This window comes from Girardinichthys multiradiatus, chromosome 17 (genome assembly GCF_021462225.1).
Source record: "Girardinichthys multiradiatus isolate DD_20200921_A chromosome 17, DD_fGirMul_XY1, whole genome shotgun sequence".
Taxonomy (NCBI): domain Eukaryota; kingdom Metazoa; phylum Chordata; class Actinopteri; order Cyprinodontiformes; family Goodeidae; genus Girardinichthys; species Girardinichthys multiradiatus.
The window spans coordinates 7052102-7124190 of NC_061809.1; the positions used below are offsets into that span (position 1 = coordinate 7052102).

The 72089-nt window shown below is 42.7% G+C and overlaps 2 protein-coding genes across 6 annotated transcripts; both read right to left on the reverse strand.

Moving 5' to 3' along the window:
* Positions 1–15884: 15884 nt before the first annotated feature.
* Positions 15885–19137, reverse strand: LOC124883386 (NXPE family member 3-like). 2 transcript variants are annotated; one of them, XM_047390517.1, is made up of 4 exons: positions 17544–19137; positions 17041–17073; positions 16668–16862; positions 15885–16586 (listed from the first exon to the last, which is right to left on the reverse strand). In XM_047390517.1, the coding sequence occupies exons 1-4, from the start codon at positions 17602–17604 to the stop codon at positions 16033–16035; spliced, it is 843 nt and encodes a 280-aa protein (XP_047246473.1). In that variant the 5' UTR covers positions 17605–19137; the 3' UTR covers positions 15885–16032. The 2 variants fall into 2 exon arrangements, with proteins under 2 accessions (XP_047246473.1, XP_047246472.1); XM_047390516.1 differs by having other exon boundaries at positions 15885–16862.
* Positions 19138–20865: 1728 nt separating this feature from the next.
* Positions 20866–48549, reverse strand: LOC124883385 (NXPE family member 3-like). Of its 4 annotated transcripts, XM_047390513.1 has the most exons (9): positions 48403–48549; positions 39751–40136; positions 34795–34953; positions 26972–27433; positions 25177–25472; positions 22525–22595; positions 22022–22054; positions 21649–21843; positions 20866–21567 (listed from the first exon to the last, which is right to left on the reverse strand). In XM_047390513.1, the coding sequence occupies exons 2-9, from the start codon at positions 39916–39918 to the stop codon at positions 21014–21016; spliced, it is 1938 nt and encodes a 645-aa protein (XP_047246469.1). In that variant the 5' UTR covers positions 39919–40136; positions 48403–48549; the 3' UTR covers positions 20866–21013. The 4 variants fall into 4 exon arrangements, with proteins under 4 accessions (XP_047246469.1, XP_047246468.1, XP_047246471.1 ...); XM_047390512.1 differs by having other exon boundaries at positions 20866–21843; XM_047390515.1 differs by lacking the exon at positions 34795–34953 and having other exon boundaries at positions 20866–21843.
* Between the last annotated feature and the right edge of the window lie 23540 nt (positions 48550–72089).

The window sequence follows — 72089 nt, forward strand, 5'->3', positions numbered from 1 at the left end:
CAGAAGCCAATTCATCCTTCTTTTCTAAATAGCATCTAAATAACCCCCTGTGTTAAAACAAAATGAATTTACAATCTGTCAGGTTTTCTCTTCTTATCAGAATTTCGTGTGATGTGCCTGCATTAAACTGAGTGACCTTTTAAAGTGGAGAAACTACATGTTTTGTTTTTAGATGTAAAAAACATCTAAAAAACATACAATTAGAAAGATTCGCTTCCTTGTAATGACAACTTCCGGTTAATGACAACATCCGATTAATGATGATATCCGGCTAATGACAACATCCGATTAATGATGATATCCGGCTAATGACAACATCCGATTAATGATGATATCCGGTTACGTCACAGGAAGCCCCAGCCACCGGAAGTCCCACCCACCTGTCAAAATTTTCACACCTCGTTTGATTGAAGGATGTCCTTTATGTGTGTGTCACACCAATGGACCAGCCGTTTCACCTACTGTTTGCATGCACACATATAAGACCAATGACAGTGGTGTCATCTGCTAATGTCAGAGGTTTTACCGTCATGTGTGCCACTGAGGTGCAGTCATTTATAGAGAAGGGGAGTGGTGACAGAACACAACCCTGGGGGCTACTGATGGTTCTAGTGTGGGAGTCCCCCCTCCTCCTCAGCCTCACCTGCTGCTGCCAGTCAGACAGAGAGAAAGCTGGTGATCAGTCTGGAAAGTGTCACAAAGCCCTTTCTGAGGTTTTGGGACTCCAGTAAACCACAGTGTTAGCCATTATCCACAAATAGACCACATGGAGCAGTGGTAGACCCTCAGCCTCAGTTAAGGTCGGTGTTCATGTTTCAAAAACAAGAAAGAGAGTGAGCAAAATGTCGTAGAGGCTTAAATGCCCCGGACAACATAGGCCCGACGTAGCTGGAGTCGGGACTCATCGACACCCTGGGGGTTGTGTTACTCCTCACGGGATCTGGCAAGGCCAACCTCAGATGTGAGATGCAAGGTTATCCCCCAGTGGGCCCACAAGCTACAGGGGGAACCATGAGGGACAGATACTAAGAGGATTGGGTGGTGGTTGAAGGTGGAGAATTTGAGGACCCGATCTTCGGATGCTTAAACTGGCTGTAGGGACGTGGAACGTCACCTCAATGGGGAGAGGAGTCTGAGCTCGTATGGGAGTTGAGAGATGTTGGCTAAAAATAGTCGGGCTCACCTCCATGCACAGCATCCCCTCTGGAACCCTGCTCCTTGAAAAAGGTTGTACTCTCTTTTACTCTGGAGTGGGCTGTGGGGAGAGGGCTGGGGTGGGTTTCTCGTCGCCCTTTAGCTCAGCCGTCTGGTGTTGGCATTTACCCCAGTGCATGAGAGGAGTGCGTTCCTGTGCCTTGGGGTTGGGGAGAGGTCGCTGACTATTGTTTCCGCCTATGGGCCGAGTAGCGGTGTTGAGTACCTGGCTGTCCTGCTATCCCTGTTGGAGGTGCTGGACAGTGCCCCTCTCAGGGTAATGGCATTCTGCTGGAGAACTTCAATGCACACGTGGAAAACGACAGTGACACCTGGAGTGGTGTGACTGGGAGACCTGGTCTCCCAGATCAGAACCTGAGTGGTGTTTTGTTATTGGATTTCTGTGCCAGTCACGGCTTGTCCATAACGAACACCATGTTCAAGCATAAGGGTGTTCATCGGTGCACTTGGCACCAGGACACCTTAGGCAGGTGGTCAATGATAAAATTTGTTGTCATGTCTTTGGCTGCATATCTCTTAAACTTGGGTGGAGAGAGGGGCTGAGCTGGCCACCGATTACAACCTGGTGGTGAGTTGGATCTGTTGAAAGAGGAGAAAGATGGACAGACTTGGCAGGCTCATGCATATAGTTAGGGTCTGCTGGTAAGGGGGCAAATAACTTTTTCACATCTCTAAACATATAATGTGAAATATATACTGTGCACCCTAACTAATATTTGGTTAAATATCCCTTGATAAGTTTTGACTATAATGAAGGTCCCTGGTTCGGTGAAGCTAATTTATACTAAGCAAGGCTTTTTTTTTTTCATTTGTTCCTGAAAGGTGACCCTGGTTCACCCCAGTGAGGCAGGCAAGGTGTTGGAAAAACTGACCCAAGAGCAGCCTGACAGAGCATTCTTTTAAGCATATGTCGCTCAGGTTCCATCACGGAAACTGTTACATGCAATGTATGCCTTAAGGGCCCCAAGGAGAAGCTGTGCAACTACACCGACCTCCACACAGGTGAGCCTTGATGCTTCTACAAACCAAAGAAACTGAACAGTGACACCAGGATCACCCATTCCAAAGGAGGATTCAGAGAAAATATAGAACCCAAGGAAGATCAGCTCTTCCAAAAGTAAATGTTATGCTAGGTTTATTTTCAAAATTCTCAGTTTTACAGGGAACAATGTGCCACAAAATTAGCTCAGAATACTTGGGGATTATTCAGCTACTCATGCACATCCGATTCATATACAGGGGTTGGACAATGAAACTGAAACACCTGTCATTTTAGTATGGGAGGTTTCATGGCTAAATTGGACAAGCCTGATAGCCAGTCTTCATTGATTGCACATTGCACCAGTAAGTTCAGAGTGTGAAGGTTCAATTAGCAGGGTAAGAGCACAGTTTTGCTCAAAATATTGAAATGCACACAATATTATGGGTGACATACCAGAGTTCAAAAGAGGACAAATTGTTGGTGCACATCTTGCTGGCACATCTGTGACCAAGACAGCAAGTCTTTGTGATGTATCAAGAGCCACGGTATCCGGGATAATGTCAGCATACCACCAAGAAGGACGAACCACATCCAACAGGATTAACTGTGGACGCAAGAGGAAGCTGTCTGAAAGGGATGTTCGGGTGCTAACCCGATTGTATCCAGAAAACATAAAACCATGGCTGCCCAAATCACGGTAGAATTAAATGTGCACCTCAACTCTCCTGTTTCCAGCAGAACTGTCCGTCGGGAGCTCCACAGGGTCAAAATACACAGCCGGGCTGTTATAGCCAAACCTTTGGTCTCTCATGCCAATGCCAGACGTCGGTTTCAATGGTGCAAGGAGCGCAATTCTTGGACTGTGGACAATGTGAAACATGTATTGTTCTCTGATGAGTCCACCTTTACTGTTTTTCCCACATCCGGGAGAGTTATGGTGTGGAGAAGCACCAAAGAAGCGTACCACCCAAAATGTTGCATGCCCAGAGTGAAGCATGGGGGTGGATTAGTGATGGTTTGGGCTGCCTTTTCTTTCTGCTCTCGGTGGAGGAGGACGCTTTTTCTCTGTCTCCCGCACCCCCTCCCATATCTGCCCTGCTTCAGCTCTGTGTCTTGTCTTTGGAGCCTTTTCTTGCATATCTTCCAAATTCTTAGTTATGGATTTGGTCAGCTGGTCTCTCAATGCAATTGATCAAATTTTCTCGAGGAGAAGACAGGGTGAAGGAGAGCCCAACTTATCCGGACTGGACGTTTTTCTCTGGATACATAATGGACTCCTGGCAGAAGTGGAGGATTGTGTGTTTGTCGATAATGTCAGTCGAGGATGTGGAAGATATGTATATAATTGGATGTTTGATATCAGGATTTCTGCTTTTTGGAGTCAGCGGTTACCTGGCATATCGAGAAATTCGGAGAATGCCAGCAGCTGTTCTGGCAATTGTGAGGCTGCCTGGCATGTATGATGGGATCTTCAGGGCGATCAGCACTCAGACTGAGATGTTACGTGAGCTGAATCGCAGACTGGATGTGATCCTTACACAGGATCGCAGGCAGGTTGCGGTTCCTGGACTCAGGGGTGAAATGGGATAAATCTTGGAGAAAGTTGTTCGCTAGGATCTGGTGAAAGACCAGGAATTTGGCTGTTTGGATTCGCCTTTGAGAAGCACCAGCGAGACTCTCAAGGCTGATGGAAAATTAGGAGCCAGCCTAACCCGAATAATTATTGTTTTTCTGAATCTGGCTCCCCTGCACGGCCTTGATGGCTGGCTATCTTCAACCTCTCCTGGAAGTTATGTAAGTATGACGCTCTGCTCCTTCTGCCCCCTCCCTTCCCTGAGGACATCTGTGGACCTGCTCAGAACTTTGTGGCCGGTTGATGAACATTCCAACGTACCATCAAGGACAATGGCCTCTGTGACAGTGTTTCATGGACTTACTTGCACACACTCACTTGCACACACGCACATGCTTAAGATAAACATATGCACCCCCTCACGCCTCCTTCACCGTTCCCGACATGATGTTGTTTTGTAAACTTGTTGCTTTTTTGTTTTTTGCAATCTCAAACTGTATCCTGCTAAGGATAAAGTGTGAAATATGATTTTTTCCCTCTACTTACCTAATGTGGCTTCTTTTCTCATCTAGCAAGGGCAGTGCCTGTGAGTGGGCAGCAAAGCCTCGGTGACCCGTCCTCCCCTTGTCTTGTGTCATGATGTATGTTTGGATGGGTTGTACTGGAATTCTAATTTCCCCTCGGGGATCAATAAAGTATCTTTGAATTTGAATTGAATATTATGGCATTACCTTGGCCCAATACTTGTGCTAGATGGGCGCGTCACTGCAAAGGACTACCGAACCATTCTTGAGGACCATGTGCATCCAATGGTTCAAACATTGTATCCTGAAGGCGGTGCCGTGTATCAGGCACCAATACACACAGCAAGACTGGTGAAAGATTGGTTTGGTGAACATGAAAGTGAAGTTGAACATCTCCCATGGTCTGCACAGTCACCAGATCTAAATATTATTGAGCCACTTTGGGGTGTTTTGGAGGAGCGAGTCAGGAAACGTTTTCCTCCACCAGTATCACGTAGTGACCTGGCCACTATCCTGCAAGAAGAATGGCTTAAAATCCCTCTGACCACTGTGCAGGACTTGTATATGTCATTCCCAAGACAAATTGACGCTATATTGGCCGCAAAAGGAGGCCCTACACCATACTAATAAATTATTGTGGTCTAAAACCAGGTGTTTCAGTTTCATTGTCCAACCCCTGTATATGTAACTTCGGCTCTGTCATTCAGCGAAGTCCTGAATCCATATAGCTTTCCAAATTCCCAGAAATTGGATCATATGTTGGCAACAAGGTCCCGAGAGATTGGATTTCAAAAGGTTGTAATTTCCCATGCAGACCTCTCTGGAACAACGTGCGTTAGCAAAATAAAATGCACATGCAATTAGTGAGCCCTTGCTCACTATGTTTAGTTTGTATAGTGTGCTCAGTGGTGTTTACCTGAGCACTGGCATTTGTCCAGATGCCCTGCGGTCACACTGCGGCCCACCACACCTGGCAAGCAGAGGCAATGACCCAATAATGGATTACATCCAGTTCAATATGATCCTTCAGGAGAACACCAACAGGCTGGGCATAATAAACAAGCAGAATTTGGATTATCCCAAATGTGTTCTCAGAGAGGGTATTGTGGAACAAAGTTTGCATACCTAACAACTCCCAGCACTCATTTCAGCAACATGCTTTGATATGCTTGTTTTTTTTCCTATATCTGACTAAGCTCTGGGTTGCAATCCTTATCCATGCCGCCCAAATGCCAGAACTAGGTATGTATCATGCCTCTGAGTGGACGCTGGCGCTTTTTGACTGCTGTTGCTTTTTGGTTTATTATTTATTTTTTATTTCATCCATCCTGAGGATCTCCCTTTCGTCCCCATCATGTGGATTATAAAGTTTTATCTGCTGCCTGCTCTGGTTTGGTCTGTCCAGCTCTTTATCTGCCACCAGGGGACTGGACTCCTCCATTACTCGCCGGCTAAACTCTTTCACTTACGTTTCCGTCTAAATGCACCTCCATTTACTCTTCTTCACCAGGACATCGCCCTTCTATCCCATTAGGGCTACATTTATCGTGGCTCTCGCCGTAACTTCAGCTACGACAAGTCCAATCCCATAAATTCCATCTGGTCTTCGTGCTGGCTGCGTGTCTGCTCTCTGGCCCTACTCCCACCATTGTTGCAGCTATTTAATGTCCACCGAAACCCAATAGCTCTTTCATGAAGGACTTTGCTGCTCTCCTCACCCTCTGCTTTCTCACCAAAATTTATTTTGCTGGGTGATTACAACATTCACATAGACTTGGACAGCCACCCCCTCATTAAAGACTTTTCATCCTGTATGGAGAGCTACCATTTTTCAGCTGTTCATTAACTTTTCCACCCACATTAAAGGACACATAAAAGAATGGTCTGCAGTCCCGATGCAAACATGCAGCCGACAACTATAAGCTGCGCCACCGTTGCTGGGCTGTATGGAAGCACTCCTCCTGTACATCCAGACATAAAGTGATGATGCGCTGGAATTTTAATGCTGCAGCTCCAAAATGGCCCTGCTGCATAGATGGTATAGCTACTATTTTTATTTCTGACAGTCAAAATATGTTGTCATGTACACAAATGTTTCTTTCTCTCCGTCATCTGTCATTGCATCTATATCTCCATCCCGCCATAATGACTGCAGACATTTTTGCCTGCCGGTTTGCACCTGCCTTTCAAGCGTGCTAAGTATAGACGCAGAAACTGCAGCAACAATCTGTTTCAGGTTTAATAAATCACAAACCTGAATTTGTTTTACCAACTGCACAATTTGTTGTGGGTGGTAACTAATTACAGTGGGTATGGAAAGTATTCAAACCCCTTTCAAATTTTTCACTCTTTGTTTTATTGCAGCCATTTGCTAAAATCAAAAACACTCATTAATGTATACTCAGCATCCGATCTAGACAGAAAAAAACCTGAAATGTAGAAAAGTTTGCAAATTTATTAAAAAAGAAAAACTGAAATATCACTTGGTCATAAGTATTCAGACCCTTTGCTCAGTATTGAGTAGAAGCACCCTTTTGGGCTAGTACAGCCATGAGTCTTCTTGATGCAACAAGTTTTTCACACCTGGATTTGGGGATCCTCTGCCATTCTTCTTTGCAGATCCTCTCCAGTTCCTTCCGGTTGGATAGTGAATGTTGGTGGACAGCCATTTTTAGGTCTCTCCACATATGCTCAATTGTGTTTAGGTCAGGGCTGATGATGCTGCCACCACCATCTTTCACTGCTGGGATTGCATTGGGCACGTGATGAGCAGTGCCTGGTTTGCTCCACACATACCGCTTAGAATTAACACCAAAAAGTTCAATCTTTGCCTCATCAGACCAGAGAATCTTATTTCTAACAGTCTGGGAGTCTTTCATGTGTTTTTTGGCAAACTCTATGCGGCTTTCATGCGCCTCACATTGAGGAGAGGCTACTGCTGGGCTACTCTGCCACAAAGCCGTGACTGGTGGAGGGGGCTGCAGTGATAGTTGACTTTTTAGAACTTTGTCCCATCTCCCTACTGCATCTTTGGAGCTCAGCCACAGTGATCTTCGGGTTCCTCTTTACATCTTCCACCAAGGATTGCTCAGTTTGGCTGGACTGCCAGGTCTAGAAAGAGTTCTGGTCGTCCCAAACATTTTCCATTTCAGTATTATGGAGGCCACTGTGCTCTTAGGAACCTTGAGGGCCTGCTTCACAGCATTCTCTCTTTGAAGAGCCATCTTATGGTCAGTCTGTAACTGAAAATATCTTTTAGCTTCCAGTTGGGATTTCTGCTGATACAGAAGGTAAGCCTACCAACAACATCTGAAATCTGAATCTCTCTAGTTGGACTTTCAATTAGGTCAAGTAATTCTTGAAGCTCTTTATCACATGTAGCAAGGTTAGATTGATTTAAAGCATTCCACTAATCTGGAGACAAAAAGATTGAATTGAATTCAGTTTATTTATATAGCGCCAATTCACAACATATGTAATCTCAGAGCACTTCACAAAGTCAGGTACACACATTCCAATTAATCTGAACCATTGAACAGTGCAGTCAGATTCAGTTATTTATTCAAATTGGATAAAACGTTTTTCTATCTAAGGAAACCCTGCAGATTGCATCGAGTCAGAGACTTGTAGCAGTCACTCCTCCTGGATGAGCATGTAGTGACAGTGGACAGTCACTGGCGTTGACTTTGAAGGAGTCCCTCACTCTGAGCATGCATGTAACAACAGTGAGGAGAAGAAAAAACTCCCTTTTAACAGGAAGAAACATCCAGCAGAACCAGGCTCAGTGTGAGCAGCCATCTCCCACGACCTACTGGGGATTTGAGAAGAAGATGAGATCAGCAACAGCCTTCTCCATCTCCAAATCCTGCTCTTTCAAAACATAAAACAAACTATAAAGTTCCTGAATGGATACATGCATCACAAATCTAAGGTCAAATGCTAAAAGTAACTGCACAGTTAATTTAGTTACAAATTGTGGTCAGATGTGCAGCAACTGTCTGTCTGACAGTGAGCTTAACTGAAGTTAAATCAAGTCTCAAGTTATTGCTTACACAGAAGAAACATCTTCAAAACATCTACAAATTTTGCCTATGAGTTGATTGTTACTAGCACGGAGATATTAACTTTGACAAAAAAATTCTAAAATTGTGAACTCCAGGAATGTCACAAGTTATAATGTTCTCTTAAATATAATCAGTGACATCTAATGTTAGAACTCTGATGTTTTGGGTCCTATTGTGACCAGTGACAGCAGATTTTAAGATCATCACTCAGTGCATCAATAATGTACAATGGTTGTTTATTCATTTTCATGTATGTACAGTGCAAGCTGTTCATAGTAATGGCCACCCAGGGATGCCAGGATGGTGTGATTATGAATATGAATATATTATTTAACATTTAATATTGGATGAGTGGATGAGAGGGTCGCATCCCTGCGCCTTCGGGTTGGGGATAGGTGTCTGACTGTCGTTTCGGCATACGGGCTGAGCAGTAGTGCGGAGCACCCGGCCTTCTTGGTTTCCCTTGGGGGTGCTGGATAGTGCCCCTCCCGGGGACTCCATTATTCTGCTGGGGGACTTCAACGCCCACGTGGGAAACGACAGTGACACCTGGAGAGGCGTGATCGGGAGGAATGGCCTCCCCGATCTGAATCTGACTGGTGTTTTGTTATTGGAGGGGCTGAGCTGTCCACTGATCACCACCTGGTGGTGAGTTGGATCCGCTGGAGGAGGAGAAAGCCGGACACACTTGGCAGGCCCAAGCGCATAGTGATGGTCTGCTGGGAACGCCTGGCGGAGGGTTCATGGGAGTTTGTGGACCTGGAGAAAGCATTCGACAGTGTCCCTCGTCATGCCCTGTGGGGGGTGCTCCAGGAGTATAGAATCGGGGGCCCTTTATTAGGGACCATCCGGTCCCTGTACGAGCGGAGCGGGAGTTTCGTCCGCACTAAGTCTGACATGTTCCCAGTGCATGTTGGACTCTGGCAGGGCTGCCCTTTGTCACCGGTCCTGTTCATAACTTTTATGGACAGGATTTCTAGACGCAGCCAAGAGCTGGAGGGGGTCTGGTTTGGGGACCAGTGGATTTCATCTCTTCTTTTTGCAGATGACATGCCAAGACCTACAGCATGCTCTGTGACGGTTCGCAGCCGAGTGTGAAGCAGCTGGGATAAAGATCAGATCCTCCATGTCAGAGGCCATGGTACTCGACCGGAAAAGGGTGGCTTGTCCTCTTCAGGTTGGAGGGGAGTTCCTGCCTCAAGTGGAGGTGTTCAAGTATTTCGGGGATTTGTTCACGAGTGAGGGAAGAATGGAGCGGGAGATCGACAAACGGATCGGTGCAGCCGCCGCAGTAATGGGGGCACTGTGCCGGTCCATTGTGGTGAAGAGAGAGCTGAGCCGAAAAGCGAAGCTCTCGATTTACGTTCCTACCCTCACCTATGGCCGTGAACTTTGGGCCATGACTGAAAGAACGAGATCCCGGATACAAGCGGCTGAAATTAGCTTCCTCCGTAGGGTGGCCGGGCACTCCCTTAGAGATAGGGTGAGGAGCTCGGCCATTCGGGAGGGGCTCGGAGTAGAGCCGCTGCTCCTCCACATCGAGAGGAGCCAGTTGAGGTGGCTCGGGCATCTATACCGGATGCCTCCTGGACGCATTCCTCGGGAGGTGTTCCAGGCATGTCCCACCAGGAGGAGGCCCAGGGGATGGCCCAGGACACGCTGGAGGGACTATGTCTCTCGGCTGGCCTGGGAATGCCTTGGGCTCCCCCCGGAGGAGCTTTAGGAGGTGTCTAGTGACAGGGACGTCTTGGTGTCACTGCTGAGTCTGCTGCCGCCGCGACCCAGTCCAGGGGCGAATTAAACCAAGATTTATAGCTCAGGGTTACAGCCAGAAGATGGGAATAGATTATGGTGAAACATCTGCAAAGGGTACCACAGGAGGATCTGTTACTCCATCAAATGGATGTGAAAACTGCTTACTTACACTATCCCATTGATTATGAAATATACACTGATTAACCAGAAGGTTATGAGGAAGGGGATGATTTGGTGTGTAAGCTAGAAAAATCTTTGTACGGGGTGAAACAATCTGGCCGAAATTGGAATAGGAGCCAGCGTTAATGGTTTCATGCAAAATTCAGCAGACCACTACATTTACACCAAGGAGACACAACATGAGAAAACTATGATCACCATGGTTGATGATTTGATAATTGCAGCAAGCAATGAAAAAGTAATTAATGATGTGTAGGAGATGCTTTCAGTCAGATTTTGGGTTAAAGATTTGGGCAGGCTTAAGTGTTTTTGTCAGAGTTGCGGGTTTGTTGGCAGGACCAAAATGCAGATCATGGCGAGGAGGCTGCATGGTGAGTAGAAGATGTTTTTAATATTAAAGCAAAGACTTACAGGAAAGTAGTCCAGGAGTACAGTAAGGAGACAAAAAAAACTATAAGGAGGAACTCGGGAATACAACAGGGTTGTCAACGTAAGGAACCAGTGGGGAACAATGAAAACTAGAGAGTTTATAAACTGAAGGAAGTGGAGTATGGACCAATGAGACAGGGAGGCAGGTAATCAGAGGAAACAGGTGTGGACCAGGCTGCAGGGAACTGAGGGAATATGTTAATATGGAAACGGGAGCTAGAGAGTGCAGAGACAGGAGGGGAAAATTAAACTAAAGACAACTCTAGGGAAAAGAAACCTAAACATAAACTAACATAAATAGTAATTCTAAGAAGAACTAAACAGGGGCATGGGAAAAAGCTAAACTAATGGAAAACAGACCTAAGGACACCTATATAAATAAAAACCCTAACATAAAACACAAACCTAATTCCGCAAGAAACTAACTAGACAAAGCAGGGACATGAAGAACTATACTAAAGAGCTAGGCTGGGAAAGAACAACTACCCTTAAGGGGAACAAGCAACTGGGTAAATAACAAAATGGGGTCTTAGGCCAAAGGAGAAAGGGAAAACTAGAAGAATGTAGCAAGAATAACCTAACAGTAAACAATCACAGAAACACTAAGCGAGAAACTAAACTAGAAAACCCAAAGAAGCAAAGAGAACTGTTCTAATAATAATTATAATAACCAGAGGAGAAACCATTCTAAGTTATAAATAAATGTAAAAGCAACCACCAAGGGAACTATGGGCGAGGGGAGAAAGAAATACTAAAACTAGGGGGCAGGAGAGAGAACAAAACTATCAGGATGACAGAAGGAATAAACAAACATAACTGCTAAACCAAAAGGAATAGAAACACCTAACTGAGAAAGTAAACAAACCCAAAACCCAAAATGGAAGATCCTGACAATTGTCTTACTATCGATTTTGTTCAGTCTGATGAATATCTGAAAATGTCACAAACATATGTGAACAAGATGCTGACAAGGTTTAACATGCAGAATTGTAAGCTCAGAGAAACACCCTGTGACCAAAAATTGTGTTACATAGACAATGCTGTTGTGATGAGAGATGTAAAAATGTATAGAGAGGCAGTAGGCAGCCTTATAAATCTTTAAAAAAAATCTTTCTAAATTTTGTGGTGAGCAAGTTATCACAATATTTTTGTGAGCCAACAGAGGAACAATGGGTTACCGTGAAACATGTAGGTATCTCAAGGGATCTACAAACAGAAAGCTGTGTTTCAGGAGAAACAACAGTGAGATGTTAGGTCTACTGGCCTATAGTAATGCTGTCTGTGCAGATGACACAACCGAAATATGCAGCACTACATGTTTCTGTGTAAGCCTAAGTAAGAAAAGTCCTTTAGCTTCTTGGAAAACTAAGAAACAGCCAACAGTAGCATTTTCTACTTGTGAGGCAAAATATATGGCTCTAGCCTCAACGATTCAACAGTGTATATATTTAAAGAAGTTAATGGAATGCATTGATGGTGACAAATACACACAGACGGTAGTGTATGGAGACAACCAGGGAAAAACATATTTGGCCAAAAACCCTGTGAGCAGACAAAGGTGCAAACGTGGATATTAATTATCATTTTGTAAGATCCATTGTAAACGAAGGTTAAATAAATCACGAACACACCTGTTTCTTGGCTAAAACTGAGAAAGTTTGCAGACTCTATCTTCAGTGTTTAAAAGAGTGGAAGAGATCCACTTCTGTACTGTAGGTTATAGTGTAATTTCTGTTCAGATTTTGTGCAACCTGTGTACAAGTGGGGGTTTTAGAAGATTTAATCTGTGTACTCATGTTGTAGCCTAAGTATATTGAATGCCTTATTGCCAAGTGTGGTGTAGTTTTTAGTTTCCATCGCTAAGAGCCACAAGCTAAAGAAAAATGCTCTTCTTCTGTTCTTCTCCTGAGATGTGTTAGAGAGAAGACCTTCATTGACATCTGTGACTTAATAAATGTGCAACAAAGGCTAGAGAGGATCCCGGCCTCCGTCAAATTATTCCTCCGAGTTCAGCGCTGGTGATGATGCTGTGCTCGACATTGTTATTTCTCTTTAAGTGTATTTCTGTTTTTAATACATATGATCTATAAAGCAAGATTCAACATTGCAATATATTTAGCTTCATCTGGTCTTGACAAAACAATTTTTAAGACAGAAATATTTAGACCTTTCTGATAATATTTGTGTTTGAAACTCATTTATTTTGTGTTTTAAGGTATAGGCAATATAAAATTTGCTCCCGATTTCATGCCTCATGCATTGTTTCATCAGATGCCGCTGCTCACATGCCTTTTTTTTATCCTGCGTTACTGTCACGGTTTACTTGATATTGGACCCCAGAATGCAGACGAGCAGGCAGCGTGATGGTAAGTAAAAAAAAGGTTTAATTACGAAAACTCACACTCAGCAGGAGGCAGGAACAAAACGAACGGGCAGGCAAGACAGGCATGGCATGATCAAAAAGACAAGACTTGGTTTGAGAACTAGACATGAGCATGAGAATTAGACATGAGCATGAGAACTAGACATGAGCATAAGAGCTAGACATGAGCATGAGAGATGTTTCCGCGAAGACTAACAGAACAGGTGTGAATATATGACTCTTGAACACAAACTAGAAAAACATGAAGCAACAGCATAACCAGATCTGAAAACCAAACTTGACAAAACATGAACAAGACGACAAAACAAAAGCATGACCAGGAAAATAAACAGAAACATGATTCAAAACTTGAACAGTGAAAAACATAAGGAAAAAATCCGAAACCAAAAACCAAACAACCCCAAATCATGACAGTTACAGTAACTTATTAAGTTCTTTACTTTCTCAATATTCATCAAATAGGGAAAAGGGGCAACCTGCCTTGAGCTTTTGCTCCTGAAGGAGGTGAGGATGATTTGCCTCCTGCTCAAGCTTCTGCCATGGGGTTGTGGACGCGCCAACACTATCTTTGTTAAATTCATTGTCTAATCCTCTTGGTATCATCCCAGTTACAGTCTTTGTTTCTATGCCAGGTGTTTGCAGTTTTTACTTGTTTCCTCTGTTTATAATTTTGTTATCTGCTTTATTTCGTAAATTGAACTGTTTGTTTTAATAACCCTTGCCTTCCTTAATCGCCTCCCCCCCCAATGCCACCAGCAATTCGGTCCTACTTCATCCACTATTTTGTATCTTGTAAAATACACAAGGGTACCCAACTCCAGTCCTCTTGAGCTATTATCCTGCAGGTTTTGGATGCATACCTGCATCTCTGCACAAGCCAGAATCAAATGGGTGAATTCCCTCATCAGCATGTCGATTACCTCTGCAAATGTCTGGTAACAAGCCATTCATTTGAATTCTGTGTTGGAGAAGGGATAGGACTTGACTTGGGCATCCCTGTACATTTTTCAGAGAAATTATGTTATTTATAGTCTAACATTTTAATTTATTTATTTTTTGCTTGGTTGATTTTATTACATTTTATTTTCATTTGGTAAACAGTAACTATAATGGTGCGTTCACACCAAACGCGATTTCTGCCAATTTTTGGCCTCATTTGTGTGCTTTTGCCCGCTTCACATTCTGCGTGAACTCCGCATTGGCATTCGGCAACAAGCGGCAACACTTCGCCGCGTCATCAAATAGGAGGAGTTTCCATCTGCTGCTTGCTGGTTTCAACTGAACATGGCGGACATGGATTTCACGGATAATCAGGTGTTTTACCTGTGGAGTGCCGAAAAACGCAGCCGACGTCAACGTCCCTGGGTTCACCAGATTCTTCAGGGACGGGAACAGTTCGGAGAGTACCACCACCTACTCCAGGAGCTGCGTCTGGATGACGGTCGATTTCAGCGGTACTTCCGTCTATCCAGGACCCAGTTCGACTATCTGCTGCCCCGCGTTGGGAGACGAATCGGCCTCCGGGACGCCAACTACCGGCGACCGCAGTGAAGCCAGCCCGAAGCCGGACACCGGACACTCAAGCTCCGCGGAGCCAGCGGCATCCAGCCCACGGCTGATCCGAGTCAGGCACCCAGATTTCAGCTAGCTGCTCTCTATTGCTCCCTCTTCTGACGCGCGGTGGTTCACCAAGGACCGTCAATAAGTTTCCGAACCAAACAATCGTGGAAAATCTGAGTGCCTGAATCGGATCAACCGTGAGCTAGATGCCGCTAACTCCGCGGAGCTTGAACATACAACTTCAAACTAACTTCACCGCGGTTTACCGGCACTGTATCCCCGCTGCTGAACGCCTGTCCAAATGTCTTCGGTGAGTAAATAAATCTCAGCTCAGTAAAAAAACAGCCGATTTTTAATGTCCACATCTCCTAAATATAAGATATTTGTGCCTAAACATAACCAGGCCAGGTCCTTTCTGTACTTGTCTCAGTAAAAGTAATTAGTTGAGTCATACAACTCTGGCTTGCCACACACCGCCACTATGATCTGGTCCTCCATCTTCACTGACAACCGCTTCTTCTCCGCTTTGGTCCTTCACCCTACGTCACAGCCACATCCAGTACCTGATTGGTTGACACGACAAGAATTTAGGAAAAAGTTCTGATTTTTCAACTCGCTCTGCTCCCGCTTCGCTCCCGCTTCGCTTGCCACGCCTTCCGCGCCACGCCCTCCGCGTCCTTTGCACCGCGCCGCTCCGCTCCTGAACGCCCCTCTACATAGGGATAACATGTAAATTGGCCGCTCCTTTCGCAGAAATCGCGTTTGGTGTGAGTACAAATCTGTTTTCAAAATATTTCATGAAAAGCTTTCATATTAAAATAACAAATCAAATTATTTATACAACTGTTGAAAATAGGAATTTCTAATCTACTTGACATTAGAATACATTATTATATTGCCAGCTTGGATGCACTGACGTTGTTCCTTTGTATCCATAGTTTTCAGCCCACGTTTTATTTACTGAACTGTGTTGCTTTCTATTACCTTGTAATTTGAGCAACCTCTTGAAAAACATTACAAGTGTGAGCCAAATAAATTGTGTAGGTTATGCATATAGCCACTCAACCTGATTCTATTTATGATCAAAACTGCAGAACATAACTGATAAACAATGAGCTACACCAATTGCATAGCTCTTTCTGGAGATACCAATGCACAGTTCTACAGTGATTCATGTCACGATTACATCATATAGTAGAAAAATTAAACTTGAAAAGAGTTGAGGAAAGACACTAAGTTCTTAGTGTATTTTTATTGAATATTTAACACATTGAAGATAGAGGTCAAACTGTAAAGTAAGTGTTACCAATCACCAATATCTTCCCCGACTACCCAGATCTACAGTATTCTACTTCTTGGATGCTTCTTTAAAGTTCACCACTGGGGCATATGTGGGACAAAACAACATCTATCATATTCTTAATAATGGGAGGTGGTGGGTGGAGGTCATGTGGAAGGTAGTGGGCCTGGCTCATCTCCCAGGCATCCAGCAGTCGGACATTCACTTCTTTGAATATTGCCCTGAGTATCTTATCACGTTGTAAAAAATAAAAATCATCAGTGGTCACTGACTCTTGCACTGTCAGCCTCTTAGGATTAGCAGTCCTGATGACAACCAGTGTATCTGGAGCCCTAGTTAATAGCCGCACCACTGCCCTCCTTATGCTCAGCAGACGTCGAACGTAGACCTCCACAGGAAAAGTGCTGAAGTGTGCCCAAACCCCAATAACTACAACAGTGTTGTTACCTCCAACCACACTGTCCAGTTCGTTGGCAACAAAATGTAACTGACTGACCGGCAACACAGGAGCACGAATAGGAGGACCATGGCAGCGGAATGTCACTAAGATGTTGTTTGTATAATCCAAGGCCATAAATGGTCCAGTTTTTGGGGGATTTTTCAGGTCAAACAACTTGAGATCTGAATGTATAACAGAGAATAGATCAGAAAGAAGTGTGAACCAATTCTCATTGCTGGCAGACATTTCTACTTGGCATCTACCTGGTATTTTTGCAACTAAATATTCAAACCACTGTCTGATGGTGGAGTCTCCATACAGGTGGACCACCTTCCCTTTCAGACACTGGCTCATTGCTGTGCCGTTGTTAAACTGACGAACTGTGGTGCCATCAAGTGCTCGCCATGCACCCTGATAGTAATAACCAGCAGGTCTAGTCCTCACGGCTTCTCCTAGACCTTAAAGATCAGAAGGGATTTTCAAAAAAACATCCAAAAAAAGAAAACAAGACCAAAAACATGCTTTTAAGTATTTGTCTATTTCATAATATCACTTTAGATTTAAAAGAGTGATGATTATAACCATAATAATTTTTGGATATTAAAATTTTACACAATTACACTAATTATACTTTACCTGATGTGTAAATTGGGACTGTTTCATTGACAACTGGGAGAAAAAATAAATGGCATTTAGTGATTGTGTGTTATGACAACAACTTTAGCTGAAAACAGCTGCTGTAAATTAATCACATTTCATACATGATCAGTATTTTATGGGTCATTCCAAAAAAAACGCACTTGTCACTAAGTCCATATAGTAAGACCTGATTAACAGGCACATGCTTTATTTTACTGTAACTCAGTTTATGTGCTTATTAAAGACTAAAGTTGTCTCAGAGCACTCCAATCAAATTGAATCTAGCTGCATTTCAATCAAAAGCTACTAAGTTAAATCATATCCAATTAGATACAGTATAATCATGTATTTATCTGTAACCAATCAGATAGAATTCCAGATGACAAAGATTTCTAAGGAAGTCATGCTTAAAATCTGACAACTGTTTGCTCTTTTCCTATTTTTGTTGAACAGTTCATGACTAATTGTTGTAAATTCACTGACAATATAGTAACCTTTACCTTTTGATTTTGGTAAAATGGTGATTTTGGAAGGTCCAGATGACCGAATGGAGGCTTTCATGTTGACACCACTTTAACAAAGAACAGAAAATGTATGAAACACTGTCAATTTAAAATACAATGTAAACCCTGAGATGCAATCTTAGTTAATGCTACTTTTTCTCTATATTTATTCAAGTAAGTTTGGTCATACTTTGTTGTGAGGGAAGTGTGGGATAGTCTGTAATGTTTTTCATTTTCTGAAACATCCTTTTTTCTCAATGGGTTCACCAAGCTCAATAACCATCCGTAGAACAGAGCTAGTCTGTTTATCAGCTTGTTCAGTTTTTGTAGGCTCTGATGCTGCTACCATAACAAGTAAATGATAAGATTACACTTTCCACAACACATGTATTGAAGATGTACAGCCTCCTGTTGCAAACACATAAGGTCTAGCTTGTCTCTAGACTCAGCTCAGGAACTTGAGTTAATGAGCTTGACAAAGTTGTATATGTTTGAGGCACAGACTTTGTTGAAACTGTAATCACATTTTTAAATGAATTTAAAGATTTGTTTGAAGATGTGAATCTGATTTGACGAATTTTATTGCCTTGATCATTTTAATTTCTGAATTTAGTTTTGTGATGCTATTTCTTTAATGTATCAGAGAATAGAGGAGGTTTTACTAGTTCTCTGTGGGTCACACTCTCATACAACACTTAACATCCACCATATGATAAGGTTAGCTGAGGTATATTTAGGACTACAGCCATCCTCTTTTACACATATCTGGTTTGAACTGCTAAACACTGGTAGATGGAAATTAACATGGCCCTCTGTGATGCAATCCCCAAGGTGAATTTAAAGGACATTGTGCCAATATTTCCCTGCGTTGAAAGACGGTGATGAAGTGGAGCCTGCTGCTCATGTATGAAGCGAGATTTTGGAAAGGCCAAATGCAAAGGGGGGATTGCCTTTGTTTTATGATCACAGTGAGAGTGAAGTCCAACAGGTGCCCACCAAGAGGCAACTGAACCCTCTTTTCTTTCTGTCCTCTGGTCACCATCCCCTGTGAGATAGCTAGATATAAAATAAGAACAGGAGAACTTTCCAAACAGGTGGTTGGAAAAGTCTGATAAAGATCTCAGACTGCTTAGACATGAGTTATTTAAATAAGTTGCTAAAGGTCCATTCATTATTTTAGCCAAATCAATGTTTCTATTGATCAGTAGGGAAGAATGATTTGTTCTTCATTGTTGATTCCTATGTTTGTGTTTGTTGAAAATACCTCTAAATATGGATAGGTTTGATTAATAATACATTTACACCCTGATTGTGTTATGATTTGGGGTTGTTTGGTTTTTGATAATTATGGCTTACAGGTAAAGAAAACACAATATTCAATGTTTTAATCTTGCTAATATAACGTTCAGGCTTAAATATTTTAGCTGTTCATGATAAAGTCCAAACTCTTCAAACAAATACTCACAAAAAAGAACAAGGTCTCCTAAAAGAATTAAAAGACCAAGTGAGGAAAACCTCTAATATATTTATTGACAGACTTTTTTATTGTTAATATTGATCAGCCAGTTTGTAAGCTGCAACTTTTGCGAGATATTGCCAACAGCACAGTTAAGAAACATTTTATTTTCATTTGGTAAACAGTAACTATAATGGTGCGTTCACACCAAACGCGATTTCTGCCAATTTTTGGCCTCATTTGTGTGCTTTTGCCCGCTTCACATTCTGCGTGAACTCCGCATTGGCATTCGGCAACAAGCGGCAACACTTCGCCGCGTCATCAAATAGGAGGAGTTTCCATCTGCTGCTTGCTGGTTTCAACTGAACATGGCGGACATGGATTTCACGGATAATCAGGTGTTTTACCTGTGGAGTGCCGAAAAACGCAGCCGACGTCAACGTCCCTGGGTTCACCAGATTCTTCAGGGACGGGAACAGTTCGGAGAGTACCACCACCTACTCCAGGAGCTGCGTCTGGATGACGGTCGATTTCAGCGGTACTTCCGTCTATCCAGGACCCAGTTCGACTATCTGCTGCCCCGCGTTGGGAGACGAATCGGCCTCCGGGACGCCAACTACCGGCGACCGCAGTGAAGCCAGCCCGAAGCCGGACACCGGACACTCAAGCTCCGCGGAGCCAGCGGCATCCAGCCCACGGCTGATCCGAGTCAGGCACCCAGATTTCAGCTAGCTGCTCTCTATTGCTCCCTCTTCTGACGCGCGGTGGTTCACCAAGGACCGTCAATAAGTTTCCGAACCAAACAATCGTGGAAAATCTGAGTGCCTGAATCGGATCAACCGTGAGCTAGATGCCGCTAACTCCGCGGAGCTTGAACATACAACTTCAAACTAACTTCACCGCGGTTTACCGGCACTGTATCCCCGCTGCTGAACGCCTGTCCAAATGTCTTCGGTGAGTAAATAAATCTCAGCTCAGTAAAAAAACAGCCGATTTTTAATGTCCACATCTCCTAAATATAAGATATTTGTGCCTAAACATAACCAGGCCAGGTCCTTTCTGTACTTGTCTCAGTAAAAGTAATTAGTTGAGTCATACAACTCTGGCTTGCCACACACCGCCACTATGATCTGGTCCTCCATCTTCACTGACAACCGCTTCTTCTCCGCTTTGGTCCTTCACCCTACGTCACAGCCACATCCAGTACCTGATTGGTTGACACGACAAGAATTTAGGAAAAAGTTCTGATTTTTCAACTCGCTCTGCTCCCGCTTCGCTCCCGCTTCGCTTGCCACGCCTTCCGCGCCACGCCCTCCGCGTCCTTTGCACCGCGCCGCTCCGCTCCTGAACGCCCCTCTACATAGGGATAACATGTAAATTGGCCGCTCCTTTCGCAGAAATCGCGTTTGGTGTGAGTACAAATCTGTTTTCAAAATATTTCATGAAAAGCTTTCATATTAAAATAACAAATCAAATTATTTATACAACTGTTGAAAATAGGAATTTCTAATCTACTTGACATTAGAATACATTATTATATTGCCAGCTTGGATGCACTGACGTTGTTCCTTTGTATCCATAGTTTTCAGCCCACGTTTTATTTACTGAACTGTGTTGCTTTCTATTACCTTGTAATTTGAGCAACCTCTTGAAAAACATTACAAGTGTGAGCCAAATAAATTGTGTAGGTTATGCATATAGCCACTCAACCTGATTCTATTTATGATCAAAACTGCAGAACATAACTGATAAACAATGAGCTACACCAATTGCATAGCTCTTTCTGGAGATACCAATGCACAGTTCTACAGTGATTCATGTCACGATTACATCATATAGTAGAAAAATTAAACTTGAAAAGAGTTGAGGAAAGACACTAAGTTCTTAGTGTATTTTTATTGAATATTTAACACATTGAAGATAGAGGTCAAACTGTAAAGTAAGTGTTACCAATCACCAATATCTTCCCCGACTACCCAGATCTACAGTATTCTACTTCTTGGATGCTTCTTTAAAGTTCACCACTGGGGCATATGTGGGACAAAACAACATCTATCATATTCTTAATAATGGGAGGTGGTGGGTGGAGGTCATGTGGAAGGTAGTGGGCCTGGCTCATCTCCCAGGCATCCAGCAGTCGGACATTCACTTCTTTGAATATTGCCCTGAGTATCTTATCACGTTGTAAAAAATAAAAATCATCAGTGGTCACTGACTCTTGCACTGTCAGCCTCTTAGGATTAGCAGTCCTGATGACAACCAGTGTATCTGGAGCCCTAGTTAATAGCCGCACCACTGCCCTCCTTATGCTCAGCAGACGTCGAACGTAGACCTCCACAGGAAAAGTGCTGAAGTGTGCCCAAACCCCAATAACTACAACAGTGTTGTTACCTCCAACCACACTGTCCAGTTCGTTGGCAACAAAATGTAACTGACTGACCGGCAACACAGGAGCACGAATAGGAGGACCATGGCAGCGGAATGTCACTAAGATGTTGTTTGTATAATCCAAGGCCATAAATGGTCCAGTTTTTGGGGGATTTTTCAGGTCAAACAACTTGAGATCTGAATGTATAACAGAGAATAGATCAGAAAGAAGTGTGAACCAATTCTCATTGCTGGCAGACATTTCTACTTGGCATCTACCTGGTATTTTTGCAACTAAATATTCAAACCACTGTCTGATGGTGGAGTCTCCATACAGGTGGACCACCTTCCCTTTCAGACACTGGCTCATTGCTGTGCCGTTGTTAAACTGACGAACTGTGGTGCCATCAAGTGCTCGCCATGCACCCTGATAGTAATAACCAGCAGGTCTAGTCCTCACGGCTTCTCCTAGACCTTAAAGATCAGAAGGGATTTTCAAAAAAACATCCAAAAAAAGAAAACAAGACCAAAAACATGCTTTTAAGTATTTGTCTATTTCATAATATCACTTTAGATTTAAAAGAGTGATGATTATAACCATAATAATTTTTGGATATTAAAATTTTACACAATTACACTAATTATACTTTACCTGATGTGTAAATTGGGACTGTTTCATTGACAACTGGGAGAAAAAATAAATGGCATTTAGTGATTGTGTGTTATGACAACAACTTTAGCTGAAAACAGCTGCTGTAAATTAATCACATTTCATACATGATCAGTATTTTATGGGTCATTCCAAAAAAAACGCACTTGTCACTAAGTCCATATAGTAAGACCTGATTAACAGGCACATGCTTTATTTTACTGTAACTCAGTTTATGTGCTTATTAAAGACTAAAGTTGTCTCAGAGCACTCCAATCAAATTGAATCTAGCTGCATTTCAATCAAAAGCTACTAAGTTAAATCATATCCAATTAGATACAGTATAATCATGTATTTATCTGTAACCAATCAGATAGAATTCCAGATGACAAAGATTTCTAAGGAAGTCATGCTTAAAATCTGACAACTGTTTGCTCTTTTCCTATTTTTGTTGAACAGTTCATGACTAATTGTTGTAAATTCACTGACAATATAGTAACCTTTACCTTTTGATTTTGGTAAAATGGTGATTTTGGAAGGTCCAGATGACCGAATGGAGGCTTTCATGTTGACACCACTTTAACAAAGAACAGAAAATGTATGAAACACTGTCAATTTAAAATACAATGTAAACCCTGAGATGCAATCTTAGTTAATGCTACTTTTTCTCTATATTTATTCAAGTAAGTTTGGTCATACTTTGTTGTGAGGGAAGTGTGGGATAGTCTGTAATGTTTTTCATTTTCTGAAACATCCTTTTTTCTCAATGGGTTCACCAAGCTCAATAACCATCCGTAGAACAGAGCTAGTCTGTTTATCAGCTTGTTCAGTTTTTGTAGGCTCTGATGCTGCTACCATAACAAGTAAATGATAAGATTACACTTTCCACAACACATGTATTGAAGATGTACAGCCTCCTGTTGCAAACACATAAGGTCTAGCTTGTCTCTAGACTCAGCTCAGGAACTTGAGTTAATGAGCTTGACAAAGTTGTATATGTTTGAGGCACAGACTTTGTTGAAACTGTAATCACATTTTTAAATGAATTTAAAGATTTGTTTGAAGATGTGAATCTGATTTGACGAATTTTATTGCCTTGATCATTTTAATTTCTGAATTTAGTTTTGTGATGCTATTTCTTTAATGTATCAGAGAATAGAGGAGGTTTTACTAGTTCTCTGTGGGTCACACTCTCATACAACACTTAACATCCACCATATGATAAGGTTAGCTGAGGTATATTTAGGACTACAGCCATCCTCTTTTACACATATCTGGTTTGAACTGCTAAACACTGGTAGATGGAAATTAACATGGCCCTCTGTGATGCAATCCCCAAGGTGAATTTAAAGGACATTGTGCCAATATTTCCCTGCGTTGAAAGACGGTGATGAAGTGGAGCCTGCTGCTCATGTATGAAGCGAGATTTTGGAAAGGCCAAATGCAAAGGGGGGATTGCCTTTGTTTTATGATCACAGTGAGAGTGAAGTCCAACAGGTGCCCACCAAGAGGCAACTGAACCCTCTTTTCTTTCTGTCCTCTGGTCACCATCCCCTGTGAGATAGCTAGATATAAAATAAGAACAGGAGAACTTTCCAAACAGGTGGTTGGAAAAGTCTGATAAAGATCTCAGACTGCTTAGACATGAGTTATTTAAATAAGTTGCTAAAGGTCCATTCATTATTTTAGCCAAATCAATGTTTCTATTGATCAGTAGGGAAGAATGATTTGTTCTTCATTGTTGATTCCTATGTTTGTGTTTGTTGAAAATACCTCTAAATATGGATAGGTTTGATTAATAATACATTTACACCCTGATTGTGTTATGATTTGGGGTTGTTTGGTTTTTGATAATTATGGCTTACAGGTAAAGAAAACACAATATTCAATGTTTTAATCTTGCTAATATAACGTTCAGGCTTAAATATTTTAGCTGTTCATGATAAAGTCCAAACTCTTCAAACAAATACTCACAAAAAAGAACAAGGTCTCCTAAAAGAATTAAAAGACCAAGTGAGGAAAACCTCTAATATATTTATTGACAGACTTTTTTATTGTTAATATTGATCAGCCAGTTTGTAAGCTGCAACTTTTGCGAGATATTGCCAACAGCACAGTTAAGAAGCTATGCGCGCTCCTATGGTTTTGTCAGGCCAGATGCAGCACTGAATGTTTAGATTAATTCAGTTTTTGCTGTTTACTTCAGAGTTTTTGGAGGATGGATGCTAACCCTTCTGACATTTTTCTAAATAATTTTAGCAAGCAGATTCTGTTGTCCTCACAAGCTAAAGTGTACATACAATGTATAGCTTATCTCTCGGCAGGTTTTTAATTGATTACATCGAAGAATTGGCTAACTCTGAATCAGGGTCCACTTGTGTTTTTTGACCTGAATAACATTTTGAACAGCCTTCTAGATGACCAGGTACATGGTTAGTAAACAGCATTCCCTTGGTCACAAGCCCAAGAAAATCACGTGGCAGGTTGAAAACAGATTAGTATGTGTTTTCAAACAGAGAAAGATAGAAGTTTCAATAATCAAGCTTTGATCTTTATCTGATCTAGTGCCTTTACAAATATATTTAATAAAATAATATGTAAAGGTTATTCATTGAATAGAAAGTTTTCTAAAATAGTAAAAAAAAAAATTACGTTTGCCACAACTTTAAATAATCCCAAGACTATTAATTCAAATATACCTTTATTAGTAGTGAGAAACAGAGCTGTGTGAACGCTATTTGGTTGTATAATTTTCCTTTGTGTTATATTGAGGTATTTGGGACATTTCGGATATAGTACTGTACATCATCTAAGTCTGTTGGGGTTTTTCAAAATAATAGTTTGTCGGTGATATCTAAGTACAAGAATTTAGGTGTGGCTCATGCCAAATGAACACTTGGACTGGATATTATTCATTGTCATCAACATGGATTCTTGTTTTAACATAACCTTAAAACAAAAAAATCCTGGAAGATAAAAATATATCAGTTTAATAAAGTAAATTAATCTTTGCTTTTACAATCTGTGAAAAAAAGTCAACTCCCCCAAATTCTCATGGTATAATACGAATAACTCCTCCTAAATGATTTAAAGAAAATTTTTTGGCACAGTATAAAGAAAAGCGAGACAGCTGAGAGAAAACCCAGTATTGAACTTACATTTGAAAGAGCGTGTTGTCCATGGACATTGGTTTTAGTGTGAATCCTCCAAATGAATGGGTGATCCTGTGTTCACACTTGAGTTTTTTTGGCTTGTAGCAGAACCAGGGCTCACCTGTTTGGATGTCAGTGTAGTTGCACAGCTGCTCCGGTGGTGCTTTAAGGCACACATTACAAATGGCAGCTTCAGTAACTGTGCCTGAGCGGAAGATGCTTCGAAAATAAATTCTACCAGGCTGTTCCAGGTTGACTCTTTCTATAACTGTGACTGCCTCACTGGAGTGGATCATGATCACCTTTTTGAAAAGAACAAGAATTCACACAAAATTGTCATGTTAAGCAAGATTTAGATTTAGATTTCCAATACCTGTAAAGTCAAATGTTGTATTTCTGTTCTACAGAACTCATTGCAGGCTAGTTGTCTGCAATGTCTAGTTGTCCCATACAATCTTACTCACCCATAACTTCATAAACCTTCTTTGTGCATTTGTGTGCAGACATATTGGAAAAGCAAACTGTTATTACAAAGCTGGAAGCATGGAAATGTTCAAAATGCTCAAGCTTTAGGAGTTCCTTTTAATTGGAACTAAAGGGCCAAATCCATTTCGTGAAAAAGATCCGACAGCAAAATCCTGTCTCCGCCTAACATTACATTTGACATGATGCAGTCAGGCAAGTGTCTTTCTCCTGGCAACTACTAAACCCTGATCCTACTGGATTGCCAGACAGAGAGGCGTTATTTGTCGCACTACACAACATGTCTCAACTACTCTAGAGTCCAATTAATGCCTTGCATTGCACTTGGAGATGTAACACCTGGAAACCCATTCCATGAAGCTAACATTTTGTGGTTGAGTTGCTATTATTCCAGGTCACTTCCTCTTTGTTATGATTTCACTAGCAGTTGGCTGTGAAATATTTAGTGCCTATTCGACCTTAACAACATCCACTTAAAATTTCTGACCAATTGCACAATAGTTGTTAGACACTGTTGTAGAAAATTCTTTCTAATGCTCTGAACTTCCCTTACCTCTCTCCCCTCTGACCTCTGTGTTTTGTTACCCTAGAGGAGTTGGTCTGTAAAGCCATTATCAGAAGTTGGATGGTTAAAACACATCCTGGAGGGTTGTGTCTTAGGAAGAACAGATGGTCTGCTCATAAATGACTTTGTTACCTCTGACCCGAGGAGGGTCTAGGGCCATAAAGCACAGACTCTTTGAAGTTGAGGTAACACCCACATACTCTTTAAATACTGTGTGTAAATGTTGATCGGGGCTCTACTTCACTTACTAACCTCAGTGACAGGGTCTTCAAACGCTGAATGCCTTTGAATAAAACTTATAAAGACAAAGTCTGGATTTTCTCTTTTAATTAGTTAATTTTCTCTCCCACTTTGATAAGAAAATTCCACTACAACACCGCATGAGAAAAAAAAAAAGTTCTGCCCAAATAATGTGTAAGGAACAAGCTGCCAGAACTCCCAAATCATGTAAAGAAGAAAATGACACTTTTTCTCACTGGTTTGGTGAAGGAAAAAAAATTATCTGACCTTGTAGTGTATGCACAAGCCTTTAGGCTTTTCTATTTCAATTACTCTTTGTTAGACTTGCCTGTTATTGCTTCTCTGCTTCTCCTGATTTCACATGTTTCACATGTTCACATGTTTTATTTCTCACTTAAATTGACAAATATTAGTTGCCTGACTACTCTTTGCATTTGGGTCCTCAGCAACCAGAACTCGAGACCCAAAATATAACATTACTGGCACACTTAACAGGAAAAGGTTTAGTCTTACCTCAACCTCGGCTATTCCTTCCCAGAGTAAAGAGAATACAGCAGTGTAGGAACCATTGTGATGATCAAACACTTTCCCCACCACACCCGCACGAACAGTAGGGTTGTGCAGCCGAGCAAATAGAACGTCTCCACCATACTTCTTGGGGTGACCATTGAAGTCATTAATTTTAATCAAAACCTCCAGTTGATCCCCTACATGCCAACGTCCCCCTCCGTTACAAGGGAGAATGGTGTAGGTGCTGTGAGCTGGATGACTGGTGTCTTTCAGAGAAAACGTAAGTGGTAAAGATGATGTTTCAGGCCAGGTGATGTAGTCTTTTAAAAATCCTAACTCAAGCGTGTCCTCAGGTAACACGGAATGGAAGGAGCAGACACTGGAAAGCATAGGAGGCTCTGTGGGATGTTTCAGAGTTATGGTGGCTGGTGAAGAATCCTCAGTGGTGGGGACTTTCTTCTTTAACTAGAAAAAAGTTTAGAGATTAATAAAATCAACCACGAAAAACATTGTTTCAGTACAAAATACTGATTACTTGGTCAGAAACAAACATCTGCACAAGCCAGTCTGCTAGTTTGAAGACTTAGGGCCCGATCTTCAAAGATCCCTAATATCGGATGCTAATTTGCATGTACTATAAATAACTTGCACGTGCAATAAGTGGGCAGGTCACGTGCGATTTTCAAAGTTCGCGTGTGCAATGGATAACAGGTGCAAAACCGCTGCAAACCGCCCTATTTAAATGAGGAAATTGCTACCAGCTGGAACAAGAGGAGAAGCAAACAGATCCTCTGCTGTGTTGCTAGAAATATGCAGGGATTGTTACGCTGCATCATCATAAATTATCCAGTTGTTGATTTTTTCCTTCTGTTCCGTTCAGCTCTTGCATTTCTGGACTGTTGCAGTTAGTTAACTTTTGTTGTGCTACTCACAGCAGATTTGTCATCTGCCCTGATGAGATTATTTCACTTATCCTGCTCGACATAACTCGCAAGAAATTGGCCAATCAATATTAACAATATAAAAGACAAATATGTCTATTATTTAAGTTGTCTTTCTTGGTCTTTTAATTTCAGAGACCCAACGGGTTCTGTTGTTTTTTTGAGAGTATATGTTTGAAGAGTTTGGAGTTTATCATAAACAGCCAAAGTATTTAAGCCTGAACGTAATATTAGCAACATAAAAATAGATTGTTGTAGGAGTTCGTAATCTGTCTGTTATAGCTGTGCTAATTTTAAACATAATGTCACATAACTACCCTGGAAACAAGTTAAATTGAACATTTATGTACGTAGAAATTACCTATTTTCCAAGATTTTACAAAATTCGCTTTATTTGTTTTACCAATATTTTAACGATATACTATGTGTGTCAGGAGTATGGAATCGGGGGCCCTTTACTAGGGGCCATCTGGTCCCTGTACGAGCGGAGCAGGAGTTTGGTCCGCATTGCCGGCACTAAGTCGGACCTGTTCCCAGTGCATGTTGGACTCCGGCAGGGCTGCCCTTTGTCACCGGTCCTGTCCATAACTTTTATGGACAGGATTTCTAGACGCAGCCAAGGGCCGGAGGGGGTCGGCATCTATACCGGATGCCTCCTGGACGCCTTCCTCGGGAGGTGTTCCAGGCACGTCCCACCGGGAGGAGGCCCAGGGGACGGCCCAGGACACGCTGGAGGGACTATGTCTCTCGGCTGGCCTGGGAACGCCTTGGGCTCCCCCTGGAGGAACTGGAGGAGATGTCTGGAGAGAGGGACGTCTGGGCATCTCTGTTGAGTCTGCTGCCCCCGCGACCCGGTCCCGGATAAGCGGAAGACGACGAGTACGAGTACGAGTACTATGTGTTTGATTATTTAAATTATTTTTTGGTGACACAAAATAATGTTTTATTGCATAAACAAAACCCTCCCCTGGCATATGTTCACATTTAAACAACATAATCAAACTGACCCAGCTCTGACTGTTCTGGAATGACATGAATGTTACTGTCAATGTGTTTTGTTTAGTGATAAGGTTAAAGCACACACTATATTTGTCACCAAATGGAAAAGCTGCCTTAAAACGTTGATTTTTTCACCTTCTAAGAAGTGATTTTAGCATCCAGTTTCCAAATGAAGAATTTAAGAATTTAATCTGCCTTTATAATGTCTTTAGTTCTTTCCAGTTAATTATATTATCAACACAGAGCACAGTGGGTCTTTTGCATGACGTACGATTACAGGTTGTGCGCGCTTGATCAGATATGTGCGCATTTTGCCATGATCAGGATTGTGCGCTTTCAGCAGATGATCACTGACAGTGCCGGTGTCCACCACCGGGTTCTGGGATTGCCGCCGCGACAGGCACCGCAGACCTTACGGCCGCAGCTACGGGTAGCAGCATCGACAATAGATGCGGAGAACATGGTCCACTCGGACTCTATGTCTCCAACATCCCCCGGGATCTGGTCGAAGCTCTCCCGGAGGTGGGATTTGAATACATCCTTGGCCGAGGGCTCTGCCACGCGTTCCCAGCAGACCCTCACTATGCGCTTGGGCCTGCCAAGTCTGTCTGGCTTTCTCCTCCTCCAGCGGATCCAACTCACCACCAGGTGGTGATCAGTGGACAGCTCAGCCCCTCTCTTCACCCGAGTGTCCAAAACATGCGGCCGAAGGTCTGATGATACAACAACAAAGTCGATCATCAACCTCCTGCCTAGGGTGTCCTGGTGCCAAGTGCACTGATGGACACCCTTATGTTTGAACATGGTGTTCGTTATGGACAATCCGTGACTAGCACAGAAGTCCAATAACAAAACACCACTCGGATTCAGATCGGGGAGGTCATTTCTCCCGATGACGCCTCTCCAGGTGTCACTGTTGTTCCCCACGTGGGCGTTGAAGTCCCCCAGCACAATAATGGAGTCCCCGGGAGGGGCACTATCCAGCACCCCCGACAGGGATGCCAAGAAGGCCGGGTACTCTGCACTGCCACTCGGCCCGTAGGCTGAAATGATAGTCAGAGACCTCTCCCCAACCCGAAGGCGCAGGGATACGACCCTCTCATCCACTGGGGTAAACCCCAACACGAGATGGCTGAGCTGGGGGGCAACAAGCAAACCCACACCAGCCCACCGCCTCTCCCCGTGGGCCACTCCAGAGTAGAAGAGAGTCCAACCCCTCTCAAGGAGATGGGTTCCAGAGCCCACGCTGTGCGTGGAGGCGAGCCCGACTATTTCTAGTCGATATCTCTCGACCTCCCACAAAAGCTCAGGCTCCTTCCCCCCCAGCGAAGTAACATTCCACATCCCTAGAGCCAGCCTAAGCATCCGGGGATCGGGCCGCTGAGGTCTCCACCTTCGTCCGCCACCCAATCCTCTTTGCACCGGTCCCTCATGGTTAGCACTGAAAGGGCTCTGTTGAAAGTCACTAATGATATTCTAATGGCCTCAGATAATGAACTTTTCTGTACTTCTGCATTTGATACAGTCGATCACTTTTTTCTCTTTTAGAAAAGCTGGAACATGCTGTAAGGATCAGGGGAACAGCAGTAGGCTAGTTTAAATCTTATTTGTCTGAAAGATTCCAGTTTGTTCATGTAAATGATAAATCATCTTCAAACTCCAGGGTTAATTGTGGAGTACCACGGGGTTCAGTGCTTGGGCCAATTCTTTTTATTATATATATGCTTCCAATAGGTAAAATGATGTTTCCACTGTTATGGTGATGATACACAGCTTTATTAATCCATAAATCCTGATGAATCCAACTAGTTAGATTGCAGTCATGTCTTGAAGACATAAAAACCTGAAGGATTTTCTGCTTCTAAATTCAGATAAGACAGAAGTCGTCATCTCTGGACCAGAGTCTTTAAAAAAGAAACTGCTTAATCAATCAAATTATGTGGATGGCATTAAATTGGTCTCCAGTACTATAGTAAAAATTCTTGGTGTTCTCTTTTGACGAGGACATGTCATATCAATCAGATTTCCAGGATATTCTTCTTTCAGTTCTGAAATATTTCCAAAATTAGAAATATCCTATTCAGGATTGACACTGAAAAACTACTTCATGCATTTGTTACTTCAAGGCTGGACTATTTTAATTCTTTACTAACAGGATGTCAACAAAATGCAGTTAAAAGCCTTCAGCTGATCCAAAATGCTGCAGAAAATGCTCTCTTTTTGATTTTTATCAAAAAGAGAGATCATATTTCTCCTATTTTAGCTTCCCTTTAATGGCTTCCTGTTAAATCCAGAATAGAAATCAAAATTCTCCTTCTCATATATATCAAGCGCTTATTAACCAAGCTTTATTATACATCAGAGACCTGATTGTTTTATATAATCCTACCAGAACACTTTGTTCACAGACTGCAGGTTTACTGGTGGTTCCTAGAGTTTTTAAAAGTAGAATGGGAGGCAGGTCTTTCAGTCATCAGGCTCCTCTCCTGTGGAACCAATTCCCACTTTTAGTCTGTGAGGCAGACACCCTGTTTACTTTTATAGGGGACATATCATGCTTTTAAATCCTTCATTTTCACACTTAAATCATTCCCTTTTAGTCTATATAAAGTGGAACTGCAATGCTTTGGTCTGAACTCCCTGTTATTGTAGCTCCACAGGCTCCTCTTTTACTTGTATTCTGAGGTCTGTCTGAGAACAACTCGTTTGTGTGCTGTCTCTTTAAATGCTACTCAGGCACTTCACACCCCGCATCCCCTCAAGGTCAAGGTCAACCTGTTTGGCCATTTTTGTAAATTGATAACAAGTATCTAGCGCCACAGAAACAAGACAAAAATGGCATAACAATGCCAAACAGTTTATTTAATACTATTCAAAACATGCAGCACGGTTTTGTCCTCAAGAAGCTAAAAGCGAGCACACAGCCCCAACATAAACAGAAGGCACGATGCTACTGCTATCAAAACAATGGCTAGCATGTCTTAGCTACTCACAATAAATTCATGTCTAAAATACAGTATGTTGTAATTTTAGCGTTATTTGCAGCTTGCTGCTTTGTTGTGTCAATTGTTTCCATTGACAGAAGGAGCTGACCCCTTAATCAGATAAAGTCTTTCTTGATTCTGGTGGATGTTGCTGAAGCTCTTGTCCTTGAAATGGGGGAAAATATGAATTTCCCCACTGATGTGGGAAGATTTCTATGAAAAATAAAATTTAACCAGGCACTTCAAAGAGGTTCTGATACTGGGGGATGGTGTGAAGAATTATGTGGGTTAATACACCCAACAAGCAAACCAAACTTATCCACTTTCAGCATTGAGCTTGGACTACAAAATTGCAGCAAGAAATAAATAAGGCGGATATGTGAAATTGATCAGCCAGAAGTCCATGACCTTATTTAGCTGTTACACACCAGTGATGTAACAGTTGGAAAAACGTAACAGATAATAGAGAAAACTGAACGGACTGAAGATATATGACCCAAACAGAATATAAAGATAAACACCTGGAAAGACTAAATTCAACTCTCCTGCACTCCTACTCCTAAGTACACAACAATATGTATTTAAGGGTAAGAATAAGTGGATTTTGCATATGTCCCCATTAAGACTAGTCTTTTAACTTTCCTGTGTGATGAAGCTTAAAAGTTAGACTGGCTTGGGTTATCCTAAGCTATCTTTGTAGTTAAGCTGCTGGAGGTTAATGCCCACTTTCCCTCACTCCTTTACATTCTTCTACCACTCTCCAATTTCGTATTACTTGCTGTTCAGGTTTTAACTTTGTGTTGTCTTTTTCTTTGTCTTCCTTGATGCTACACCTGGCCTGGCTCTGTGTTCACACTTTCCTGGAAGGGGGGCCTCAGCTGAGCTGCCAACAGCTTACTGTTCTCCTTCTACAGATGATACACCTTGTCCTGTCTTTCAGTGTTTACCATGTTTTTTCTATGTCTATATCTATTGTCTATGCTTCTGCTCTCTATCATACTCTAAACGTTAAAACTGGCTTAGAGTTAATCTGCTTAGCCAGTATTCTCTCCTAGATGAAGCCACTATAGAAGCTTCTACTGCCTTTAACGTTTCACTTTTCTTACACATGGAAGGTACTCCTTCAACAGTGCGTCTGTGTTCTTTTGTGTGTGTGCTCTGTTTTCTCAAACCCCCAGCTGGTTGTGGCAGATGGCCGCTTACACTGATCCTGGTTCTGCTGAAGGTTTCTTCCTGTTTAAAAGTAGTTTTCCTTTCCACTGTCGCTACATGCATGCTCGGTATGAAGGATTGCTGCAAAGTTAATGCAAGTGACTGCCACTGTCGCTACATGCTCATCTAGGAGTGAATGCTGAAAGTCACTGACTCGATGCAATCTGCTGGGTTTCCTTAGATGGAAAAGTATTTAGCCAATTTGAATAATAAACTCAATTTGACTGCACTGTTTGATAATGAGGATCCATTGGAATGTACAATGAAATTGAAATACCTGTCATTTTAGTGTGGGAGGTTTCATGGCTAAATTGGACCAGCCTGGTACCCAGTCTTTATTGATTGCACATTGCACCAGTAAGAGCAGAGTGTGAAAGTTCAATTAGCAGGGTAAGAGCACAGTGTTGCTCAAAATATTGAAATGCACACAACATTATGGAAGCTGTCTGAAAGGGATGTTCGAGTGCTAACCCGGATTGTATCCAAAAAACATAAAACCACGGCTGCCCAAATCACGGCAGAATTAAATGTGCTCCTCAACTCTCCTGTTTCCACCAGAACTGTCCGTCGGGAGATCCACAGGGTCAATATACACAGCCGGGCTGCTATAGCCAAACCTTTGGTCACTCATGCCAATGCCAAACGTCGGTTTCAATGGTGCAAGGAGCGCAAATCTTGGGCTGTGGACAATGTGAAACATGTATTGTTCTCTGATGAGTCCACCTTTACTGTTTTTCCCACATCCGGGAGAGTTATGGTGTGGAGAAGCACCAAAGAAGCGTACCACCCAGACTGTTGCATGCCCAGAGTGAAGCATGGGGGTGGATCAGTGATGGTTTGGGCTGCCATATCATGGCATTCCCTTGGCCCAATACTTGTGCTAGATGGGTGCGTCACTGCCAAGGACTACCGAACCATTCTTGAGGACCATGTGCATCCAATGGTTCAAACATTGTATCCTGAAGGCGGTGCCGTGTATCAGGATGACAATGCACCAATACACACAGCAAGACTGGTGAAAGATTGGTTTGATGAACATGAAAGTGAAGTTGAACATCTCCCGTGGCCTGCACAGTCACCAGATCTAAATATTATTGAGCCACTTTGGGGTGTTTTGGAGGAGCGAGTCAGGAAATGTTTTCCTCCACTAGTATCACGTAGTGACCTGGCCACTATCTTGCAAGAAGAATGGCTTAAAATCCCTCTGACCACTGTGCAGGACTTGTATATGTCATTCCCAAGACGAATTGATGCTATATTGGCCGCAAAAGGAGGCCCTACACCATACTAATAAATTATTGTGGTCTAAAACCAGGTGTTTCAGTTTCATTGTCCAACCCCTGTATGTACCTCACTTGGAATTGGTATGATTTGATTGATGTGACTTTGTAAAATGCCTTTACGTGTTAAATAAACTGAATTGTGTTTAAATTAATAAACGTTTTAATAATATTCTACTTTACTGTAAATTTTACCCTTAATGCAATAGTGGTATTTTTCAAATTAAACCTTATTGTCATTCTTGATGTATATTATTCATTAGGCTTAAGGCAACAACTGCATATGAATGGATAATGGTTATATGGATATACTTTTAGTCAGCTCCCTTCAAAGGATTGTGGGAAAAGCTGTATTTTTGACAGCCTACGATTCTCATGCAATTAATGTTTCAAAGATGTCAGATACTCACCTCAGATAATTTGCATGTAATATGATCAGTGAAGTTCACACTATAAAACATGACCCATAAAATAAAAAAAGTCAAGAACAGGAAGATCAAGCCATACTTCAGAGGAAAACGTTTCCTTAATGTCTGGCCTCCCAATGTGATTAATGACTGGTTCTGGCCCTGGGTAAAAAGACGAATAAAAAAGTACAAGTGGTTACCTCAGTGTTCTATAACTTGTTTTATCATCGCACCTTTAATAATATGTGTAAAAGTCTAAAAGATTCAATTATATTAAATGTAATAATCAACACAATATATATGAAATACCCAGCATTGCTTCATCTAAGATCTGGCTCTTAGACAAAAACTCAAAAAGGGGGATGCCTACAATGAAATTCACATTCCTAAGCAGGAAATAGGAAGAAATGGTCTACTTATTAGAGGTGGACACTCTGATCAATTTTTAAAAAAAGTGAAATATCATCTTTATAGGAATTTTTAGGGGTGCCAGTGAATATGGCCCCAGTAAATTTGTCAGAGGAACTTATTTACCATTGTGATATTTCCTTAAGGTTGTATATTTTAGGGTACATTTTTACTTTTTATTATTTCTTGTATATGCCTTTTAAATTAGACAGATCAATGTTTTTCAATTCATCATTTTTGTGCTATTGCATATACATATACAGAAATTACAAATAATTTGATTGCCAGTTTTCTGAATACTTTTATAAAATAAATTCTAACAAAAACAATTTAAATGCAGTTCATGCCATCAACATTTTGATTTTTATTACTGGATGAGAAAACATCTCATCTTCACATGTCATTTCTGTTATGAGGGCAACTTGGTGAATTTGTTTCAAAGGTATGCTGCTGCATCAGATTTTACCAGTTCTGGTTGGAAAAAAAATACTCATTCTGGACAACAGGAATTTTTCTTTTGCAAAGATGTACTCAGGCTTTCCAGCTCAAATGTTTGATAGAAGCAACAAGTTTTTATACCTGATGTTTGTTAAAAAATACATTATTTCAAGAAAAACAAAAGCCAGAAGATTAATAAATGATCTCTTTTGACGGTTGTTGTTTTTCCAAATGCAAGAGGCTAGCAAGGCAACTACATTACAAATAAGAGCTATTATTTTCTCTTCTCTCATATATGACAGATTAGATACACAACCGGTCCAAAAATTTAGATACACTTTCTTACTAACTGCGTCTCTTTATTTTAATGACTATTTACATTGTAGATTCTCACCAAAGGCAATGCAACTATGAATGAACACACATGGAATTATGTAGTAAACAAAAAGTGTGAAATAACTCATTATTACAGTTTAGATTCTTCAAAATAGTCCCCCTTTGCTTTAATTACTGCTTTGCTCTCTTAGGGTTCTCTCCATGAGTTTATTGAGGTGGTCACTTGAAATGGTTTTCCGAAGAGTCTTGAAAGATCTTCCCAGAGGTTCATTGAAAGACGGCCACAGGTTATTACGGTCATCAAAGCACAGGCTGGCTACTTTAAGGAATCTAACATAAAACATATTTAAAATTCTTTTACAATTTTGTTTGTTTGCTACATAAATGTGTTCATTTACAGTTTTTATGCCTTCAGTGAGAATCTACATACATTGCAAATAGTCATAAACATAAAGAAAACCATTGAATTAGAAAGTGTTGCTAAAACTTTTGACCAGTAGTGTAAATCTTTAATATCTTTTAAATCTGAGATGACTGGCTTTGTTTTATAAGTAAAGAGGTATAAAGATGATGATTATGTGATAGGTTAGCCTTTTGCTTTACCTTTGTGTTATTCTCCATAGTCGTCCTTCCTTGTCCTCTGCGTTGCTCTCTTTAAACTAACCAGTTTACACTTGTTTTTTCATGAAATCACTCCCACTCCTGTGCAACTGTGAATGCATTCATGCATGCTTTGAGACTGAGTTGCTGTAAGTTGAATACTTTCATTTATGTCACATAACAATGTTGTCCACCTGACTTGTCTAGCAAGATATTTACAAAGATTCTATTCATTCCAGCTCATGTGAAGAGTGGAAAGGTTGTGGTGTTGTGGCGTTCGTAATTCTCTTCACAATGGTACACATCCACATTTCATACAAGAAAACATAACAAGATCTTACCATGACTACATTTCACAAATTGTAACAATAACTAACCGGGCTAAAGATCATGTTTATCACAGAGAAAAACCTAAATGTAGTTATAACTATATAGTTTTGAATTATAGCAATGACAAGTCTTGTCTTTGCAGCGTGCTGCTGCATACGAAGTTATACACTCAACCAACTTGTCTCCTGTGGCTCAACAACCTGACATTCACAACCTGGTTTCGCCACATACTTTGAAGTGGGTCCCCTTATATGGACTGGAAGCTTGACGGCCAAGACATTTTTCCCAGGCCACAAGATTATTTTCTTAGAAAATGACTTCTCAATGTTTTATTTGGTTGAATTAAAAAATATATATATATGCCCAAAATTATTACAATTAAAAGTATAGCAGCAATCGAGAAGCTATCTGATTTATTTTGGAGGGATGTTTCAACTTGACTTACATAAAATCTTTCAAGTTCAGGTTCATTTGATTTTAGTTTTTATGTCAGTTATTCAGTTCAAAAGGTGAAACCCAAGCTTTACATAGTTTCATTACTTTGATTTTATCTTCCTTTAGTATATCATGACTACGTTGTGTATTTTGTGTGGCTTTGTACAGTTGAGAGTAACTTTACATTCTTTTGGAAGCTAATAAACATAAGATCACTGGTTTTGCCTCAATGATCAATGGTGTTTACTCCCACTTTAACAGTGAGGAGCACACAAAACTAAATTTCTGATGTTAAACCAGTGCAAACCTTCTCACAATGCTGAGCAAGACAGAAACATCAAGTATGAACCAGGTTTAAACCAAGTGTTCACCTTTACTGATTTGATTTTGAAGTGCACCGGATCAATTGCCTTAAGCCCATCAGTAATCTGCTGCTTGTCCACCCTCATCTACTTTCTCCCTAGCCACGGAATCAGAGCTTCCACAGAGCTCTGTCATCACCTCTGCCAGACCAAAACAATCTCCATTGTAGGTTTGACAGGGTTCCTCCTCTGTCAAATTTACTCCAATGAAACAAATAAGCCCAACACTTCAAATATTTGTCCTTTATCCACTAACTAGAACTGCTCTAACTGCTCTTTTCATTCATCCTTACATCTGTATGAGTCTTAGTTTTTCCACAAACTTTGGATCTTAAACAAAAGCATGTCAAAAAGGATTTGAGAAAAAGAGCTTCATACTAGCAGTGAAACATAGAGCTGTAAGTGTCATGGTGTTTTTTTTTTTTTTCCTCAGCTAGAAAGGACGTGTAATTTTTTTAATGAGTTCAATGAGGTTATGATTTTGTGTTTACCTGTAATTAATTCACCTTCTTTTCCAGACATGATAAAAAATAAGATTAGACATTAGACATTACCAAAATGCAATCAGTCGCTTGGGCTCATCATACTGAAAACAGATCTTTTTTAATTAAGGCTCGGAGATCAGCACTTACAAGGTCGTTGGAAATTCACAGAAGAGATATACAAGAAGCATAATCCAAAGAGCCCGAGGGAAACGTGACAAACATGGCATGCATGAAATGAGGAACCAGCTGAGAATAATTAGAACAACCAGGTATATAAGCAAGGAGAGCAGGAGAGTGAACCAATGAGAGGAAGCTAAGGTAATCAGAGGAAAAGTGGAAACAGGTCTGGGAACAGGCTGAGGAGATTGAGGGAATGGATGGCTGCTATGGCTACTAATGCTGGGAAACACAGGGACACAAGAGAGAGAGAAACTATAAATAAACAAAAACACCCAATTGGGAGGGAACTATAGAGTCCATGAAGCTAATATAACACAAAGGCAGATCAAAGTCCAAACTTGGGAAAGTCCAGGATGCTGGCGACGAAGGAGCTGGCGATCTGGGAGGCCGGCGGCGACTAAGCAGGTGTCTGGGAGGCCGGCGGCAGCTGTTTAAGGACCCTCGGAGCAACGGTCTGGTGGTCTGCTGTGGAGGACTCTCGGAGCAGGCGGTCTGGGGGCTGGCGCCTTAACCAGGATGACCCACGAAGATGTTTGTTGGGAGGCTGGCGTCTGGGAGGACGGCTGAGGCGAGTAGAAGACCCTCGGGAGGGCAGACGGTTTGGAGGTAGGCCGAGCTTGATCTCAGGACTCGGCTGAAACTCTGGTGGCTTGGAGTCAGGCTTGGAGTCAGCCTGAGAGTCTGAAGACTTGAAGTCGGGTTGAGAGTCAGTTGTCATCTTATGAAACTTGGAGTCTGAAGGCTGAAAGTCTGAAGGCATATATGGTCTTTATTCTCTGGGTTTGGTACTCAAACTCCGGGACGGATGTGTCGAGGACTGAGGCTTCGTATATGGTTTGCATGCTCTAGCCCTATACCATCCACTGTGCCCCAAGATCCTTTCTAATTTTTATTTCTACATTTGAACCCTTTTTGATTTCTGTATTCTATGTTAAATTATTTGAATTTTCTACAGTGATTAAAACGTTTAATCCAGTTGAGTATTTGAAGCAACTGTGCTCCCATTGTGAATAGTCAACATTTATTGGTATCAAGAGTGTGCCATTTACAGTGTTATGCTGTGTCGCCTACTTGTTTTATTTCTGTTTTTATATCTAAGAAACAACTGACCATCTGGAGAAGAAACGTCAATGCTATCTTTATTACTAGCTAATTTATAGAAAAAGTAGGTTATGCCATCAGTTTCACTTTCAGTTTTAAGCATAGAACATGACCAAGTATGTAAAAAGCATAGGGTACTATGTTATTAATTTTATGATGGGTTCATTGGCGCCATATTTGAGCAGCAGTTGACTCAGTTTTGTAGTGGTCACTCACAGACATGGTATACAAAGTGTGTGCAAGATTCAGTTTTCAAATTGAGTAAAATTGAAAAAGTGTATTACCTCAACCTGTGCTCTTCCTTCCCAGAGTAAAGAGAATACAGCAGTGTAGGAACCATTGCCATGATCCAATACATGCCCCGCCACACCTGCATAAAGACTAGGGTTGTGCAGCCGAGCAAGTAGGAAATCTCCACCAGACTTCTTGGGATGACCATGGAAGTCATACATTTTTATCAAAACTTCCAACGTCCCCCTCTGTTTGGTGGGAGAATGGTGAAGGTGCTGTGAGCCGGATCACTGGTGTTATTCAGCGAGATGTGAGACATTAAAGAAAGCGTTTCAGGCCATGCAATTGAGTCTTTTAGTAGCCTTGCCAGGTAAGCCTCCTTTGGTGATAGTGAATAGAAGGAGCAGCTGCGTTTAGCGACACTGTTGGAGAGATTTACCTGAAAAAACAGTCATACGAATTATGTGACATGGTTACACGGATTTTAAATACAAGAAATTAGTTTTTGTGGGATGATGATTCCCACTGTTAGGTTAACCTTTTAGCTGCAGATTCTCATTGTGTTATCTTTTTTGAGGCTTGTCATGGACAATATCCAGTACAAGAATGAAAAAAATATGTCTTTGGCAGTTTATCAAGAGCAATAGTGGGTTTGACATTTTTATTTTCTTAATTTTGTTTAATGGTTTTTTTTTTGTTATTAGAACGGAATTATGTGTCTACCACTATGTAATATTAGATTTGTTGGAGTTTGTCAGTCATTGATGGGAGCAAGCCACTTTAAATGTATTTAACTGCCTCTTATTACATTTCCACAAAATGGTTTTCCTTACACTATATTGCTAAAAAGTATTTGCTCACATATCCACAATGGAAGCAAATTGTTACCATATTTCAAATGAAAAAGCATTTTCAGAAATGCTTTTTCATTTTAAGAATGTGGCTGCATTGTTTGACTCATAAATGAAATTAATAATCAATAATCCTATTTGCATTTTAATTTTCTTCTTCAAGAATGTTCATTCTTTCACTTAATTAAAATGAAAAAGAAAAAGACATTTGAGATTTATTTTTCAAAATGTACCCCAGCAAATAGATACCAAAATTCAATCTGAAATGTAAAATTTGAAAATAAAAAAGGATTTCAAAATGCTTTTTCATTTTAAGAATGTAGCTGCATTATTTAACCCATAAATAAAATTTGTAATCAATCATCCTATTTGCATTTGCATTTTCTTCTTCACGACTGCACATTTTATGCCATAATCAAAAAGAAAAAAAAGCAGACATTGCTTTTTTGTTTTCGTGGTCTGCCCGCAAAGTACTGCCCAGAACTCGTAAACGAAAAAGCATTCCGAGCGGCAGGTGCAGCAGAGTGACGTCAGCAGCCGCTCTTCCTCAGCTCCCTGCAGACCGAGCTACCCATCTTGTTCGGTAGGGGGCGCTGTGCACGTCTGCATTGCATTACATTGCAAACGTGCCGAGAAATTGATTGAATTGCAGCAGGGCCGAGCTCAATTTGTGGCAGTGGCAGGCAAAACTGGCAGTTCCGGTCACCGAAGCTGCCAACGGAACTGCCACATCCTGCCGCAGGGTGGCAGGGGATTCCGCGAGGATGCCAGAAGGTGCCAGACCGGCCGTAAAAGCTTGCCAATGCGGTTGCCGCTGTTTTTGTGGAAGCTAATGCTGATTATCAGCAAATGGGATGTAATTGTTGTTATAACCTGTTACCTTTACATAATAATTTCATTATTGATTATTATTTAATAAACAGCTTTAGACCCATAACATAAGGTGATTGTATTTACTTGACATGGAAAATAAATAGCACTATGTGTATGTGTGACGTGTTGAAAGGATGACGAAGATTTATTGCACAAACAGCCGGTTTATTATAGAGCACGAGTGGCTGTTCTGAATTGTCACTCACAGAAAATTATAAATAAATGCTTAAAAACACGCTGGATGTCCCAGGCCATAAGGCTGCCACGAGGTTGCCACAGCCTGCCACCGGAACTACCAGGTCTTGCTCTCATTGTTATGTGTTTGTCTGATCCTAGGTTAAAATGTACAAGCAGAAAAGAGCAAATAGATTATTTGCGATCAAAGGAACATAAAGACGATTTAGTCTAATTGACCTTTGTTATTTGCTATTTCAACATAAAAACAAATCAAATGTATGAGAATAATCTTTATCTGCTATTAAATGTTATCAGATGATGATTTGTATTTATTTATTTCCATGATTAAACCTTCTTTTTATTACAGCCTAAAGTTTGGTTAAAAATCTTAAAGTTTTATATATTGTAGTGCAAACTCCAAGCACAAGAGGGGTAGCTGCCCCTTTCTTCATCTTTTAAATAAGAAAGGGGCTGTTGTGTAAATTCCTTATTGGATGATATCCATTTTTCAACCTGAAAGAAATTTGAATGGTTTTCTTGTTTTCATTGGATGTGTTGTAGTGAGTTTGACCTGTAACAAATTAGAGTCCTGGCAGTTTTGAGTTACCTATTAAGTTAACTCCTTAGTTTGGTATAACTTAACAAACAGGAAAACTGTAAATTATTCATTATTTATGTAATCCATAAAAAGCCATAAAAGTTATGCAACATTTATGACACAGGTAAGCCCAGATTTTCAAAACTAGAGGCTAACAAATTTCCCCCAGTGGGCCCACCACTCCCCCAGTGGGCCCACCACCTGCAGGGGGAACCGTGAGGGACCAGTGCAAAGAGGATTGGGTGGCGGACGAAGGTGGAGACCTCAACGGCCCGATCCCCGGATGCTTAGGCTGGCTCTAGGGACGTGGAATGTCACCTCGCTGGGGGGGAAGGAGCCTGAGCTTGTGCGGGAGGTCGAGAGATATCGACTAGAAATAGTCGGGCTCGCCTCCACGCACAGCGTGGGCTCTGGAACCCATCTCCTTGAGAGGGGTTGGACTCTCTTCTACTCTGGAGTGGCCCACGGGGAGAGGCGGCGGGCTGCTGTGGGTTTGCTTGTTGCCCCCCAGCTCAGCCGTCTCGTGTTGGGGTTTACCCCAGTGGATGAGAGGGTTGTATCCCTGCGCCTTCGGGTTGGGGAGAGGTCTCTGACTATCATTTCAGCCTACGGGCCGAGTGGTAGTGCAGAGTACCCTGCCTTCTTGGCGTCCCTGTCGGGGGTGCTGGATAGTGCCCCTCCCGGGGACTCCATTATTCTGCTGGGGGACTTCAACGCCCACGTGGGGAACGACAGTGACACCTGGAGAGGCGTGATCGGGAGGAATGGCCTCCCCGATCTGAATCCGAGTGGTGTTTTGTTATTGGACTTCTGTGCTAGTCACGGATTGTCCATAACGAACACCATGTTCAAACATAAGGGTGTCCATCAGTGCACTTGGCACCAGGACACCCTAGGCAGGAGGTCGATGATCGACTTTGTTGTCGTATCATCAGACCTTCGGCCGCATGTTTTGGACACTCGGGTGAAGAGAGGGGCTGAGCTGTCCACTGATCATCACCTGGTGGTGAGTTGGATCCGCTGGAGGAGGAGAAAGCCGGACAGACTCGGCAGGCCCAAGCGCATAGTGAGGGTCTGCTGGGAACGCCTGGCGGAGTCCTCGGCCAGGGATGTTTTCAACTCCCACCTCCGGGAGAGCTTCGACCAGATCCCGGGGGATGTTGGAGACATAGAGTCCGAGTGGACCATGTTCTCTGCATCTATTGTCGATGCTGCTGCCCATAGCTGCGGCCGTAAGGTCTGCGGTGCCTGTCGTGGCGGCAATCCCAGAACCCGGTGGTGGACACCGGCAGTAAGGGATGCTGTTAAGCTGAAGAAGGAGTCCTATCGGCTGTGGTTGGCTTGTGGGACTCCTGAGGCGGCTGACGGGTACCGTGAGGCCAAGCGTGCTGCGGCCCGGGCTGTGGCAGAGGCAAAAACGCGGGCCTGGGAAGAGTTCGGTGAGGCCATGGAGAAGGACTACCGGTTGGCCTCGAAGCGATTCTGGCAAACCGTCCGGCGCCTCAGGAGGGGGAAGCAGTGCTTTGCCAACACTGTTTATAGTGGGGGCGGGAGACTGAGTACCTCAAGTGTCTGGATGTTGTAGGGCTGTCATGGTTGACACGCCTCTTCAACATTGCGTGGCGGTCGGGGACAGTGCCTCTGGACTGGCAGACTGGGGTGGTGGTCCCCCTTTATAAGAAGGGGGACCGGAGGGTGTGTTCCAACTACAGGGGGATCACACTCCTCAGCCTCCCTGGTAAGGCCTATGCCAGGGTATTGGAGAGGAGAGTCCGACCGATAGTCGAACCTCGGCTTCAGGAGGAACAGTGTGGTTTTCGTCCCAGCCGTGGAACACTGGACCAGCTCTATACCCTCTACAGGGTGCTCGAGGGTTCATGGGAGTTTGCCCAACCGGTTCAGATGTGTTTTGTGGACCTGGAGAAGGCATTCGACTGTGTCTCTCGTGATGCCCTGTGGGGGGTGCTCCAGGAGTATGGAATCGGGGGCCCTTTATTAGGGGCCATCCGGTCCCTGTATGAGCGGAGCAGGAGTTTGGTCCGCATTGCCGGCACTAAGTCGGACCTGTTCCCAGTGCATGTTGGACTCCGGCAGGGCTGCCCTTTGTCGCCGGTCCTGTTCATAACTTTTATGGACAGGATTTCTAGACGCAGCCAAGGGCCGGAGGGGGTCTGGTTTGGGGACCAGTGGATTTCGTCTCTTCTTTTTGCGGATGACGTGGTCCTGCTGGCCCCCTCTAGCCAAGACCTACAGCATGCGCTGTGGCGGTTCGCAGCCGAGTGTGAAGCGGCTGGGATGAGGATCAGCTCCTCCAAGTCCGAGGCCATGGTACTCGACCGGAAAAGGGTGGCTTGTCCTCTTCAGGTTGGAGGGGAGTTCCTGCCTCAAGTGGAGGAGTTTAAGTATCTCGGGGTCTTGTTCACGAGTGAGGGAAGAATGGAGCGGGAGATCGACAGACGGATCAGTGCAGCTGCCACAGTAATGGGGGCGCTGTGCCGGTCCATTGTGGTGAAGAGAGAGCTGAGCCGAAAAGCAAAGCTCTCAATTTACTGGTCGGTCTACGTTCCTACCCTCACCTATGGCCATGAACTTTGGGTCATGACCGAAAGAACGAGATCACGGATACAAGCGGCTGAAATGAGCTTCCTCCGTAGGGTGGCCGGGCACTCCCTTAGAGATAGGGTGAGGAGCTCGGCCATCCGGGAGGAGCTCGGAGTAGAGCCGCTGCTCCTCCACATTGAGAGGAGCCAGTTGAGGTGGCTCGGGCATCTATACCGGATGCCTCCTGGACGCCTTCCTCGGGAGGTGTTCCAGGCACGTCCCACCGGGAGGAGGCCCAGGGGACGGCCCAGGACACGCTGGAGGGACTATGTCTCTTGGCTGGCCTGGGAACGCCTTGGGCTCCCCCTGGAGGAGTTGGAGGAGGTGTCTGGAGAGAGGGACGTCTGGGCGTCTCTGCTGAGTCTGCTGCCCCCGCGACCCGGTCCTGGATAAGCGGAAGACGACGAACGAACGAACGAACGAACGAGGCTAACAAATGGCAATTGTTTGAGAAATATTGCATGTCTGTTACAAAACTTTAGCTGGATGTAGCAAAAGTCAGATTAGGCTGACCCTTTAGGACATATAACACAAATGTCCTCACAAAAAGGTACATCTTTTATTTTCCTCCAATGTCCCTTGCAGAGCTGAGTAATTATGTGAATTGACTTATTATTTAAAAAACCTTACCTGTCTTGTGGCAAGTTAGGTTTATATAAGGTTATTGTTACACAGATTAGGGCAACAAGATACTTCGGTGTAAAAAAAGCATTGATGTTCATATAAATTGGGATCTTGCTGATTTAAAGACCCTTGGGAAGTGTGAATTTCGCTTTTGCATAAACCTGGTATGACATTTTTAGGAGTTGTTTGAAATTATATAAATCTGTTATTGTCTTGGTTTCTAGCTTCAGCTTATCTTTATTTACAGTGGCTTGTAAAAGTATTCATACCCCTTCAACTTTTCCACATATTGTCACATTACAACCACAAACAACAATATATTTTATTGAAATTTTGAGTGAATTGGTATACAATTGTGAAGTTTTTTACAAATAAAAAACTGAAAAGGGTATGTTTTAAAACATTCCACTGTAGCTGTGGCTTTATGTATAGGGTCGTTGTCCTGCTAGAAGGTGAACCTCCGCCCTAATCTCAAGTCTTTTGTAGAGTCCAACAGGTTTTCTTACGAGAATGCCCTGTATTTGGCTCCATCCATCTTCCCATCACCTCAGACAACCTTCCCTGTCCCTGCTGAAGAGAAGCATCCCCCGGAGCATGATGCTGCCACCACCATATTTGACAGTGGGGATGGTGTGTTCAGAGTGATGTGCAGTGTTAGTTCTCCGCCACATGTAGCATTTGGCACTTTGGCCAAAATGTTCAATTGTGGTCTCGTCTGACCAAAGCACCTTCTTCCACATGTTTGCTGTGTCCCCAACATGGCTTCTGGCAAACTGCAAACGGGACTTCTTATGGTTCTCTTTTAACAATGGCTTTCTTCTTGCCACTCTTCCATAAAGACAACATTTGTGCAGTGTACAACTAATAGTTGTCCTGTGGACAGATTCCCCCACCTGAGCTGTGGATCTCCGCAGTTCATCCAGAGTCACCATGGGCCTCTGGCTGCATCTCTGATCAGTGCTCTCCTTGTTCGGCCTGTAAGTTTAGGTGGACAGCCTTGTCTTGGTAGGTTTCCAGTTGTGCCATAACCTTTCCGTTTCCAGATGATGGATTGAACAGTGCTCCGTGAGATGCTCAAAGCTTGAGAAATCTTTTTATAGCCTAAGCCTGCTTTAAACTTCTACACAACTCTATCCTTGACCAGTCTGGTGACTTCATGATGCTGTTTGCTCCACAATATTCTCTTAACCACCCTCTGAGGTCATCACAGAGCAGCTGTATTTACTGAGATTAGATTACACACAGGTGGACTCTATTTAATCATTAGCAATCATCAGGCAACTTCTGAAGGCAATTGGTTGCACTCAGAGCAAAGGGGGCTGAATAATTTTGCTTTTACAAGCCACTGTATACAAGATGATGACACAAAGATGGATTGTATCTTCTGCAGGTAAGATATTGACTGCATCATTTTGTTTTTTTATATGGTGCTTAGTTTCACTACCCACACTAAGGCTTGATTACAGTATGACTTTTAGTATCAAGAAATTACTTAAACAGAACTTGTCTGACAACATGAAACAAGCTAAAAGATCCCAAAAAGCAATACATCCTGCCCTGATACAAAGATCTATAAGATCGGGAGAAACAAAGTCTTTGGCAGCTATCGGGGTGGAAAGGGTTACGAATTAATTTCAAATACAATGAGAGCCATTTTCGATAAATAGTGAAACAGTTGGAAACATGGAATGGCGGGGAATTTTGCCAGTAGTGGTTGGTCTACCAAAATTACTCCAAGAGCTCATTGAAAAGTCCCCCAGAGAGTTCACAAAAGACCTCAGATGAAAATTTAAACAGTTTAGGATGAGCTGACCTGCTTTATTTTGTGCAACCTGCAGTTTATTTAAATTTGTTTCCGTTGCAGCTGACCAAATAATTGAACAATAATCTAGGTGGCACAAAACAACCAATTCAACTAAAGTTTTCCTCCTTTTATATGGTATACATTTTCTGCAATGCCTAACCACTACCATACATTTTCCTATTTTATTTAATATCTGTTTAATTTGAGGGTTCCGGGTTAGCAGACAATCCACAGTTACACCCAGCAACCTAGCCTCTGAGACTTGTTCAATAATTGTGCCTCCTATAGACAGATTCAAAACAGCAGAATCTTTTTTTAAAATAAGATGATCCAATTGGCATACATTTAGTCTTCTCAGCGTTAATCACCAACTTATTCTCATTAATCCAATACTTTACTAATTTTAACACCTCATTTAAAATTGTATTTAATTCCACAAAATTGTGATCGGAAACATACTTACTTGAATCATCTGCATATAACAATCCTGGCATGCTTTAAAATAAAGGGCAAATCATTTGTAAAAATAGAAAATAACACTGGTCCAAGCAACTCTCTCCACTCCACAGAACGTAGGCTTTATCGCAGAATAAGTACCATTGAACAGTACAATTAACTCGATTTGTTAAATAACTTTCAATCCATTCAACTGCAGAGTTTTCAAAGCCATACTGCTTTAGTTTTCCAACAGCAAATCATGATCAAGTACATCAAAGGCTGCACTCAGATCTTTATACGTTGAGCTATTCTTGTTAGTTTTCTTTGTCAAAGTATTCCCAGTATGTTCGTTTAGTTTCAGTTATGTTTTTGCTTTCGTTTTCTTCCACTGCTTCTTTAATCAGTGTCATTTATTTCACCTGCTTCGTGAATATCAGTCTAATTGCTTTTACCATGCCGTGCTCTGTATATATACTATTCTGTTCTATTTATTCCTCGCTGTAGAATACTATTTTTGCTCATGCCTTTGCTCAAGTCCACGCCCATGTTTTTTCCTATGCTCCATGCTTTGTTCTCCTCATGCCAAGCTGGACGGTTTTGTTTTTCTATTAAATCTTTTCAACTTACGATGATAGTTCTACCTGCCTGTGTGTCTGTATTTGGGTCCTCTCCAAGAGCCTTTCTTGACACTAACTGAACTTTTTTAAACATTATGTTTAAGAAGGAAAAACGTTTTTACCTGAAGGTGGTGAGGAAAAGGTGCTGTGTCAGGAAGGGGGGCACAACCCTTTTCTAGCCAGATAAAAACTCCATAAACTACATCGAAAAGATCAAAGGTTTTGTTTTCAATCTGTTTCCCAGGAGGAGTGGTAGTCTGGCAGGGACAAGTCTTTTTTTCTGCAGTCAGTTTGTGTAACCTTTCTTGTCTGCATGTGTTCCATGTGCCTCCTCCTGCTGGGCTGGTCTGTCTGCATTCCTTTAAAAAGTCTCCCAGTCAACTGTCAAATCAAGGCAAGTTTATTTGTATAGCACATCTAGCATCTCAGCAACATTTTAAAGTGCTTTACATGATAATAAAAAATTACATTGCAGTGGCGTAATAAAGGCGAGTAAATAGAATTTGGACTACAGACCAAAATTAATGATGTTTCAATTAATACTTTAAATAGAATAATCAAAAGCAACTCTAATCAAATGGTTTTAAAAAATTTATTTAAAAGAACTTAGGAATTCAGCATTTTTGCATTTTTCTGGAATTTTGTTCCAGATCAGTGGAGCATAAAAACAGAATGTTGCTTTGGTTTTGGTTGTAAGGAGGATGAGTAGACCTGACCCAGCAGACCCGAGTGGTCTGGAAGGTTGATACGGCAAAAAATCTTTACTGTATTTTGGTGCTAACCCATTCAGTGATTTTTAAACTAACAAAAGTATTTCAAAGTCTATTCTCTGAGAAACAAGGAGCTAGTGTAAGGACTTTAGAACTGTGGTGATGTGCTTTATTTTCTTACTTTTAGTGAGGACGTGGGCATCAGTGTTCTGGATCAACTGCAGCTGTCTGATTGACTTTTTAGGCAGACCTGTGTAGATACTGTTGCACTAATCAATTCGACTAAAAATGAACGCATGAATTAGTTTTTCAAGATCCTGCTAGGACATTAGTCCTTTAATCCTGGAAATGTTCTTCAGGTCATAGAAGGTCGATTTAGTGACTGTCATTATGTTCCTCTTAAGGTTCAGGTCTGAGTCCATACCTACACACAAACTAAAGGTCCTTAAGACTAGAGTTTCATAGCTTATTGATGTGTTCCCTGAAGTCATGGCTCATTGATGTGTTTTCTGAAAGACAAAGTAACCCACAATCCAATCCCAAATTAGAAAATCTGAATTAGGAAACACAAAAAACTGACGCAAAACATTGTATGTGCAGCTTGAGGTGAACAGCTAAACACACCAAAGCCAAAAAAACTGGTGTGGGGCTCGAGCATGTATTGCCTGTAAATGTAGAGTAATATAAAGGATGACTGCAGGTGCTGACTTATTATCCAACAGATCTGGACTATTTCCCATGAGCTCAAGGTGCTTCCTCAAGGTGAAGAGTTTTCCCTGGCAGTATACCAACTAAGCTGAGGGCTAGATATTTTACACTGCTTTCTTGTGAGCCGGTCTTTTCTTATTTTACTTTTTGCCATTTAACCATGGAACTTCGAAAGGGGGTTGCAATACAACATTTGGTTTCTCTTAGAAGGGGAAATTGCTCTTCCAAATTTCACATTATTGCTTTCCCTGTCTTGCCTGACCCTCTTAGGATGTCTCTCGCCTCTGGATTGCAACCTTGTTTCTGCCTCTCGACCAAAGCCTCCTGCCTCGCCCCTGGATTTGTCTGCCTGAGTCTGCCTGCCTGGTTTCACCCAGTTATTGCCCCCACCTGACCACTGAGTCTTGGATCTCCGAGTTGGCAATCCGACTTCTGGCTGCGGCGTGTTCTGCACCGACCCCCCCGGTCCGGAGATCGCCAGGACCGCACCCTGCAAAGGAGCCTATTCAGATTCCTCCATCCTACACGGACTCTGTTCAGTGATCCCGGCTCCCCGGCTGGTGGAGTCCTGAGTATCTGTGCGCTGCTCCTGAATAAATCTTTTAACTTTTATTCTGTTTCTGGCTGAAATTCTGGGTCCTCCGTCCTGAACCTTACAGTTTTGCTAGCCTGACCATGTCTGTTTTTGCCGTCACCCTCTGTAGTAAGTTTTTGTTAATAACATTTTTTCATTTACCGTCATGCTGTCTGCTCTTCTGCATTCCGGGGTCCTCCGCTACACAAACCCTGACAATTCTGTTGATTGTAGTTTGCTTACGCAATACTGTTTGTTACAGGAACTGGACCTTTTGACAAGTATTCCTCTTCTTTTCTAGGGTGAAATTTCGGGTCCTCTGTCCTGAACCTCACAGAGAAAATCTGGCCATAATGGACCCCTCGCCAGCACAGCAGTGGCGCGCCTGCGTGGATAACTCCATCACTCGTCTTGATTCTGGAATGAGTGAGATTATCACCATGTTGCGATCCATGTCCCCTGTTTCTACTCAGGCACCTTTACAGCCAGCTCCACCCAGCCCTCCTGCTGTACCTGTCATGGTGAAAGAACCCTGGAATTATTCAAGGGGGATTCCGACCAGTGTCAGGCTTTCCTTACTCAGTGTGAGATACATTTTGAATTACAGCTGTCCTCTTTCCCCACTGAGCGCTCTAAATTGACGTTTGTCATCTCCTTTTTAGTTGGCAAAGCCAAACAGTGGGGCACAGCTGAGTGGCAGAATGGCGCTTCCTATTCAGCCTTTTCTAAGGAGCTCATCAGAGTTTTTGATCTGGTCCTCCCAAGTCGGGAGGCCGCCAGGGGGTTGTTGTCCTTGAGGCAGTGAGATAAGAGTGTGACGGCTTACATTATCGATTTTCATCTGCTGGCTGCTGACAGTGGCTGGAATGAGGAAGCTTTAATGGATGCCTGTATGCAAGGATTAAATGATAGGGTTAAGGATGAACTGGCTACTCGAGAATATCCCTCCACCCTTATTGAATTGGAGAACCTGGCGTCTAGAATTGACCTCAGACTCAGTGAGAGAGGGAGGGAGAGGCGTCAGGGGGGGCTCAGTCCTCTTCAGCTTGGAGCTCTGGGTGGCACCCAGAGCCTCTGATCTCTCCTCCCCAGGTCTTAAAACCTGAACCTATGCAAATAGGGAGGACCAAAATCTCGGTAGAGGAACGTTCACGTCGTCGTCAGCTGAACCTGTGCTTTTACTGCGGGGGCCTAGGTCACACAGTCACTAAGTGTCCATTAAAAGGGCCGGCTCAGTAGAGGTGAGGGGGACTCTACTGAGCCGTAGTCTGCTGTCTGTCTCCTCATGATCTTTTCCTGCTAACATCCTAGTCTCCTCTGTTTCTCACCAGGTGTCCATTTTTATTGATTCTGGAGCGGACACAGAATTCATGGACGAGGCTTTTGCCAAGACTCTTGGAATTGAACTTTTTCCTACACCCGACACCCATAACATCCTGGCTCTGGACGGACATCACCTCTCCAGCTCCCATCTGAGAACTGATAAGATTGGTCTGGTCCTTGGTGGAAATCATCAGGAGGAGATTTCCTTTCTCATTATCAGTTCACCTCAGTTACCCATTGTTCTGGGAGCTTCGTGGCTTAAGAGACATAACCCTCACAGTGACTGGCAGGCCCAAGAAATTTTGGGTTGGTCTAGGGCCTGTTCAGCTTCCTGTTTGTCCTCCGCCAGAATTTTGTCCGTCCCTGATAACGCCATAGAAGAGACTTATCCTGACCTGTCAAAGGTTCCCCCAGAATATAATTATCTGAAAGAGGTGTTTAACAAGCCTCGGGCCACGGCAATTCCTCCCCACAGGCCTTACAATTTTGCCATTGAACTCCTCCCAGGTACGTCTCCTCCTAGGGGGCGCCTCTATTCATTGTCCGGGCCGGAGTATGAGGCCATGAAGAAGTACGTAGACAACTCCCTAAAAGCAGGCATTATTCGACCCTCCTCATCTCCTACTGGGGTTGGGTTCTTCTTTGTTGGCAAGAAAGATGGCTCCTTAAGACCATGTATCGAGTATAGAGGGTTAAATGAGATCACAGTCAAGAATCGGTACCCTCTTCCACTCATGAACTCAGCTTTTGACCACGTTCAGGGGGCCAGGTTCTTCACCAAACTGGACCTACGTAATGCTTATCATTTAGTCCGCATTAGAGAGGGCGATGAGTGGAAAACAGCCTTCAACACCCGCAACGGCCACTACGAGTACTTGGTCATGCCTTTTGGCCTGACCAACGACCCTGCTGTATTTCAAGCTTTGGTTAATGTCTTGAGGGACATGGTGGGGCATTTTGTGTTTGTTTACCTTTATGACATCTTGATTTACTCACAAGACCAGGAGACTGTTGTGGAATTTTCTTATCAAAGTGGGTAGAAGTTGACTCATAACAAGAGAAAATCTGGACTTTGTCTTATAAGTTTTATTCAAAGGCATTCAGCATTTGAAGACCCTGACACTGAGGTTAGTCAGTGAAACAGAGCCCCGATCAACATTTACACACAGTATTTATACCAGAACATGACAGTGTTATCTCAACACTTCAAAGAGTCTGTGTTTTATGACCCCAGATCCTTCTCGGGTTCAGAGGTGACTAGGTTACCTAGGAACAACCATCTACTCTCCCTGAGGCATCACCCTAACAAATGCCCTTAACCATTAAACGTCTGATAATGGCTTTTACAGTTTCCTCCTCTAACACAGATGTTCACTGGAGTGAGGTAAACCAAAGGTCATACACTGTGGAATGCTTACTGCAAGAATTTCCATCACACTCCCTTCTTCTGATTACAAGATAATCACAACTAAAGGAAAATTCTTCAAAACCATCACCCCTCTCAGCTAACAGATAATCCAAAGCCATTCTAGTTTGCGAACTCATCGTTCTAATAGCTTAGGCTGATTGAAGTATAAGTTGTGACCGTAGGTAATAAGTGAGCTAGATAACATACTCCAGACCAAGTAGCAGGCAGATACAGATTTGATCTATTTCCACACATCCAACCCATGTTCTTAGGACACGAAAACCCATCTCTACTAGGAAAAGTAACAAGAACCCTGCCTGGCCATACAATTAACCTCCATCCGGTAAGGCTGTAAGATTAAGAGTTAACACAAAGGGATCTGGAGCCAAAGATTCTGAAATAGTATAAGGATCAGTCCTGACAGGACAAGGTCTAGATGTATTAATGTGGGTCACGGCACATGAAACTGGTATAATAGTTTTACAACCCTCCGTCTTTCCAAGGAAATAAGGTGTACTTTCCTCCTGTTTAATACAAATATCTGGATCTTTAATCGGATTTCTAATACCCCGAATTCTATAAAGAGTTCCTGTAGAAGCACACGTTAAATTAGTCTCACTAGAAAATTTACTAACATTTCTGCTTTTTCTTACAGTATAATTCCTCACAGTTTTGATGCATCAGTTGCCACCAAACATTATCAGTATGATCATAGTAGTCAGAAAAGTGATAAATCTCTCTTCGAATCCGCTGATGAATATTATTAGTCAGATTAACCACACATTGTCTTTGCTGTACCTTTCCCAAAATGAACACAAGAGTTATAAAAAATATTTGCAATACCAATCATTAGCATCAGAACAGACCATCTTCCATTTAACTGCACCGTGACCTTGAAGTGGAATGTCCTTTCTTCTGGTACTGAAAGCAAACAGTTTTTTTTCAAAGAAAACAAATTATAAACACAACTTAAAAAACAAAAAAAAACAAAAAATCCTGCTCACTCTCCTGAGTGGCTTCAAGCTGCCCTGTTACCAGTCTGGTACAGGTGGGCGGTCGTAGGAAGCTCCTCTAGAAATATATTTAGAAACAGGAACTCTAACCTGCTGGAAGTTAGGCTTCCATAGTCCAACTGAACAACGGTGGAAATGAACACATTCAAACTTGTAATAATACCATAACGATAAATATCAAGCAATAAACATAAAAGTTAGATAAAAGCATCCGAGATTTCCTCCTCAGAGTCAGTTTCGCTGTCAAAGTGGGAGGAAAGAATCTCTCACTGTGGTGTGTGTGCAGTGAGGCAAATGACCTTATGATTTCTAACTTTCAGGCAATGCGATGGCCTTAAGTAGATTTTGAAATAACGTTGCACTGCCCAAGGGATTATTGTGCCCTTGTAAGAACAGTGTTCTTCAACCACCTGTTCAATCACTCGCCAGTGATCAGCTTACAGTTCTTTGTCTTGTGGTGGTCCGCTGTCCTCACACCTTTCAGCCGTGGATGATCCAGTTAGAAGATGACTTGTGTCCTGGAAGCCAGATGAAGCTGGAGGAGCTGGAGCTTTCCTGCAGCTTTCCTGCAGCTTTCCTGGGTGTCTAGTAGGATCTGATATGGGCCATTCCAGCACCTGGACTTCCTGTGTTTTCTCCTAAATTTTCTGACCAAAATCCAGTCGCCAGGAATAAAGGACTGGAGGGTGGAAGTGGCTGTTTCTGGTAATGCAGCCTTCACCATCTGTGAAACTTGAGAAAATACAGTGGACAGGTTTTTACAGTAAAACAACATCCTATCTTCACACAAAGGTGTGGAAGAAAATTTTCCTGGCAATATCCCCATGTCCAAATTAGGAGACCTGCCACACAGCACTTCAAAAGGACTGAGATTTGCCTGTGTCCTTTGTCTCAATCTCACATAAGTGAGAACAATAGGTAGAGCCTTCACAACGCTTGGCTAATTTTCAATTCAAAGTCCCATTCTCAAACCTAAGTGCTTAACTACATGAACTTCATCAAAACATCCAACAAAATCCAAAGAATTGATCTTCTGACTTCACCTGATATACTAGCAGTGACCATCAGCTAAATATTCTGAATATCAAAAATGTGACCTGATGTTTGTGGAAGGTCTGATTACAGGTCAATATTTCATAGTTTCAGAATACCCAAAAAGAATTTCAAAAATGGTCTAATCTGTGGAGATATAAAATTTCACAAAAGAATCAACACCATAATTTCAGAGAGGTTTTCATAATGTGGTCTTAGGAAGCTATGCACCATTTATATAAACAAAGTACAATGTTTCTCTCGCATTGTCACTAAGTCCTCACTGGAGGTATGAGCTACCCTTTTTCTCCTGAGTGCAAAAACTTTTGGAACCCCATGTTACTTTATTCTGACATTCCCCTCTTCTGACGCAGGGTCCAACCCATGCGACAATCCAGCAAAAAGTTTGTACAAAAATGTTTTAATAACCAAGATCACATAACCTAGAACCAAAGAAATGAATTCTGACATAACTATGTGTCACTATGAATTTAACGAAAGCAACATAAATAAAATCCAGATGTTTTTAACTGCAATTCAGTTCCATTAACAACTAAACACAAACTTTAGTTATTCAGTTCATCAATGTCTCACTTAGAAATTAGTCACATATCATCCTGATTTGTCTTGTACAAAGATGAGTATTAGATTAATGGACATCTAATGTAATTCAGATGCATAAACCCTACAAATTCGAATCTAATAAATAATTCCCACCATGTATAAAATCATAACTCTGATTCTTTATCAAACATATATTCCTTACTTTTGGCATATCTTGAATTGTCAGCTAGCTTAATGGTACCAGGGAAACTTTCAATCTAATAAATCACCAATGATTCTGTATGCAAAACTAATTCTTCAAACTAGTTTAAACTATTTAATTAACCTTTTAACAATAAAACACATAAATCCAAAAGTCATGCTACATCCTTAATCCTTATACAAAAAAAAATATATATGTTTTTAAGGCAACAATCACTACAAGCATTTTGATTCTATTGTCTCTTAAACAGTGTTAAAACTCAGGAAGGGAGGTGCTGAGCGTTACCATGACAACAAAGGCATGAACCAACCTGGTAGGTGGGCAGAGTCAGGCAGAACTAACCTTTGATTGACAGCCTATGGGCGGACCCACAGTTTCTTCATCCCATCCCACATTAGTGTAACTTAAACTGCAAAACTGTTAACATGCACCTACCTGAGAAACAAGCTGCTTCTTAACTCTCCTGAAAACTCAAAGTTTAATCAATCTGGGATTTAGAAACATTATTCTAAACATGGATTATTGTTTCATGCAACATATAATCAAACATTCAGTCCAACAAAACAAAGACAAAACATCAAAGACAAACAAATGGCCAAATTTGAAGCTTCAAGAATTCAAAGACATTTTTAACAATCTCTTTTCAGAATATGTTTTCTCAGCCATATCTTTTAATGCTATAATTGATCAATTTTGTTATGACAATCGTCAGGATCCTTTTTAAAAATGAGTGCACATAGTCCAAAGAGATCTCAAAGTATTTAGAAGCACAGCAACAGTTTTCTCTTATATGAATCCAAATTTACTGATGCTGAAACCTTTTGCTAATTCTTTGTACTGTAACTCTGTAATAATAACTACAATCCTGAGAGTTATTGTTATAGTTCTCTTTTTGTTTGGCTCAATTTGATTGCAGCTGCATTGCAGAATTTCAAGTTAAATGCAAAGAAGCATTTTTAATTTAATTCAACTCAAATTCAAAGATACTTTATTGATCCCCGAGGGGAAATTAGAAAAGTCAGCGTTGACATTTTCATGTTATACCCAAACTAAACAAAACTGCAGTGTTTGACTTAATCAGAAATTAAGATAAGAAGCTTGTCTCCAAACTGGACTTTTCCCCACATAATGTTTCAAAAAAGAACAAACATCATTTTCTTTAATTTGGCTATTTAAATTTTGAGAGTTGGGGAAAACTTATTACTAGAACCCCTCTTTAATAATCCAAATGCTGATAAATGTTCCAATATTTTATCTCTTAGTAATCTGAAATCACCTTGTGTACCTTTGTACTCATATGGGTCCTTTAATCTTTAAACCCTAAGAAATCAAACAAGGAGACTGGAGTTTGAGCCGACCATCCTCTTACTGTTAAGAGGGCCTTTATTTCTTTTCTTTTCCTAAAATGAAGGATTTTACTTGTCTTTATTCCGTTATACAAGTCCTAACCTTGGTTCCAAAACTAAACTCTTCAACCCCAATCTGTGGACCCAAAATCTATGGCTTACAGGCTTCAGGAGTCCAGGAACCACAAGTTCAGTACTACTGCATTGAACAATGGTGTTAACTTTCTGCAGAGATTGAAGGATTGGCTAAATATATTGTTTCTGCTTGGACAATAATCAGATTTAAAATTATTAGTTCACAGCTCCTAATTTATTTGCTTCTAACCCAGTTCATAAGAAGCTTCAGACAACATTATGTTAAAAAACCAAAAACAAAACAAAAACCAGATCTGTTTTAAAATAAAGGAAAAGCATGCTTAAAAAAGCTTGTTACTGTGGTGGAAAATGACTCCACGGTTCTGAAGGCCTTTTCATGCAGAGTCTTTTAGGAAACATGAGATTAGTTTAATTTTTGTGTGGTACCACTGTCCAATCAGATTCTTTCTAAATAACCCAATTTTTCATACTCATTTTAAAGGTTTGTTTTACCAAGGGAAATGTGTTGAACAAAACCAATTACTCTCAAAAGTTTTAAAAGTTTTTAGCTGGTGATATCTTAGAAAACAACAAGTGTTTTAATATTTCTATGCAACACAGAACTGATCAGGTGTCCTTTCCTTCTCCAAAGGGAGAAAAAAGAACCTGCAGAACCAAACCTTTCATAGTTTTTGTCAGGACCTGATATAAGGTACCGTGTAAATCAACACGCTGCATGAATCAGAAGAGGGAAGAAAAAAAACCTAATATAACCTCTTCCCAGCAGCTGCTGTGCAAAACAATACATTTGTACTTTCCATAAGCGTCAGTTAGCACTTGCGGACAAAAACTGCACCAAACTGTAAGTACTGTGTCATAAACTGTATGAAGACCATCTGCAGTAAAACTACGCCTGTTTTAATGAGGTCTCTACCCATTAGATTTATGGAATACAAACTCTAACAGAAAATAATATCTGAAGAAGAAACCCATCAGGTTTTACGCATTCGCTGGGTTTTAAAAATGCTCCTTCATGAGATCTGTCCTGAGAATAACATAGAAACACATGGTTACTGCTGAGTTTTGGAGATGTTGTAACTTCCTCTGCATTTTCATAACTTTTAATAACTAGAATAATTGACCCTGAATATTCCACGACGAAATAGAACTTGCTTCTCTGAAAGAATTAACCGGAAAGTATCAAATGAACTAAGTTATCACCCTTTTAAAGATACTTTTCTAACCCTAAAATAATATTGTAATAATTATATAATTGTAATAATAATTTTATAATTGTAATAATAATAATATAATAATATACCTGCTATATCTGTCCACGTCAAGCAAGTGTGTCACATGAGCAGCGGTTAATAAGCGTTCTTCATTGCAGAAAATAGGAAAAGATTTATGCAAATGTGTGTGTGTTTGTACGTTACCCCCATCAGTTTCTAAATCGCTCCAGAGTCAGACTGTCATGGCACACAGTCCTCTATCAGTCCAAAAAACAACCAGGCCCTTCCCAGGTCTGTTGGTGAGACATTCACTCATTCTTTGTCCACTTTAACTTCTCCAGGAGGGAGAAAGAAGAAACTTTGCTCCGGTTTCTCTTCTGCCCGCACAAGATGCTTTCAATATAAATCCAGTGTATCGCTCTTCTGGCTCTTGCAAACAGCATGGATCGTTGTCCATCTCAGTGGGCCCAGACTTCTTCTGAGCTTTGTTTTTTTTTTTTTGTAGAAAGTCACACTACGATTTTCAACATGCAGGAGGGCAGATCTCTCTCTTTCAGGCCGTGCTGGAGAAGCGTCTCTGGTGGAGTAGCCATGGAGAAGGGCAGGTTTCTAAAATCCAGACTCAAAATCGCAGATGTTGAACTCAAATCCCATATATGTGTGTATTTGTGTGTGAGAGAGGCAGAAGAAAAGTTTATGATAGGTTCAGATTTTGCACAAAGAAATATTATCAGTCAGTCAGTCAGTTGTCGCCCTGCCTGTCACTTCCTTCCACAACATGAACTATACTCCTTTCTAAAACAACTTTCTTTTCGCATCTCTAATGTCCCTTTTCACTTTTACCTTCTTTTCCGACTGATCGCAATATTTAAGACAAACAAAACTTCCTTCAGGAAAGTTTTAACTCTTTAACTCTAAGGCATTCAGCGTTTGAAGACCCTGACACTGAGGTTAGTCAGTGAAACAGAGCCCCGATCAACATTTACACACAGTATTTATACCAGAACATGACAGTGTTATCTCAACACTTCAAAGAGTCTGTGTTTTATGACCCCAGACCCTTCTCGGGTTCAGAGGTGACAAGGTTACCTAGGAACAACCATCTACTCTCCCTGAGGCATCACCCTAACAAATGCCCTTAACCATTAAACGTCTGATAATGGCTTTTACAGCTTCCTCCTCTAACACAGATGTTCACTGGAGTGAGGTAAACCAAAGGTCATACACTGTGGAATGCTTACTGCAAGAATTTCCATCACAAGACGCATAAATTTCATGTCCGGTCTGTTCTTCTCCGTCTTCTCCAGAATCACTTATTTGTCAAAGCTGAGAAGTGTGAATTTCACATCACCTCCACTTCAATTCAATTCAATTCAATTCAATTCAGTTTTATTTATATAGCACCAATTCACAACACATGTTGTCTCAAGGCACTTCACAACAGTCAGGTACATACATTCCAATTAATCCTAACAATTGAACGTTGCAGTCGGAGTTAGCTTTTTATTCAAATTGGATTAAAAGTTTTTCTATCTAAGGAAACCCAGCAGATTGCATCCAGTCAGTCACTTCCTTCTTTGCGTTCATAATTTCTCCCAATCAAGTCATTATGGATCCCTCCAAGGTTAAGGTGGTTTCTGAGTGGCCTACACCTTTAGATCGCAAACAGCTACAAAGGTTTCTGGGGTTTGCTAATTCCTACTGCCATTTTGTTCGCAACTACAGCCAGGTTGCTGCCCCTCTTCACGCCATCACTTCACCCAAGGTCAGGTTTGAATGGGATGATCGGGCAGAGGAGGCCTTTGTCAAGCTCAAGAACTTATTCACTACCACTCCAGTTCTCCGGTCCCCCAACCCAGAAAGGCAATTCATCGTTGAGCTTGATGCCTCCAGCATTGGGGTAGGTGCGATCCTAAGCCAAAGATCCCCGGAGGGCTGGGTTCACCCTTGTGCTTTCTTCTCCAGATCACTGTCCCATGCTGAACGCAACTATGATGTGGGGGATCGAGAACTCCTAGCAGTCAAGCTGGCTCTTGAGGAGTGGAGGCACTGGTTGGAGGGGTCGAAGGAGCCGTTTCTCGTCTGGACTGACCATAAGAACTTGGAGTATCTGAAGACAGCTAAGCGCCTAAACTCCAGGCAGGCCAGGTGGGTTCTTTTTTTTTGGATGGTTTAATTTTGTACTCTCTTTTAGACCCGGAACCAAGAACATGAAACCAAATGCCTTGTCTAGAATTCAGGAGACCTCGGAGTTGGGGACCAGTGGAGTGGAGGAGTACATCCTCCCGGAATCTGTCAGGTTGTCCATGACTATGTTGGAATTGGAACGAGAGGTTGTAGAGGCATAAAGCTGTGTTTGAATAGATTAAAAGTGTTATTATTGTGTTTACCATTATAAGATGAATTTTGTGAATTCTTTCTTCTGTGCATAAGGAAACAGGCCTGTCTGGAAAACAGATTACATTGGGGAAAAGTTCTTGGCGAGAGGTAAAGACTAATGGGTTTGTTATTGCAGAAGATCTTGTGATATTCTGACTCTGCCAGGTCAATTTGACCTGAGAGTTTGCATCCAGATAAAGTCATGAGAGTGTTATTATAAAATGTCACGTACGCCAATCTGATGTCTTCCACATGTGTATTCTCAGAAAAATAGAGAATGTATTGCGTAAATTAATATGATGTATTTCAATTGGTCAAGAGAATCCAAATGCATACCATTGCTTTGTATCTGTATAAAAACCGCCCTGTATAGACTGAACGGAAGGTGACTTCTGGAATTTTTGATGAAGATGATTCTGTGCGCTTTTTGAAGAATAAAGTCCCCTCTCGTGAAGGTTGTTACAAGGGAGAATATTTCTGAGTACTGTTTTAATTATTTTGGCTCAGAGATCAGACCGCTCGCTCCTAAAAGGTCAGGGATGGCACCGGGGACCTCCATGCTCCCACTTCTTGCCCTGCGGATCGTCTGTTTGTTCCAGATCACCTGGTTCCCAAGGTACTAGAGTTTTGTCATAAGTCTCGTTTTGTTTGCCATCCTGGAATCCGCAGGACGCTGCGGGTGGTTCGATCCCAGTTTTGGTGGCCTTCTCTGTTCAAGGATGTCACAGATTTTGTTGCTGCCTTTTCCAAATGTTGCCGGGCCAAGCTGTCCCACCGGCCGTCCTCGGGGCTGTTGCTCCCTCTCCCTATCCCTTCACACCCCTGGTCTCACATTGCCATGGACTTCGTGACAGGGTTGCCCCAGTCTAACAGTTTCTCAGTTCTATTGACAATAATCAACAGGTTCTCCAAGATGGTCCATCTGGTTCCTCTTAAAAAGCTGTCGTCGGCCCGGGAGATGGGGGAGGTGGTGACACGTGAGGTTTTCCGTCTCCATGGTGTTCTCTTGGATATTGTTTCCGACAGGGGACCACAATTTGTTTCCCGTTTCTGGAAGGAGTTCTGTTCCTTGCTGGGTGTATCAGTCAGCCTGTCTTCTGCTTTTCACCCGCAGTCGGATGGACAGACCGAGAGGGCAAACCAGGAAGTGGAGACCAAACTCCGTATTCTATGTGAGTCTGACCCCAAGAAGTGGTCGCACAATCTGCCTTGGGTTGAACATGCTATGAATACTCTTCCATCTAGCACCACTGGTCTTTCTCCCTTCCATGTTGTTTTTGGATTTAAGCAGCCTGTGTTCAAGGGCCAAGAAAGGGAGGCAGAGGTTCCCTCAGCCCACGCTGCAGCCTTGAGATGCCAACGTGTCTGGAGGAGGGCCAGGAGGTCCATGGTCAAGATGTCGAGGGTCCTGTCAAGGGCTGCCAACCGCCGTCGTTTACCTGCTCCAGCCTACAGGGCAGGTCAGAAGGTGTGGTTGTCTTCACGGGATCTTCCTCTGCGGGTGGAGTCCCGTAAGCTGGCGCCCCGTTTTATTGGTCCATTCCCCATCTCCAAGGTCGTGAATCCTGTGGCCATCCGTCTCAAACTGCCCCGATCTATGAGAATCCACCCCACCTTTCATGTGTCCCGGGTCAAGCCCTACATTGTGCCTCATCTCGGGCCCGCCCCCGGGCCCCCTCCACCCGCCCGGCTCCTGGATGGCGGGCCCGTCTATACGTTCCGCCGCATCCTCTGGTCCAGGGAGCCGTGGGGTCCATTATCTGGTCGATTGGGAGGGGTACGGTCCTGAGGAGCATTCCTGGATTCCGGCCCGCTTCATTGTGGACAAGACTCATCCGAGAGTTCCACCGCCTCCATCCTGGCCAGCCTCGGGGTCCGTCCGGAGCCAGACATTGAGGAGGGGGTACTGTTATGATTCTGGCCCGTCTGCCTGCTCTGTCTTCATGTAATTGGCTAATCTGCTTCACTTGTCTGCTGCTGCGCTGGAGCGCAATCACAGTCATGCCATGCACCTGTTTTTCTGCAGTTATATGCCTTCAGACAGGCAGACATTGCCAGATTTTCAAAAACCTACCAGTTAGTAGATGTCCAGCATTCCTTCCTTCCTGACCACGTTTTTTGACCACTTTTTGCATCTTGGATTTCCTTGTCTTGCCTGACCCTCTTAGGATGTCTCTCGCCTCTGGATCGCAACCTTGTTTCTGCCTCTCGACCAAAGCCTCCTGCCTTGCCCCTGGATTTGTCTGCCTGAGTCTGCCTGCCTGGTTTCACCCAGTTACTGCCCCCACCTGACCACCGAGTCTTGGATCTTTCCCCCTGTTGGCAATCCGTCTTCTGGCTGCGGTGTGTTCTGCACCGACCCCCCCGGTCCGGAGATCGCCAGGACCGCACCCTGCAAAGGAGCCTATTCTGATTCCTCCACCCTACACGGACTTTGTTCAGTGATCCCGGGTCCCCGGCTGGTGGAGTCCTGAGTATCTGTGCGCTGCTCCTGAATAAATCTTTTAACTTTTATTCTGTTTCTGGCTGAAATTCTGGGTCCTCCGTCCTGAACCTTACAGTTTTGCTAGCCTGACCATGTCTGTCACCCTCTGTAGTAAGTTTTTGTTAATTCAATTTTTTCATTTACCGTCATGCTGTCTGCTCTTCTGCATTCCGGGGTCCTCCGCTACACAAACCCTGACAATTCTGTTGATCGTAGTTTGCTTACGCAATACTGTTTGTTACAGGAACTGGACCTTTTGACAAGTATTTCTCTTCTATTCTAGGGTTGAATCAAGAGTATCAAAAAGGACATCTAGTTTCTTTAGAAGAAAGGGAAAGAGGTGTAGCAAAAAGTCAGAAGAGAGAGATAAACTAAGAATAGAGGGGAGAAAAAAGGATATAGAGTATAGAATATAATACCCTAGAAGTCTGCCTATACAATTGAAGATAGGAGAAAAACAGGGACAAACAACAAACACATATATAACAAAAACATCACTGAAAAGTACATGGTACTAATTAATACAATATGTATTTAGTGGCAACCACAGTACAGAGTATGTCTGTATATTTGTGAGTCTGTAAATACCTGAATCTAAACACGTGTGTGTGAATGTGTGAGTGCGCTTTTGTATTTAAGGTCTCCATAAAAATATTGAATCGCAGACTTGAGGAGCCACAGACCTGTCCCCCATGACCCGAGGTAGACACGGAGGAGATCGGAGTCATAGACATCCATGGGCCCCCAGAGCACAGGAGCCCTGTGAGGACCACTGCCAGGACAAAATGACCCAGCGGTGGAAGAGCAGAGGAGAGCACCACAGGAACCGACTAGCAGCAACAGTGAAGCTCCAGGGAGCTGCAGCAACAAGCCCACAGGCAACCAGCTAAGCCATGGACCTAGAGTCCCGAAACCCAAGTGCACACCAACCCTTAGCAGAGGCTCGACAGACCCAGAGGCCCCAGGCCCCATTAAGCAGCCACCAGGACACACCTGAGCACCTAGCCCCAGACATCAAGAACCACCAACGCACTGGTGGGCAGAGGCACCAGCCAATGGCAGGGAGTGTACCAGGGAAATAATTGGCCCCACATTTGATGGGGGGCCCAAGATAATTCAGGAGAGGGGGCAGTCCAAACCCCAACCTGACAGAAATACAGGCACACAGAGTCACAATAACACATTCCCACCCTCATTCCTGTTCTCTTAAACGCCCAGCCAGTCGTGGCAGATGGCCGCTCATACTGAGCCTGGTTCTGCTGGAGGTTTCTTCCTGTTAAAAGGGAGTTTTTCCTCTCCGCTGTCGCTACATGCATGCTCAGTATGAGGGATTGCTGCAAAGTCAACGCCAGTGACTGTCCACTGTCTCTACATGCTCATCCGGAAGGAGGGAATGCTGCAAGTCACTGACTGGATGCAATCTGCTGGGTTTCCTTAGATAGAAAAACTTTTAATCCAATTTGAATAAAAAACTAACTCCGACTGCACTGTTCAATTGTTAGGATTAATTGGAATGTATGTACCTGACTGTTGTGAAGTGCCTTGAGACAACATGTGTTGTGAATTGGCGCTATATAAATAAAACTGAATTGATTTGAATTGAATTAGTTGACATACAAATGATCACACCCATACACCCAACGTAAAGACACACAAGAATGGGCGTTGCACACTCACTCACACTCCCTACACACAACACCAGGTCCAGGTACCAATACCCCAGAGAGGCAACCAGCCCCCGGACCCAGGAGGTGTTGCCCTTCTGGGGTGGAGACAGGCAGACCATCTGAGCAGCGAGTCCAGACTAAGGATGGGCTCTGCCCGAACTCCGACCCCCTGCCCCCCGACCCCATCTAGAAAAGGGGACCAAAAAAAGTTCACCAAAATCCACTTTTTTAGCCCTTAAATACATTTTCTTGTGTACTTGGAGTCTGTGGGAGGGCAGAAAAGTTGAATGTAGTCTCTCCAGGTGCTGCGTAGATATCTTTATATTCTGTTTGGGTCATATTTTTCAGTCTGCTCAGTTTTCTGTATCATCTGTTACATTTTTCCAACTGTTAAGTCACAGTATTTGCTACGGAACAGCTAAATAAGGTCACGGACTTCCAGCTGATCAATTCGTGTATCTACCATATTTATTTCTCACTGTGAGTTTGCAGTCCAAGCTCAAGTAAGCCTATGTTGAAAAGGATACATTTGGTTTGGTTGTCGGGTGTTTTAACCCACACAATTTATTACATCGTTCCCCTGCATCAGAACCTCTTCAAAGTGCCTGATTAAATTGTATTCTTCACAGAAATGTTCCCACATCAGTGGGGAAATTCTTATTTCTCCACTTCACTGACGGGTTCACCGCCAGTATCAAGAAGGATTTGCTAAAAGATTTAATCTAATTAAGTGGTCAGTTCCTCCTGTCTATGGAAATGATAGACACAGCAAAGCAGTAAGCTGAAAATAATACTAAAATGACAACAAACTTTATTTTAGACATGAATTTATTGTGTGTTGATATGACCTCCTGACCATTGTTTTGATAGCTGTAGCATTGTGCCTTTGGCTTATGTTAGTGGTGAATCGGTTAAAGTGCAGTGCTCTCTGACTTTGAGGGGGGCTTGTTGTGAAGTGCCTCAATAGCATTTAAAGAGAACGCACCAAAACGAGATGCTCTCAGATGCACCTCAGAACAGGGGTAAAAGAGGAGCCTGTGGAGCTACAATGAGCCTAGTGTGTGAAATAGATAACGGTGATCCCACACACAGGAGGGCTGCATACCAGAGCATGATAGAAAGCGGAGTGCAGGTGCCTTGCAGCACAAAGTTTTTACATGAGTGATAACAAGTCCTCGCACCCATCCAACAGTCCCTCCTTTTATCACAAGTAAAAACATTTAATATAAAAACAAATAAGAAAAATACTCTGTATGAGCAGAAACCCACGGACGGTAAACAGATTATATTTTGTGGGAAATACTCATACGGCCCCGCCGCCCTCGGCGACCATTAAAAGTTAAACGTTGATTAATATTTGAAAACATAAAAATAAAAGAATAATACTTGAAAACATAAAAATAAAAGAATAATATTTGAAAACATAAAAATAAAAGAATAATATTTGAAAACATAAAAATAAAAGAATAATACTTAAAAAATAGTGAAACATAATAAAGAAATTTAAAAATCTGCCCTGTTTATGTCATCATTGTACTTTTTCTCATTTCACTTAAGCAACAACTTCTTTCGATTTTCTGCTGTAAGGTAATTTTATGAAATACAATGTATGAGTACACTCAGGCTTTTGAGGTGATTTATTTACAAACATGTCATCATAATCGTCCCCTTCATTTTCGTGCATTTCTACCTGGTTCAGTGTTGCATATGCCACCATGACTGACTGAGTTACTATTCTTTGTACCATGCATTTGCAACATAGGATAATACATATTGACAGGAGACACAGAAGGCCCATGAATGCCATTACTGCGACTAGGAGAACCTTAAACAGATTTATCCATCTCCCTGTGAGCATCCAATCTAACCAAGAAGAGGTAGGATCTGGGTGGTCATGTGCCATGACATTTTGCAGATTCCGTACGTGAAGGTTGTAATCTGAAATGTTGTTTTACAATTTGTACTTGTACCCAAGTAAGTAGAGTTGTTCCCTTTGTTTTTGTTGTAACACTGGGCATGCTGCTTTATGTCCTTTAAATATGCATTGAAAGGGAGACTTTTTCTCCTTCTGTAATATTGAAAGCTCTCCAGAAATCGGGACAGGTACAATTATGAGGGTTGCACGTATAATTTAAACTCTGGTTTGCTGCTGGAAACTGACCTGGTAAGATAAATTGATCGCGACGTGCATATCCTAGTGCTCCAAAGGAGGAGGCGCAATTTGCCTGTGAATCATTCATAGCTTTGACATATATGGTGGGGCCTTGGGAGTGCACGGGCATTATGGAACACACATAACAATCAGTTTTATTTTGAGTTTTAGCTGTATCGAACACGTAACGATACCAGTAATTTTGCAGAAATGGGTGTGTGTCATGTCCTTCCGTCAGTGGTCTGAGATGGGTCCCGTCTGATGTCCATCTCTTCTGGTTCGGTATCGCCTCCTGTGGATCCTACTTTAGACAGAGAAAGAGTCCAGCTACCAAAATTAAGCTCAGGCTTATCAGTACTGTCCACATGTTACAGAGAGCCATTTTATAAGTTGGGCGCAGATCAGCTGTTTTCTTCAACGGTTTGAGACACTGGGCCCTATGGGCCCTCCAGTCCCTTTCTACCCGGTCTTCCTCTGCTACCCCGTCGGTTGATCTGGCTCCAGTAACGGCCAAACTGGCTTACAGTGGCTTTTATGGATCCAAGAAGGCCTCTCTGCTATTTTCAGAGCTGTGGGCGTTGTCAGGAGTACTTGAAACGGCCCTTTCCACCGAGGAGTGCTCCAATTCTTCCTGTGGAGTGTCTTAATCAGGACCAGGTCTCCAGGCCTCAGGTCGTTCTGTGGGATAGGAGCAGAGGTTATCGGCAGACCACTGGACATTTGTGCTTCTTTTGTCTGCAACATTTTATTCATCCACTCAGCTAATGAAGTTTCCTGTTGTACTTTCTCTATGTCATTCATATCAGAAGGCAGAGGAAACGGTCTGCCATGTACTATTTCAAATGGAGTGAGGCCAGTTTGATTTGGAGTTATTCTCATCCATAGTTTGACCAGAGACAGACAGTCTGGCCACAGTCTGCCTGTCTCCTCAACTGTTTTTCTCAGTCTGTTTTTTATTGTCCCATTTGCGCGCTCCACTAATCCAGCCGATTGTGGGTGATATGAGCAATGGTTTTTTAATTGGAAACCTAAAGCTGTAGAACGCAGTTCTATTATTTTGCTTACAAAATGAGCCCCATTATCTGATCTTATAATCTGTGGGATACCATATGTGGGGAAGAAATGTGTCTCTAGGTTCTTGGCTACTGTGAGCGCACCACAATGCTTTGCAGAGTATATGTCAACCCATTTAGAAAATGCATCTATTACCACTAGGCAATATTTCTTCCCCTGTGACCACGACAGTTCGATTAAATCCATATGTATGGTATGAAATGGGTGTGCTGCTACTAGGAACTGTCCTCTTTTGTGCCTCATGTTGCCCTGTGAGTTATGTTTGCAACAAATTATGCATGATCTGCAAAAATTCTTTGCATAGTCAGAAAAATTTATAGCGTAGAATTGATGTTTCACCAGATGTGACATATTTCTCTGTGACACGTGGCATTTGCCATGTGTCACCACCGCCGCCGTTTTCTATAAATTTTTTGGTAAGATTGGTTTGTTTTCTATGTGGTATATGTCATCCTTTTTCTCAGCTCCTCTGTTCAGCCAGGCTTTTATTTCAGTACTGGGTGCTGTCTGTTGCGCATCTTTCAGTACTGACATGTCTATAAATAGCAGGTCAGTCATTTTTAGTGTTAGGGGTTCTGTTGCAGCTTTCTTTGCAGTTATGTCAGCAAAAGTGTTCCCCTTTGTTTCCGTGCTAGAATCTGTTTCGTGAGCCTTACATTTACAGAGTGCTATTTTACCAGGTAGCTATATTGTTGATAATAATCTTTTCAAAAGATTAAAATGTGTTAATTCTGTTCCTGATGATGTTTTAAAACCTCTATTCTGCCAGATTTTAGCATGGTGATGTACTGATCCAAAAACGTATTGGCTGTCCGTGTATATAGTAAGTATCTGTCCCTCATGTAGTTCACATGCTCTCACCACAGCATATAACTCTGCAGTCTGGGCTGAGCATGTTTTGGGCAAGGATTTAGCTTCTATTATGCTGTCAATGGTTGTCACTGTGTAACCAACTCTATTTTTCCCATATTCATCTTTTGATGCTGACCCATCTACAAACAGTTTGTGAGTTAGGCAATGGCATTTGGGAAATGTCCTGTCTGGGTTTGGTGTCCTCTTCTACTTTTGCTTTACATGAATCAGAATCAGAATCAGAATCAGAATCAGAAAAGCTTTATTGCCAAGTACGTTTTTGGACATACAAGGAATTTGTTTTGGCGTAGTCGGTGCAATACAATACAAATTAAACAGTATAAACATATCTACAATATAATATAAATATATGTGCACAGTTTTAAGTGAGTGAGAGTAAATATAGAGCAGTATAAGATGCAAGAGCAATACAACAGTGCAGGTGATCATTGTGCAAGTAAAGCAGTGCAAGTAAAGCAGGAGTCCAAGCTGAGCGTTAATGTAATGCATAAAGTTGCAGGTTACAGGTGTCCTGTCAGCAAAAAAAGGGGGGGTGTGGGGGAAAGGGAGAGTGTCAGGGTGGTTTCCGGGCTTTGTTAACCAGGCTGGTGGCAGATGGGAAAAAACTGTTCTTGTGGCGTGAGGTTTTGGTCCGGATGGACCGCAGCCTCCTGCCAGAGGGGAGAGTTTCAAAGAGTCTGTGACCAGGGTGGGAGGGATCAGCCAGAATCTTCCCGGCCCGCTTCAGGGTCCTGGAGGTGTACAGTTCCTGGAGCGACAGTAGACTGCAGCCAATCACCTTCTCAGCAGACCGAATGACACGCTGCAGCCTGCCCTTAACCTTGGCTGTAGCAGCGGCGTACCAGATGGTGATGGAGGAGGTGAGGATGGACTCAATGATGGCTGTGTAGAAGTGCACCATCATAGTCTTTGGCAGGTTGAATTTCTTCAGCTGCCGCAGGAAGAACATCCTCTGCTGGGCTTTCTTGATGAGGGAGCTGATGTTTGGCTCCCACTTGAGATCCTGGGAGATGATGGTTCCCAGGAAGCGGAAAGATTCCACAGTGTCAATTGTGGAGTCACAGAGGGTGATGGGGGCAGGTGGGGCTGGGTTCTGCCTGAAGTTCACAACCATCTCCACTGTCTTTAGAGCGTTGAGCTCAAGGTTGTTCTGGCTGCACCAGTCCAACAGATGGTCCACCTCTCATCTGTACGCAGACTCATCACCATCAGAGATGAGTCCGATCAGGGTGGTGTCGTCCGCAAACTTCAGAAGCTTGACAGACTGGTGACTGGAGGTGCAGCTGTTGGTGTACAGGGAGAAGAGCAGAGGAGAGAGAACACAGCCTTGGGGGGAACCGGTGCTGATGGTCAGGGAGTCAGAGACGTGCTTCCCCAGCCTCACGCGCTGCTTCCTGTCAGACAGGAAGTCAGTGCACACTCAGCTGGGAGAGCTTCTCCTGTAGCAGAACTGGGACGATGGTGTTGAAGGCAGAGCTGAAATCCACAAACAGGATCCTGGCGTAGGTTCCTGTGGAGTCCAGGTGCCGGAGGATGAAGTGAAGGGCTAGGTTGACTGCATCATCTACAGACCTGTTGGCTCTGTAGGCAAACTGCAGGGGGTCAAGGAGGGGGTCGGTGATGTCTTTTAGGTGTGAGAGCACAAGGCGCTCAAAGGACTTCATCACCACAGAGGTCAGGGCGACGGGTCTGAAGTCATTAAGCCCTGTGGTCCTTGGCTTCTTGGGAACAGGGACGATGGTGGAGGACTTGAAGCAGGCTGGCACATGACATGTCTCCAGTGAGGTGTTAAAAATGTCTGTGAAGACTGGAGACAGCTGATCAGCGCAGTGCTTCAGGCTGGCTGGTGAGACAGAATCCGGACCAGCAGCTTTCCGGGGGTTCTGTCTCCTGAAGAGTTTGTTGACGTCCCTCTCCTGGATGGAAAGAGCCGTCCTCGGCGTGGGTAGGGGGCTGGTGGGGGGGAACTTCAGGGTGGGGGTTGGAGGTGCCAAGGCCCCTCTTGAGGTTGGGGAGGTGGGGGTGGTGGATTGTGGCTGCAGCTGTTGGGGGGTGTCGTGGGAGATGGTTGCAGGACTGTCCCTTTGTCTTTCAAAGCGGCAGTAGAACTCGTTCAGGTCGTTGGCGAGGCGTCGGTCGTTGATGGAGTGGGGGGCTTTCGGCTTGTAGTTGGTGATTTGCTTGAGCCCTTTCCAGACAGACGCAGAGTCGTTGGCTGAGAACTGGTTTTGGAGCTTCTCAGAGTACAGTCGTTTGGCCTCTTTCACTGCCTTGCCAAACTTGTACTTAGCCTCTCTGTATATGTCTTTGTCCCCACTCCTGAAGGCCTCTTCCTTATCCAGTCTTAACCTTCTGAGTTTAGCTGTGAACCAGGGTTTGTCGTTGTTGTAACTCACCCTGGTGCATGATGGTACACAGCTGTCCTCACAGAAGCTGATGTAGGAAGTCACAGCCTCTGTGTACTCGTCCAGACTGTTGGTAGTAGTCCTGAACACATCCCAGTCTGTACAGCCTAAACACGCCTGGAGATTCTCCACAGCCTCACTGCTCCACTTCCTTGTCGTCCTCACAACAGGTTTGCAGAGCTTTAGTTTCTGCCTGTATGCAGGAATCAGGTGGACCATGATGTGGTCGGATTGGCCCAGTGCAGCACGTGGGACGGCGTGATAAGCGTCTCTGATGGTGGTGTAACAGTGATCCAGAATGTTGTCCTCTCTGGTCGGACATTTTATAAACTGTCTGTATTTGGGGAGTTCGTGGGTGAGATTACCTTTGTTAAAGTCGCCAACGACGATTACTAAGGAGTCCGGGTTGGTCCGCTCCACACTCAGTATCTGGTCGGCGAGCATGCGCTGTGCGACCCGCACGTTAGCTTGCGGCGGGATGTAAACACCGACCAGGATGAACGAAGCGAACTCACGGGGGGAATAGAAAGGCTTACAGTTTATGATGAAGGATTCCAGGTCTGGAGAACAGTGCTGTTGAATCACTG

Coding starts and splice junctions, on each gene's coding strand:
- LOC124883386 (XM_047390516.1), bottom strand. CDS start 17,604: ATGAAAGCCTCCATTCGGTCATCTGGACCTTCCAAAATCACCATTTTA. Junction 17,074..17,543: donor CATTTTACCAAAATCAAAAG/GTAAAGGTTACT, acceptor TTTTTCTCCCAG/TTGTCAATGAAACAGTCCCA. Junction 16,863..17,040: donor AGTCCCAATTTACACATCAG/GTAAAGTATAAT, acceptor CTGATCTTTAAG/GTCTAGGAGAAGCCGTGAGG.
- LOC124883385 (XM_047390512.1), bottom strand. CDS start 39,918: ATGTATGACTTCCATGGTCATCCCAAGAAGTCTGGTGGAGATTTCCTA. Junction 34,954..39,750: donor AAGGAAGAGCACAGGTTGAG/GTAATACACTTT, acceptor CTTTTTACCCAG/GGCCAGAACCAGTCATTAAT. Junction 25,473..26,971: donor AAGGAATAGCCGAGGTTGAG/GTAAGACTAAAC, acceptor CTTTTCAAAAAG/GTGATCATGATCCACTCCAG.